General features: G+C 38.5%; 5 protein-coding genes across 5 annotated transcripts; 2 read left to right on the top strand and 3 right to left on the bottom strand.

The window, feature by feature from the left end:
* Positions 1-27,471: 27,471 nt before the first annotated feature.
* On the top strand, positions 27,472-30,880 carry GGS23DRAFT_600982 (P-loop containing nucleoside triphosphate hydrolase protein; the record flags this gene model as incomplete). The annotated part of the gene is made up of 3 exons (XM_051519151.1): positions 27,472-30,615; positions 30,684-30,784; positions 30,841-30,880. 3 exons carry the CDS (start codon positions 27,472-27,474, stop codon positions 30,878-30,880), a joined length of 3,285 nt encoding a protein of 1,094 aa, XP_051367593.1.
* Positions 30,881-31,994: 1,114 nt separating this feature from the next.
* GGS23DRAFT_607927 (SPX domain-containing protein) lies at positions 31,995-33,483 on the bottom strand (the record flags this gene model as incomplete). Its single annotated transcript, XM_051520122.1, has 3 exons — positions 31,995-32,437; positions 32,497-33,369; positions 33,441-33,483. The coding sequence occupies 3 exons, from the start codon at positions 33,481-33,483 to the stop codon at positions 31,995-31,997; spliced, it is 1,359 nt and encodes a 452-aa protein (XP_051367592.1).
* A 4,836-nt stretch (positions 33,484-38,319) lies between these two features.
* Positions 38,320-39,755, top strand: GGS23DRAFT_588320 (signal recognition particle 14kD protein). Its single transcript, XM_051517542.1, has 3 exons — positions 38,320-38,542; positions 38,608-38,686; positions 38,747-39,755. Exons 1-3 carry the CDS (start codon positions 38,519-38,521, stop codon positions 39,037-39,039), a joined length of 396 nt encoding a protein of 131 aa, XP_051367591.1. The 5' UTR covers positions 38,320-38,518; the 3' UTR covers positions 39,040-39,755.
* A 1,344-nt stretch (positions 39,756-41,099) lies between these two features.
* GGS23DRAFT_600980 (RNA-binding domain-containing protein) lies at positions 41,100-42,970 on the bottom strand (the record flags this gene model as incomplete). The annotated part of the gene is made up of 7 exons (XM_051519150.1): positions 41,100-41,384; positions 41,456-41,886; positions 41,963-42,014; positions 42,087-42,299; positions 42,356-42,449; positions 42,624-42,690; positions 42,769-42,970. The coding sequence occupies 7 exons, from the start codon at positions 42,968-42,970 to the stop codon at positions 41,100-41,102; spliced, it is 1,344 nt and encodes a 447-aa protein (XP_051367590.1).
* Positions 42,971-44,152: 1,182 nt separating this feature from the next.
* On the bottom strand, positions 44,153-45,391 carry GGS23DRAFT_588305 (uncharacterized protein). The gene has a single exon (XM_051517541.1). It carries the CDS (start codon positions 45,339-45,341, stop codon positions 44,304-44,306), a length of 1,038 nt encoding a protein of 345 aa, XP_051367589.1. The 5' UTR covers positions 45,342-45,391; the 3' UTR covers positions 44,153-44,303.
* Between the last annotated feature and the right edge of the window lie 14,400 nt (positions 45,392-59,791).

The following is a 59,791-nucleotide window of genomic DNA, read 5'->3' as shown; positions in this document are numbered from 1 at the left end:
AATCGAAAGCTATTCGCTTAATCTAAGCTTAGCGAGTTATTAAGTTTATTCTTATTATTTAAAAAAAGCGGAGGAAATATAATTATAAAATATATCCCCTAATTACGCGCTATAACCGGAGAAAGTAAGGAGAAAGCCCCGAAGGAAAGGGATTAAATAAAGAATAGGCTAATACCGGCGCCTTTATATTAGATATAGCTTCGAATAAGTTAATCGACCTAACGAGCGATCGTAATTAGTTCGAATTTACTTCTATGATCTTATCTAATTAACTCGACGGAACGTAAAACGATTAATCTTTTATTACGCTATATTTAATTATTATAGCTATCTTTATATAGGTATAAGCCGAGCGATTAAGCGTAGCGCCTGGTAAGATAATAATCTATCGCAATAAATTAACTAAGCTCCTAAAAACGTAAAAAGAACTTAATAATTATTCCTTACGGGATCGTTTTAAGGAAAACGCTAGGTCGGAAATAAATACCTTCCTAAGCGCTAGGGTTTAGAAAGTTATTAATCGCGACTAAGCTTAGATTAAATTAATACCGTTAAAGTAGGTTTTCGATTATAAATTCGATAAAAATAACTATCTCGATAAATGTAAATCGCGTTTAGTTACGTGAGGGAATCTCCTTCCGAAGGGGTTACTTAAATTAACATATATAGTAACGCTCGTAGTAAAATCTTTCCGAATAATAATAGTAGTCGTAGTTTATTTTAATCTTAAGGTAGATTAGTTCGATATTAAGAACGCTTTTCTTAACGTAGCTCTACTAGAAAACGACTTAATATTAATCGAGCTATTAAACGGATTTAAATAAGAAGGGAAGTACGCGCTTATTATAAGAGTAATATACGGGTTCTAAAACTTATTCCAACTTTAGTTTAAGGAACTCGAAAGTACCCTTACCCGTCTAGGACTTTAAAGCTTTCCGAAAGAGCTATGCATATTCTATATATTAATAAGGGAAGTATTTATACTAATATACGTCGACGATTTACTACTTATATACGATAAAAGCAATAATTCTATGGCTTAGAAGGTAGCTTAAGGGTTAAAAACTACCTATATAGTAAAAGAACTAAGGCTAGTAAGCTAGTATTTAGGAATTCGTGTAATACGTAATAGCGAAAACCGGACGATAACCTTAGTATACGACGCCTACGTCGAAAAAATCGTAAGTCGCTTTAACTTAACGAATAATAACTAGTTCCTTATAATATTATTACCGATTATCGAGCTTATAAAATTTATAAGCGTCGCGTCAAAATAATAAATCAAGGAATATTAAAAAAAAGTAGGGTCGTTACTCTATAGCGTAATCATAATCCGCCCGGACGTAGCTTTTACTACGTTATAGCTCTCCTACTTCCTTACTAACCCGGGACCTTAGTATATAAAAGCCGTTAATTAAGTAATTAAATACCTTTATGCTACGCGCTACCTTAGTATTAGGTATAAGAATAAAAGTAATAATATATAAGCGCTATTAATCGCTAGCGACGCTTCTTTCGTAAACGATCTAGAACTAAAAAATCGTTATAAGGTTATATTATATCGCTTTTTAGAGGCCCGATAATATAGAAGATAATTCGCTAAACTATAGTCTCGACGTCGATAACGGAAGCTAAGCTCCTAGGATTAAAATACATAGCTAAGGAAACGATAGCTCTTAAGCGCTTCTTTAGGGATATTACCCTAAATCTAGGAAAGCTATAAATTATTTATAGCGATAACTAATAAACCATTAAACTAATAGTAAAAAAATAAGAAAAGGGTTAATATAAGGCTCCGTTATATAAATATATAATATTTATAACTCCGATAAGAGCGATAAAAGGGCTCCTTCGAGATATTCTATCTACTTATAAGGTAGATACCGGTAAATGGACTAACTAAAGCTCTTCCTCGCTAATTATTCAAATACTTTAAATCGTTACTTAACCTCTAAGATATAAGAGAAGAAATAACGATATTAAAGCTTTTAAATAATGCGAAAGTAACATAGGATTTTAATTTAACTATAAGAAGAACTAACTTAAAATAAGATACTTTACTCGAAAGCGACGTAAGGATATTAATCTAAAAAAGAATCTACGCGTAATAAGACTTCTTCCTTTAACGAAAGAACTAACTTATATAATAAAGCTAGTATAATACTTTTAAAACTCCCGAAGATTTAATAACCTTTAGAACTACCGGCTTTAGTACCTTTTTTAAGGTTATATCTATTCTTTAGATTACTTACCTTAATCGAAGCTAAGGTACGGTTAATTCTATTATTATTAAACTATATTTAATTATTTAAAGCTTAATTTAATAATATCGAGCTTAGTAATAATAGGAATAAAGCTTTAAGCCGAAGTAGCTCTTCGTTTAATACTAACTTATAAGCTTTAACGGAAACGAATAAACCGGCGAGGAATACGAATAGCTCGCTATCGAATACCTTTACTATAAGCGCGACTATTATAAATACGGGAGCTACGAAGGAAACGAATCGGAATCGAAACCTATTTACGTTTAATAGGAGAACTATCGTTTTAGGCGAAAGTATCTGTAGTCGCTTATCCGCGTAAAAACTCGGTAGTAAGCGGTAATATAAGCTAACGTTATTACTCGGGATAATACTAACGAAGTAATTCCTTTATTTCCTCGCGGAAAGCGATAGTTTAAAGTAATATAGTTAAAAGATCAACCTACGATAAAGAAAGCTCGGAACTTATTACTTTAGAGTTAAGGTTTATTATTTAAACAGCGATAAGCCGTTAAGTAAGACGTATAACGCGAAGGTAACTATAATTAATTAATTTACGACGAAAGCTTATATAATTCTAAAAAATACTTATAAAGCTACGTAAGAATAACTACGTAAATAACGTAAGTAACGGTTAATAAAAGCTAAAGATTAGAAATACTTTTCTATCGAGCGATATTAAGTAGCGTTATTAATATACCGATAGTAAGGAATATCGTTACGCGGGCCGTACTCCTCGGTAATAACGAAGAATAACGAGGTTATATTACTATTAGCTCGAGTAGCTCGCCCGATTCCTTTAAACGTAAGCGATATTTCTGCGGCTTCTTAGGAGCTAGATCGTATTAAAAGCTCTCGAGAAACGTAAATAACTAAGGTAAAGCTTAGCTCGGTTAATTAACGGATAATAATAAGAGTAACGATAAGAGCCGGCTCGAATTTAAAAGCGCTACTGTAGTGGTGCGGTGGATCTAGGCCACGTAGCCTTTTCGATGTGTATTTATATGGGTCGCGTACTCATATTTTCATCAGCCAGACTTAGACCTATAGATATTACGACCTACAGTTATTCATTCGTTTCTTGCTATGCCTTTCTAGCCATCCTCGATTGCCTTTTCTAGTCTTCCTTTCCTAGCTGCCGTTTTCAGCTGGCCGATTAACCGATTATAGCTGTTTACAGCTGTGATCTTAGGTTAATCGGCACTAGGCCAGTTGTTGGCAGTTGGGCAGTCCTTATTTCGTGCCTCCGTTAGCGTGCCCACGCTACTCCTGTTCAGTAGCGACCACCTAGTAGCTCGTCCTCACCTCATCTTAGGAACGACCTTTTGCGCCCGTTTTTGCAGTCATCAGGTTCAGGATTCGTCGATCAGGAGATTCCCTGTTTTTCAGTTAATTAGGAGCTGTTTTCGTGGCTCTAGAGCCGTTTTCGTAGCTTTTGGCCTTAGCTTTTCAGGTCAGGTCAGGATCAACAGGGAGGGCAGACAACTATGGCGACCATCAACAACCCACGCCCTCCCATTAGCTTTTGATTAGCTTACCTGAAAGCTCGTTCGCCGATCAGTGGATCTATCCTATCCTCGTTTCTCAGTTGTTTCTTTTGAAGGAGCTATACCCGTTTTTACCCGGTTTCGCCTTCGTTTTTAACAGTACCTAGATGGCAGTTTTCTCGCCCTTAGTTGATCTAACTAAGTTACCGCTACCACCTCATTTTTATAACACGCGCTTGAAGGCATCTGTTTTTTTTACCGATCGATCTATTTTAATTACAAGAGGCTTGCCGATAGCTCCGATTGCCCTTGTTTTATCCCTGCTAGCTAGTTACGGTACCTGGGGAGGTTTCTCCTTAACCGATAGGTGCTACGATGCCCTTAATTACTATAATAAGATACCGACATACCTTATACCTACGAACCTGATCGGGACCTACCGATTAACGCGATAGACCTACAGACGATACCGCGATATACGAATTAAATAGGATATTAAATAAGAAAGCCCAGAAACAGCCATAGGAAAGAAACGAGTTATAAGTTAATGCCCGGAGACCCCTCTTGTCGCCCTTACCGATATATGGTTAGTAGGAAGAGCCAGAGCCCCTAGAACCACGTATAGGGGAGGGATCGAGGGTTAAGGAAAGCCCGGTAGATACTGCCGGACGAATATAGGAACGGTTATACGAAACGAGTTATAGAAACAGGCATTAAATAGGATATATTAGTTAGTTTATAGGATTAGGAATTAGTTAAAAAAGATCGGTAAAAGATAGCTATAAACGAGAAGGACGGAGATTACGTTATATCGTATGGGATTATTTCTTTGTTTCTTACGGGAGCTACGCTTGTTTTACCTGCCCCGTTATAGTTCCTATTTCCTAACTATTAATTCCTATTATTTCTTGGTAGCCTTTAATGGAACTGGCTTGCTCCTAGTTAATCAGGGTTAATTAGGAATAAGTTGATTAGGTTAGTTTATAGGTTATAGCTCCGCCAGCCTAGTTCTTATTATTAGATCTTTTCTATTTCTTATTAATCGTTAATTAAACTAGCTTAGCTCCTAATTAGTAGCGATTAAATAGGTTCGGGATTAATCAGGTTTAGGTTCAGGATCAGGCACGGTTGCAGTTACCTACCTACTACCTACTTATTATAGTTACAATTATCTCCCGTTATTTCAGGATTACCTATTTTCCTAACTTATCCTGTTAGCCTTTAATTAAACTGGCTAGCTTTTAGTTAATTAGGGTTAATCGGGATTAGGTTGATTAGGTTGTTTAGGATTAATAGGAACGAGGGCTACCGTACCTATTATTAGGAGTTTAATTGCTCCTTGCGGATTAATTGAACTGGGGAGGCTATAGTGATACGGTGGATCTAGGCTACGTAGCCTTTTCGATGTGTATTTATATGGGTCGCGTACTTATATTTTCATTAGCTAGACTTAGACCTATAGATATTACGACCTATAGCTATTTACTCGTTTCTTGCTATGCCTTTCTAGCTATCCTCGATTGCCTTTTCTAGTCTTCCTTTCCTAGCTGCCGTTTTCAGCTGGCCGATTAACCGATTATAGCTGTTTATAGCTATGATCTTGGGTTGATCGGCACTGGGCTAGTTGTTGGCAGTTGGGCAGTCCTTGTTTCGTGCCTCCGTTAGCGTGCCTACGCTGCTCCTGTTCACTACCTTTAATAAAAGCTTACTCTTTAAACGCGAATATAAAGAATAAAACCGAGCTAAGAATAAGAATAGAAATAGCGGTAGCGATAACGCGATAACGCTTCTTTAAACTTAATATAATATCGTTAACGATAAACGAGTAATTACTAGGCTATCCGTAGCTTAAAAAAATAAAGGGGCCGCCGGCTTTCGTTAAGCGAATAAGCGTCGGTACGACGGCGGTAATAATAATAAGGGAATTATCCTCCCCGCCCCGAGCTTCCGTAAAAATACCTAGTATATATAATAATAGCTTTATAAGTACTCGGTACTCGCCGATAATCTCCTTAAGAGCTATTAATACGACGGCGGCCTAAGCTTTCGAAATAAGAGTAATTACTAGCTCTTATTCGGCTATAATAATAAGCGTTTAACGGAATACCGAGGTAACTTAAATAATTACCTTTAAGTCGTTCCCGGAGTTACCCTTTATAAAGCTATCCGTAATTTCTACGTCCCGAGGTATAAACTCGGAAATATTACCATTATTATCTAGCTTAATAGCCTCGTAATTACGAGTAACGCGACGGACCTCCTCTTACTTTAAATCTTTACGTACTTATTTCCGTTTAATATAATAAGCTTATTACTTACGAGCCTTACCTTTAAAGCTATTCTTCTTACGAGCCCGCTTACGAGTTACGGCCTTAGGCTTTAATATAACCGGAAAAGCTCTAGGGAGCGATAGAACGCGTCGGGCCATACGACGCTCGAGGAAGCGAAGCTCCGTAATATTCTATACTATAATTAAATCTTAGTTAAAAATCTAAAGTAAATAATTAATTAAAGGCTTATAGCTTATAATAACTATAATACGAAAGCTAACTTATATATCGGTAAATGAATTACTCTCCCTTATCGTAATATATAAAGAAATTATTAATACCGGCGCTTAAAGGGAAGCTACCTATAATAACTACCGAGATATACGTATTAACTACGATATCGTAAGTAAAGCTATTAAGGTAAGCGATAATAATATCGAAGAACGTATTACGTCGTTCCTCGATAACGCTAGGTATAATAATAGGAATAGCTTTAGCGATACCCGGAGTACTTGAAATAACGACGGCTCCTTCTATAGTAAAAAATTAAATAACTAGGTTTACGTACTCGGCCAGAGCTCGGTCGGGTACGGCGGGATCGTAAACTTACTTCTCGACGAATATCTAGGCGTAGTTACGGAATTAACTTATACCGTTTCTTAATATCTTAACCGCGTTATTAATATTAATAAGGATCTCGTAAGAACTAGGACGGTCGGATATTCTATCGAGCTATTAGCTTCTAATTATTTATATCCGTATTAACATTATAAGAACGTAAGCTTATCTTACGCCTCGCGTTTATTATATTAATATATAGCTTACGCTAATACTCTATTATAAGCTCGCTACGATAACAAGCGATAGTAAGGGAATACTATAATTAAAGGAAGACTTATTTAAATAAATTACGGGTAGATAAAGTAATATATAAATTATATTCGTAATCGAGAATAATAAGGAATTAAAAACGAACGTATTTAATTAGCTCTAGATATACCTCTATAAAAGAAAAGAAGAAAGGAAGAAAGCTACTACGAAAGAGTAGGAGAATTTTCTTTTATAGTATAAGAGCTCGAGTATAGAAATAAGCGTTACTAGGTACCAACCTAGTAAAGCCACGAAACGGTTCGCGTATAATAATAATAATATAAAGCGACGTAATAGGAACCTTTATAAACGTATAACGAATACGGTAAATATACTTCATTAAAAGCTACGATATATCTCTTTTATCGAGATATTAGGAAGAGCTAATATAGTAACTAATTAAGAGGATACTTTAAGCTATTAAGAGTATTATATGGAAGCGTAAGTAACCAAAGCGACGAATATACTACCCCGGAGAACTAGGGAGGCGAGTAAGGCTCGAGCTAACCTAAGACTTCTATTAAGAGGATAGCTAAATTAACTATCGCGAGCCTTTTAGCTAAGCTATTATTACGGTTTAGCTAAGTTCGCTATCGCGAGCCTAGCTAAGGGGTATATTACGTAAAGAGCCACCTATATATAGCTCCTTACTTCTTCTTTAGTTACTCGCTTACCTAATATAGCTCCTAGCTCGCTTATATAACATAGCTCGTAGCTCTTTATCGTCTATATATAGGTAGCTCGTATCTCCTTTATTTATTTCCTTCTTTCTTAAATGGTTAATTAATTTACCTTCTTCTTCCTACCTTCCGTTACTCCTAAGAAGTAACCTTAGTACCTACGTAGCTCTTCCGATCTACGTGATATCCTAGTCGATAACTCGTCGTATGTCCTTATACTTCTCGGGCTTCCTTTATAGGATACCTTTAGAAACGACGTATTTAAACGCTTCCTTTTTAAACCGGGTCTATCGTTTTTAATACCTTATTAATCAGTTATTTAATAATCAGATAAGTAATTAAAATCGCGTAAGAAACGTTACTATTTCTTAGGATTCTATTAATTATTCTTCTGGCGATCATAGCGGTAGGGCTTTATCGATAAATTATTTAACAGCGTGAGGTAATACAGCTATATTCGCATATACTATATTAAACTATATATCGATAAAGTCTTTTATATCGCCTTCTTATTAATCGTCGTCGTCGCTACTTAGGTCATTAGGTTTACGTAAGAGACTGTCCGTAACGGAGTATCTCTTACTAGGTATATATTAAATATCAAAGTTAAATATCTTAATATAGATTATTAATTTAATAAGGATAACGCTTAGAAAATTAGAGAATCCGTCATTAAGTTAGGCAATTAGGACTTTAGCGTCGGTTTTAAGTACGAAGTAGATACCGTAAAGATAGTTTCGAAGCCGTCGTAAGAACTTAACGATTCCTAGATACTTTCGTTTCGTAACATTGTAATTTAACTCCGTCCCTCTCTAAATCCCTAACTCGTATCTCGAAGGTCTAAAGTTACCTTTATCGTTATCCTAACTTAGTATATAGCCTGAACCGTTTCTTAATACGTCGACTTTTATTCAGATTAATTATTCGATAATACAGTTTAAAATAATTAATACCGGTATGTTAATAAAAGTAATTGTTTCGTAGCTAGCGAGGGCTACGTATGGCTTGCTAGGTTGCACGTAAAGGGAGTAATAGAATGCGGGTAAGAAGGTATATATTAACTAACTAGAAAGAAGGAAAGCTACTAAAGAATATGGAGTAATCTATAGTATAGTGGTGCGGTAAGACATGCCCTCTTGATGCATTACGTAACACGCTACGATAGGCCTTATGCCTATATAGAGTAACTATAGCTCCCGTAAGTACGGGTTATGCCATGCTTATTATCGCGTTTACTACCTAGCTAGATTACTATGTTTATTATTTTCACCTTAATTAAAGATTCGTTTTTATCATTAGGCTCGTCGTTCTCCGATTAATATATCTATTTTAATTATAGGCGCTTAAGTTACTTCGTCGTACCGCTATGGCCGAATAAGTAACTTTTACGTTTTACCTCTTTTCTCCCCTTACCTCTTATGCCTTCGGGCTAGCGACTATTATATCTCTACGATTAAGGGGCATAACTAAGATACGATAACTATATTAGATTCCTTGTCTTTCGATTAGTATAACGGTACTAGTTTCATCCATCTTAGACCATCGTACGAGCTATAGTCTTCGATAGAGTATACTTTCGAGTGAACCTATCCGGGTCTCTAGTATCGCGTACGCTCTGCTCCTCCTTAATAGGTATATATAGAAGTACTTAACCAGCTTAGGTAAGCTAGGTAGTTCCTACTAGGGGTATATACCTACGTAATATACCCCTTAGTTAAGCTTAAGATAGTAAGGTTAACTATGGTCCTTTACTCGTGTTACGATTTTACGAGCTATTCGCTAGGTAAAAGCCGTATATTGATAAACTAAAGCTAAACGAGAAGGAAAAGGAGAAAAAGGTATGCCCTATAGGCCGTACCTATAACTACTAGCCTTATCCTCCGTAGGTACTAATCACGTACTAAGCCCTAGCACTAGCTAGGGCCCTACAATAGGCACAGCCCAATACAGCTCGTAATAGTAGCCTAGGGGGTTACTCCCTAGTCTCGCTATACCTTATCGAGGTTAATCGACTACTAGCTACTATATCTCGGGCTTCCTTATATTCTTCTATCCGTATATACTTCGGTTATTACTAATAGTATTTTCTCTTAAGTTATATACTCTTCGTATCCCTTACTTAATATTTCATAATCTATTATAAATAAGAATAGTTACTTACGTAATTACTCGCTTTCGCTTAAGCGGTAGTTAGCTATATATATAATATAGTAATAATCGCTCTGGTATTAATACTAGGATTTAATCTCCTTTACTACCGTCGCGCGTTCGCGCGCGTTATCCTTATTAACCGATTCTATCGTTTCTCTTATGAAGGCGGTTAAACGTAAATATATCTAATATTTTTCGCTCTCGAATTAACCCTATCTCTCTTTCTTCCTTTCTTTCCTAAGTTATTTATTATAAATATATATTCTTAACTATAATTAAATAATTTTATTAATTATGCGATTATAAATTAATATAACTAATAAAGCTTCGTTATTTACGATCGTAAGATAAGTTTACTTTATTCGTAGTTTACGTAAAGCGTAATTCGTATATTATATAAATCGTAATATATTTTAATTAAATAACCGTAAGATAGAAACTTAACCTATCATAATAAAGCTTATTATTTATAATTAATATATTATTTTTAACATTAAAATAACTTAAAATATGTTACATAAAGAGCCACTTATATATGGCTCCTTATTCCTTCTCGAGTTACTCGCTTACCTAAGATAGCTCCTAGCTCGCTTATGTAATATAGCTCGTAGCTCCCTATCGTTTATATATAGGTAACTCGTATCTCCTTTATTAATCTCCTTCCTTCTTAGATAGTTAGTTAATTTACCTTCTTCTTCCTACCTTCCGTTACTCCTAAGAAGTAACCTTAGTACCTACGTAACTCTCCCGATCTACGTATTAGTTATAAGCCCGGTAGTCCTTCTAAGGAGCTAAGTTAATTAAGGTCTTAATATATAAGCTTCCGAGTAATCTTATCATTTATTTCTATCTCTTTAATCTCTCGATTAATCGTTTTTCTTTTAAATATCGCTCTCGTCTTCCTCTCGAGTAATATATTTATAGTAATAACTAGTACTAGCGGAAACTTCTCTATTAAAAAGCTACCTATTAATATTAATCTACGTAACTTCGACGAATATCTACGATAATTTATTACTTATTAAAACTACGCCGAGTAATTCGATATCTAGAAGGATATTAATTCTAATACGAACGATTATAAGCTAAGCTCGGCGATACTTTTATCGCTCGAAGAATTTATTACTTAGGAAAAGGAACGAGCGAGAAAGTAATACCTTTAAGCTTTTTACGAATAGGTTAAAAAAGATCCTAAGACTCGTAGGAAAGAACCGAAAGCTTTAACCGAAAACCCGCGCTACCTCTTTATCGAAAAATATAAGTAATTATTCGAATAAAGTCGTTCTTAGGAGTCTTAAGTTATTATCGCCGGTAAATATTACCGAGCTTTTTATTATTAGATTATATTCTCGGTCTTTATTAATTATTTCGAGCTCGTCGGTATATAACTTAAAGCTTAGGGACTTAAGCCGAACGTTTAAAATACCGTAAGATTATTTCGCGACTACTTCGCTTTTATCTTTATTATTACGTAAACGTTCGTTTATTAAGAGTACCGCGAGGTCTTATAAAAGATAAAAGCGGGTATCTTTTACGGCGAATAATTCTTTACTACTTAGAATAACGCTTATTACCGAGCTCTCGCTTACGATATTAACGAAATCTAAGGCGTATTCGGAGCGAAGGACTTCCTCGAAGCTATTAAAGCTAAGATCGCTTTAAACTAAGCTATTCGCGCGACTATTAAACTAACTACGGCGGACCGGCTTAAACGATAGCTACTTTTTCTTATAAAGCTAGGTAAAGTATTCGAAGCTTTTATTTCCGAGGATAAGAAGATAGGTAAATTAGGCCTTTATACCTTAGCTACGTATTAAAGAGCTACTTTAGGATATAAAGCCGGAGCGACTAAAGCTAGTAACTTTAGTAGCTCTAATAGCTCGACCGATAACGCTAAAGCTAATAAGTATCTATATAATAAATAATACCGTTAGACTTCGGAGGCATATGCTAACCTTTAATTCGTTATTACCGATAAAACGCTACGATAAATCTTATATATACCCGATGACGTAAAATTAGCTATTAAATAACGGTATAACTTAAGCGACTTTATTTTATTCCGAGCCTTTATTAAGAGCGACGGATAAAAGGTTACCGCTTTTAATTAAGGTAGCTCCTTTAGAATTAACCTACCTCGGAATAAGTATAATAAGAATAATAAGTAGTCCGGTAATATTAACGTAACGGTAATCGACCTACGTATTATTTATATAACCTTTAACGTAGGGGTATTTTTTATTATAAATTTAGTACGATATTTCCTTTCCGAAAGTATAGTCTTCGATAACTACGGAGTTATTTACCTTATTAATAACCGGGATCTATTAATCGAAGGCTCCTTCGCTTCCGCTAGAAACGGGTAGATTATCGAAGCTAGTATTACGAGCTTTCTTATTCCCGGTACTAGTATACGAATTATTAAGAACTACCTTTAGGATAAGTCGGGAAAGCTTACGATCGACCTTACGCTTAAAGACGTTATTTTCGTTAAAGATTTCTATATTAATATTATTTCCGAAGCAAAGCTTCTTGCTATTAATATCTAGTACTATGGTTTTAATTATTCTCTTCGCCGGAGGTCGATTAAAAACGGGTTTATTATAAGAAAGCTCGAACGTCGTTATAACCTAATATTCTTTAAATTTAAATAATTTTCCGTTTATTCGTAAGTTCTTCTTATAATACCGCTACGTACGTTTATAATAATATTATATAGCGTAGTATCACTCGTTATTATTCCGACGATTAAAGGAAGAGAAACCCGATAAAGAAAATCGAAAGATTAAATAAAACTAAGAAAAGATTCCGAGTAACTCTAGTACCTTAAAGCTAGGTACCTAAGGCCGGAGGCGCTTAGAATACTCGTAAAGTATACCTAGAATATCGAAATTAACGGTATACCTACGCTTAAGTACGAGTATTATAGGCTTACGATAGGTAAGAGAGTAATCTTACGTCGATTATTATTACATCGTTCGCTACGCCCTTTTTAGCGTATATATTAAGATTTATTTAACTTTCCGGAAGGATACGACGGCTTTAAATAAATATTCGTTATTAGAGATAAATATAACGGAATGCTTTAGGTAGAGATCCTTAAGAGTAAATAAGGTTACTTAGTTACGAAGATTATTCGATTCTTTAAAAGATAGATACGACGATAGTTCCGCCTCTCGATTTATAAGTTCCGATACGATAATAAACGAATAATAACCGGGATTAAAGGCCTAACCAGATATAAAATCTAGGCTTAGGAAGAAGGTATCGATCTCGAGCTACTACCGGCGAATACTAAAGAGTTAATTAGTAGGGGTAAGAAAGCTAGATAGTTTATTATCGTTAAATCGATTAAAATAAAAATAAGAATAGGGCTTTTAGGGAAGCTATAACTTAAGTACGTAAAAGCTACGGCATACCTAATAAATATAAGCCCGAGCTACGTATATTATCTTCGCTCGCTTTATAAATTACTTAATACCTAGTTTACCGTTTACTTTAGATAATATATACCTACGCTTATAAGGAAGCTAACGAGCGACCTAAGGCTAGATTAATACGGAATCTATACGTACGGATATCGCGCGTACCCTTTATTAGGAAAACGCGCTTAAGATCTCGATAGAAGAGGGTTTAAAGTTAAACCGAGAGCTTACGTCGGTTATCTAGTTAGATATTATATATTTAACCTATACCGAGTATAGGTTCTTAGACTAAGGAAAGTAATACTAACTAAAGACGTCGTTTTCGATAAAGAAACGTTTTACGATAAATCCGAAGAACTATTAACCGAAAAGCTCGCTTAAGAAGAGCTAGACCGAATCGACCTTACGGGTAAAGTTATTAATAATATAACGGAAGTTATTATCGAAGCTTTAGATATCTAGGATTCGTAAGCTTCCTTTATTATAAAGTTTATTAACGAATTACCTTAATTCGGGAGTAACGAGCTTATTCCGAGTAATAATTTAAATATAACTTAGTTTATTAACCCGAACTCGGGGATAAGTAAACCTAAACCGGAGAAAGCTCCGGAAGAAGGAGAATCCGTTACTTTAATTTAAAAGAAAGTTAGATTTATAAACGATTAATCTTTAAACGATCGACCGTAAACGCTTTTAGACGTTCCGATTTAATCTATAGAGGAATCCCTAGAATTATTCGACTAAGAAAAAGAGATATAAGAAAAAAAGGCGGAATCCTAAGCTTTAAAGCTAACGAAGCGAAGGAGTAAGGAGAAATCGGATTAACCTAATAAGCTCTTAAGTCTTAGGTTAATACTAGAGTTTCCTTCGGGACCGCCTAAAGGTTAAAGGGCTCCTACGGAAAGCCCTTCGCGACTAAAGCGAGGTATCGTAACGGAGAATCGCGTAAAAACTAATACTAATCGGATAATATATTATCCTAACGGAGCGACGATTAGTAAAGAGCTTAGTACCTCTCGGAATCGAAAGTAATCCGCTTAATACGAGCTTAACGAGTTATTAAATTTATCCTTATTATCTAAAAAAGAATAGAGGAAATATAACCGTAAAGTATATCCCTTAGTTACGCGCTATAGCCGGAGGAAGCGAGGAGAAAGTCCCGAAGGAAAGGGATTAAATAAAGGATAAGCTAATACCGGCGCTTTTATATCGGGTATAGCTTCGAATAGGTTAATTAACCTATCAAGCGACCGTAATTAATATAAATTTACTTCTATATTCTTACCTAATTAGTTCGACGGAACGTAAAACGATTAATCTTTTATTACGCTATATTTAATTATTATAGCTACCTTTAAATAGGTATAAGCCGAGCGACTAAACGTAACGCCCGGTAAGATAATAATCCATCGCGACGAACTAACTAAGCTTTTAAAAACGTAGAAAGAGCTTAATAACTACCCCTTAGGGAATCGTTTTAAGGAAAACGCTAGGTCGGAAATAAATACCTTCCTAAGCGCTAGGGTTTAGAAAGTTATTAATCGCGACTAAGCTTAGATTAAATTAATACCGTTAAAGTAGGTTTTCGATTATAAATTCGATAAAGATAATTATTTCGATAAATATAAATCGCGCTTAGTTACGCGAGGAGATTTCCTTCTAAAGGGATTACTCGAATTAACGTATATAGTAATATTCGTAGTAAAATCTTTCCGAATAATAATAATAATCGCGGCTTATTTTAATCTTAAGGTAAATTAATTCGATATTTAGAACGCTTTTTTTAACGTAGCTCGACCGAAAGACGACCTAATATTAATCGAGCTATTAAACGGATTTAAATAAGAAAAGAAGTACGCGCTTACTATAAAAGTAATATACGGATTCCGAGACTTACCTCTACTTTAGTTTAAGGAACTCGAGAATACCCTTACCCGTTTAAGACTTTAAAGCTCTCCGGAAGAGCCATATATATTTTATATATTAATAAGGAAAGTATTCGTACTAATATACGTCGACGACCTATTACTTATATACGATAAAAGTAACGATTCTATAGCTTAACAGGTAGCTTAAGGATTAAAAACTATCTATATAATAAAAGAGCTAGGACTAGTAAGCTAATATTTAGGAATTCGGGTAATACGTAATCGTAAAAACCGGACGATAACCTTAATATACGACGCCTACGTTAAGAAAATCGTAGGTTGCTTTAACTTAGTAGATAATAACTAGTTCCTTATAATACTACTACCGATTATCGAGCTTATGAAATTTATAGGCGTCGCGTCGAAGTAATAAATTAAGAAGTATTAAGAAAAAGTAGGGTCGTTACTTTATAACGTAATTATAATCCGCCCGGACGTAGCTTTTATTACGTTATAACTCTTCTACTTCCTTACTAATCCGGAACCTTAATATATAAAAGCCGTTAATTAAGCGATTTAATACCTTTATATTACGCGTTACCTTAGTATTAAGTATAGGAATAAGAATAATAATATATAAGCGTTATTAATCGCTAGCGACGCTTCTTTCGTAAACGATCTAAAAACTAGAAAATCGTTATAAGGCTATATTATATCGCTCTTTAAAGGCCCGATAATATAGAAGGTAGCTCGTTAAGTTATAATCTCGACGTCGATAACTAAAGCTAAGCTCTTAAGATTAAAGTATATAGCTAAGGAAACGATAACTCTTAAACGCTTCTTTAGGGATATTACCCTAAACCTAAAAAAGCTATAGATAATTTATAGCGATAACTAATAAACCATTAAACTAGTCGTAAAAAATAAGGAAAGAATTAATATAAGGCTCCGCTATATAAATATATAATACTTATAGCTTTAATAAAAGCGATAAAAAGGCTCCTTCGAGGTACTTTATCTACCTATAGGGCAGATACCGACGGATAAATTAATTAAAGTTCTTCCTCGCTAATTATTTAAATATTTTAAATCGTTATTTAACCTTTAAAATATAAGAAGAGAAATAACGATATTAAAGCTTTTAGATAATACGAAAGTAACGTAGGATTTTAATTTAACTATAAAAAGAACTAACTTAGAATAATATACTTTATTCGAAAAGCGACGTAGGGATATTAATCTAAAAAGAATCTACGTATAATAAGACTTCTCCCTTGAACGAAAGAACTAACTTATATAATAAAGCTAATATAATATTCTTAAAGCTCTCGAAAACCTAACGATCTTTAAAGTTACCGGCTCTAGTACCTACTCTAAGGTTATATCTATTTTTTAAATTACTTAACCTAGTTAAAGCTAGGATATTATTAGTTTTATTGTTATTAAACCGTATATAATTATTCGAAGCTTAATCTAATAATACTTAAGTTAATAGTAACGGAAATAAAGCTTTAAGCCGAAGTAATTCTTCGTTTAATATTAACTTATATACTTTAACGGAGACGAACGGACCGGCGAGGAATACGGGTAGCTTGCTATCGGCTAACTTTACTACGGACGCGACTACCGCGAATACGAGAGCTACGAAGGGAACGGGTCGGAATTAAAACCTATTTACGTCTAATAAAAAAGCTATCGTCTTAAGCGAGAGCATCCGTAGTCGCTTATTCGCGTAACGATTCGGTAGTAAGCGGTAATATAAGTTAACGTTATTACTCGGGATAATACTAACGAAATAACTCCTTTATTTTTTCGCGGAAAGCGGTAATTTAGAATAATATAGTAAGAAAAGTAATCTACGATAAAGAAAGCTCGGAACTTACTACTTTAAAGTTAAGGTCGGTTATTTAGGCGGCGATAAGACGTTAAATAAAACGTATAACGCGAGGGTAACTATAATTAATTAGCTTTCGACGAAACCTTATATAGCTTTAAGGAATATTTATAAAGCTACGTAAAAATAATTACGCGAATAACGTAAGTAACGGTTAATAAAAGCTAAAGATTAGAAATACTTTTCCGTCGAGCGATATTATATAGCGTTACTAATATACCGATAATAAAAGATATTATTACGCGGGCCGTACTCCTTAATAATAACGGGAAATAGCAAAGCCGTATTATTATTAACTTAGGTAGCTCGATTTATTCCTTTAAACGTAAGCGATAATTCGGTAGCTTCTTAGGAACTAAATCGTATTAAAAGCTTTCGAAAAGCGCGAATAATAAGGATAAAGCTTAGCTCGGTTAATTAACGGGTAGTAATAAAAGTAACGATAGGAGCCGTTTCGAATTTAAAAAAACTATCTTTATTAAAAGCTTATTTTCTAAGCGCGAATATAAAAAAAGGAACCGAGCTAAGAATAAAAGTAAAAACGGCTATAGCGCTAACGCGATAGCGCTTCTCTAGACTCGGTATAGTATTATTAACGATAAACGAGCGATTATTAAGCTATTTATAACTTAAAAAAAATAAGGAACCGCCGGCTTTCGTTAAGCGAATAAGCGTCGGCGCGACGGCGGTAATAATAACAAGGAAATTATTCTTTCCGCTTCGAGCTTCCGTAAAAATACCTAATATATATAACGACGGCTTAATAAATATTCGGTATTCGCCGATAGTTTCCTTAGGAGCTATTAATACGGCGGCGGCCTAGGCTTTCGAAATAAAAGCGATTATTAGCTCTTATTCGGTTATAATAATAAGCGCCTAACGGGATCCCGGGGTAGCTTAAATAACTACCTCTAAGTCGCTTCCGGAGTCGCCCTTTATAAAGCTATCCGTAGTTTCTATATCCCGAGGTATAAATTCGGAAGTATTATTATTATTATCTAGCTTTATAGCCCCGTATTCGCGAATAACGCGACGGACTCCCTCTCGCTTTAGATCTTTACGTATTTATTCCCGTTTAATATAACGGGTTCGTTATTTACGAGCCTTACCTCTAAAGTTACTCTCCTTATAAGCCCGCTTACGAAATACGGCCCTAGACTTTAATATAACGGGGAAAGCTCTAGGAAGCGAAGGGATACGGTAGGCTATACGACGCTTAAGAAAGCGTAGTTCTATAATATTCTATATTATAATTAAACCTCGGTCGGAAATCTATAGTAAATAGTTAATTAAAGGCTTATAACTTATAATAATTATAATATAAGAATTAATTTATATATCGGTAAATAAATTACTCTTCTTTATCGCGGTATATAAAGAGATTATTAATACCGGTATTAAAAGGAAAGCTACTTATAATAACTACCGAGATATATATATTAACCGCGATATCGCGGGTAAAGCTATCTAGGCGATCGATAATAACGTCGAGGAATATATTACGTCGCTCTTCGGCGGCGTTAGAAGTAGTAACTAAAGTAGTTTTAACGGCCGCGAGAATACCTAGGATAATAATAGCTCCCTTTATTACGGTAGATTAAGTAATTAGCTTTACGTATTCGGCCGGACCTTAATCAGATATAGCGGGGTCGTAAGCTCGCTCCTCGACGAATATTTAAGCGTAGTTACGGAATTAATTTATTCCATCGCTTAATATCTTAACCGCGCTATCGATACTAATAAGAATCTCGTAAGAACTAAAACGGTCGGATATTTTATCGAATTATTAGCTTTTAATTACTTATATCCGTATTAATATTACTAAAGCGTAAGCTTATCTTACTTTTCGCGCTTATTATATTAATATATTACTTACGTTAATATATTATTATAAGCTCGTTACGATAGCAAGCGATAATAAGGAAGTACCGTAATTAAAAGATAACTTATTTAAATAAAGTACGCGCGAATAAAGTAATATATAGGTTATATACGTAACCGAAAGCGATAAGGAATTAAAAACAAGCGTATCGGGTTAGCTCTAGATATACCTCTATAAAAGAAAAGAGGAAAGAGAGAGAACTACTACGAGAGAGTAGGAGATTTTTCTCTTATAATATAGGAGCTTAAGTATAGGAAAAAGCGTTACCGGATACTAACCTAGTAAAGCTACGAAAGGATTCGCGTACGATAATAAAAATATAAAGCGAAGTAATAGGAGCCCTCGCGAACGTATAACGAATACGGTAAAAATACTTAATTAAAAGCTACGATATATTACTTTTATTAGGATATTAGGAAAAGCTAATATAATAATTAATTAAAAGGATACTTTAAATTATTAGGAGTATTATATAAAGGCGTAAGTAATTAAAGCGATAAGTATATTACTCCGGAGAGCTAATAAGGCGAGTAAGGCTCGAGCTAACCTAAGACTTTAATTAAGAGAATAGCTAAGCTAATTATCGCAAGCCTTTCGGCTAAGCTATTATTATTATTTAGCTAAGCTCGTTATCGCGAACCTAACTAAGGGATATATTATATAAAGAGCTACTTATATATAGCTCCTTACTCCTTCTCGAGTTACTCGCTTACCTAACATAGCTCCTAGCTCGCTTATATAACATAGCTCGTAGCTCTTTATCGTTTATATATAGGTAGCTCGTATCTCCTTTATTAATCTCCTTCCTTCTTAAATAGTTAGTTAATTTACCTTCTTCTTCCTACCTTCCGTTACTCCCAAGAAGCAACCTCAGTACCTACGTAGCTCTCCCGATCTACGTATCAAAATAATAAAGTAATCGTTAATTACTTTAGGTCAATAAATAGGAAATTATTTAAAATAATTCGTTTATTACTTATTCGTTATTTATTAATAGTAATATAATACTATAATTAACGATCTCTTAAAATATTTAATACTTTAAAGTTACGTTAGATCGTATTAACGTTTTAAGGTACCGTAGCTTCGTTAGAGTAAAGAGTTCTCGGCTTTTTCGTTACGAGCTTTTATCTGTTTACCTCTCGTACTTCGGCCGATAATTACGCGTATATTATATATACGGGAGGTAATATTAGACTTTTAGCTAGTAGCTACGCTCGTAATGGAGGAATATCCTTTACTTTCGGGTCCGGGAACCTAATAATCGCTTAGCTTCTTAAGGATCCCTTTACTAATGGAAATATCGATATAATTATACCTAACCCCTTAGAACGACGTATCCCGGCCTTAGTTACTCGCGGCCGTTAAAGCCTTACGTCTAAAGTTATCGAGCTTTTTAACGATATATCCTTTAAGGATTAGTTCTTTAAGAAAGACTTCTCCTTCTTATACGAAGAAGTAAACGAAGAAAGCGATTACCTTACTACGCCGGTTACTCGTACGGTTTTTCCTCGTAAAACCCGCTTATAAACTCGGGTCCGTTAGGTTACGTTTACTAGTTATAATATAGTTATTATTCCGGCCTTTTAAACGGTAGCTATTATTACGACTCCGACCCGTGATAATATTATTAAAAGAAAACGAGGATAAGGACGTAATTGCGGTATTTTATCGGCTTTCGGAATAATTACCGGCCTTATTATTTCCTTTAGTCTCGCCGTTCCGGCGGTTCCTTTTAATGTTTCCGTCGTTCCGATTATTCTAACCCTTATTATCATTACTTTAGGAATTACCTCGGTTACTCGAGATCGAAAGTATAATGTTTATCACGCCGTTTCTTACTTAATTTATATCCGTAATACGGCTTAGAATAAATCGATTAAAGAATACTTTAATTCTTTCTAAAGTACCGGTCGTTATTATCGTTATTCGTAGGGGTATACCTACGTATTTCTATAAGTATTTTTATTTTCGTACGTCGAAGTCTAAAGCTAACTTTACGTAAAACCGATATTCTAATACTCCCGGCTACCTATCTTATAATCGCCCGTATTAAGTCTTCGATTAACGTATAAGCTTTGTTCTGTCTTTTTTAATATTCGTTAACGTTACTTATAAGTCCTTAAGTTCGCGACTATAATAAAGGAACTACTTACTCTCTATTAAAAAGGAGAGAAAGTATTCGCGGTTCCCGAGACCGTAAAATTACGACGAAAAGTAATTAACTCCAGTTAGTTTACTTAGCTAGGTATAAGCCCTTTAACTATTAAACTATCGACTACCGTATCCGTACCTAGCTTTATACTTACTAATTCTTTTTCTACTTTAATTAACGTAAGTAACGTTTCCGTTACTCCTTCGATCGTAATATAAGGAATAATTTCGTCGGCTACCGTCCTAAAGTAAGAGTTAGACGTAGATATAAAGAATATTAGAAGCGTAGGAAAAGGAAAGTAATCTTCCGATAAAAAAGAATAATCTTCTAAGGAAGAAGAGTCTAAGGTCGTTCGCGATCCTCCTTATATTTTATTCGAAGAGTATTTCTATAAAGTACTATACCGTTACGCTAACCTAGTATACGAGAAGATCCTAAAGTACTAGAACGAGCCTACCGGCGCTCGTATATCCCGTTAATCTAGCCGAGCTTACGATTCTCAGAACTAAGATTTTAGTTTTAAAGTAACTTTTACTTATTAAGATCTAAGAGTAAGTTTTAGTTCGGTATTTAGCGATAAGGAAAGCAATCTCTATATAGTAGCAGTACTTTAGACCTATACATTAGCTTTTTAAGGAAAGAATTTACCTACCGTTAGTACTTATTAAGACTTTTTAAGCGTTATCGTAACTATTTCTCCGCGAGTATTCTATAGGTTAAATAAAAATCTAAAGTATTCGAACGATTAACGTAATAGAGCTTTCGTAAATCCGTCTACTAGCATTTAATTAATAAGGAGGTAAATTACTTCAAAGGTACCCTTTTAGTACCCCTAGCGTAGCTATATATTCTATATATCTATATAGCGTAGCTTAATATTAATCTTTTCTTTTTCCCTTATTACTAGTTTAATAGTTTATTAGTTATCGCTATATACCTTCTAAGGTTCTCTTAGCTTTAGGGTAATATCCCTAAAGAAACGTTAAAGAGTTATCGTTTCCTTAGCTATATATTTTAAAACAAATAATTTAGTTTTAATCGTCGATATTAATACTATATTCTAGCGAGCGGCTCTTTATATAATCAGACCTTTAAATAGGGATATAACGTATCCTTAAGACGACTTTCTTAACTCAGAATCGTTTATAAACAAAGCGTTACTATTAATTAAAAGTACTTACGCGTTATTACTCTTACTCCTATACCTAATACTAAGGAAGCGAGTAGTATATAGGTATCTAATCATTTAGTTAATCGCTTTATAGTATCAAGGTCCTAGATTAGTTAGAAAGTAGAATAGTTAGGACATTACGAAAGCGACGTTTAAGCGTATTATAATTACGCTATAGAATAATAACCTTACTTTCTCTTAATATTCCTTAACTTATTATTTCGAAGTAACGCCTATATACTTTACTAGCTCAGTAATTAATAGTAATATTATCGGAAACTAGCTATTATTCGTTAGTTTAAAGCGTTTAGTAATCTTCTTATGTCACGTAGAGGTTGCACCTCTTCGTTGCTTACCTCAGCAACAGGAGCTTCTATATATACGCTCTGTTGCTTCCACTCCTTTAGCTCGTTCTTAGAGAGATCGAAGACCTTTTCACCTTTTGCTCCTCCTCCCGTTGCTTGTGAGATAGCTCTCCGCGCGCGCTCTCGCGCACGTAGCTCCTTTATATAGCTACGTGATATATTTGTAATCGGTTAATCGGCTGGCTAAAAACGACAGCTAGGAAAGACTAGAAGGTAAAGATGGTAAAAGGTAGTTTAAGAAACGAGTACATAGCTATAAGGTCGTAATGCCCATAGGTCTAAGTCTAATTGATGAAAATATGAGTACGAGACCTATATAAATACACATCCAAAAGGCTACGTAGCCTAGTCCTACCGCACCACTATTCTATTCGTTACCTGTAGCTCTATATTTATACTAGCGATCCTTATAGCCTTATTTTAAAATAATAATAACGGAGCCTTTAATAGCTAAAACATATCAATAGTAGCTCTGATTATCGTTATATTAATTATTAAATTTCTAAACTTTTTCGAGTACTTTAAGCTTAAGTTTTATAAACGTAACGTAACCCAATGACTAAAAAAGATGGATTCATTATTTAACCGTTATTATATAAGCGACTACGATAAGATTAAGAAAATCGGCGAATAAATTACAATTAAAATTATTAGGAAGCGTCTTAACGACGTTGTAGAATATTAACGATTTACAAAGTTATCATTATAGCCTTAAAGTATTATTTTAAGATTAACGTTAAACTAAGTTAAGTTAACGTTAAACGGAAACTCGTAGCGCTAGAACGAGGCCTTATAATTTTAAATCCTAAATAGACTTTTATTTATTTTATAGATAATAAACGTCTTTCTAAGCTCGCGAACGACGGCGAGGAGCTTTCCTGAAAAATAAAATACTTAATTAAAAAACTTTAGATATCTTTATTTATAGAGTTTAATAAACTGTGAGATTATAACTATAATAAAATCGTAAATATCGATTACTAGCTTCTATATACTTAACTTTCTAAGTAAGCGGAACGTCGTGTAATAAAATGAATCATTAATAAAAACTAAGCTAAAAAACGATGATAATAAAAAACAGCAACTTTCGAAAAACTCAAGGAGCTTATTATATAAATAATTTAACGATTAAGGATTCCTAACCTTTAAATACCTTTACTACCGCTTTTCTCGTAACTTAAACCTTTTAACGACTACTTGAATATTAATTAGGAAGTTAATATATAGGCCTTATATGACCGATTTAACGCTTTAGAAATAAGAATAACTTCATAAAACTACCGTTAAAGGAATAGCTTTTATAAACTAAGGAATACGTATAATACTAATTAATAATATTAATACGAAAGCCCATTCTTAATAAACGCGGTTCGGAACTCTTTATAACCTATAAATTAACGAAAGAACCTTAATAAACATTAATATAATATTATATTAAACTACCGAAGTATACGTAATAAAATATTATTGACTTAATTAAATAAATATAAAGAATTCTAATATTAATTGTATGATACTTTCGATCGGCTTTATAATTATATTCATTATTTGTTATTAACAGATATAACGTAAAATCGGTTTTATTACAGAAGCGGAAAGCGATTATATTACCTCGTGAACGGAAACCCAGATAAGTTAATATTAATATTAATCCTAAGAACGATTATTACGTAAGCTAAACGAAAAAAAGAATTGATCACTTATTATATTTAATTCTATATATATTAAAGTAAGAAGTCTCTAGAGTAAGTACATAGAATAGTATGTTATTACTTAAACGAAAAGCTAAAGTTTATACCTTTTAATTTACGATACTTTAAAAACGAAAAGCTAGTATTAAAGTAAGAAGAAATACCTAAAGCTATAACGGAGATTAACATTATTTAATTAATTGAGCGGGAATATAACTATGAATTATGCAAAATTAAAATCTCAAGTTATAATTAAACGAAAGATCTTATCGACGACAAAGATATTTACTATTATAAGAATATTATTAAAACGAGTTTAATTAAAATTAACGTAATTAAATAAACTAAAAATTTTAATAGTAAATGTGTTAAGAAAGAAATATTTGATTAAGAGAATATAAAAGTCTTATCGTCATAATCGAAACGAAAACTGATTAAAGATGGCAGAAATGTTGCTTTAGATACGAATGATTAATTTAAAAAAACAAAGATTATAAACAAATTATTAAAGGGGCTTTAATTAAAAAAAGGTTAACGAAAATGATAAGAAACGCTTCGAGGTTTCGTAAGGCAACATAATTAAATTTATACCTGGGTTTTCAGAATAGATAGTCGAGTATTTTACGACGCCCGCTATAAAGATTAGTAAATGTTAATTTAAACTTATTAAAATTATGAAGAAATAAATATAAAGGGATGAAAAAAAAGTATTGAAATATTTAACGTACCGTAAAGTATCGTACTGTTTACCGATTCTTCGAATAAAATATAGGCAAACTTTATTATCGCGAAAGATATTAAAAACTATATCCGGCCTTTCCCTAAATTAATAATTGACGTAGGATCTAACGGGGACAAAGCTATTATATTTACGGTAATCAATATAGGAATATAATTTAATATAATCATAAAAAGCCACTTAAAGAAGTAACGGTTTCTTATAATCGATACTTAAGCGATATAGCGAGGTTTTAAATTCTTTATAAAGACCTTATATATAGAAATAATCAATGATCTTATTTAACTTATAAATCAATACTTACGCTTACTGATTTATGTTATTAAAGATAGGTTCGTTACTTATCTTGTATTACTTAATATAAACTCTATTTTTTCGTTTTATATAAAGCTCGAGTTTGATAAAAATACCTTTATAAAAACTATTACTTTTAACATGGTTTGGATAATAATCTCTTTCGTTACCGATGTAAGAAACGACACGTTATTAAACCTTATACCTAGCGATTAGGAAAATTAAATACTATTAATACCTTAAGCTGCTTTAATAACGTATATAGGCTTAAAAACGCGTTCTTACCCGAGTATTTAAAGGCTGACGCTAACCTTTAAGTTAAAGTTAACTATATCTACTTTTATAATAATGATACGAAAATAGTACTTATCTCCAAAGCTAAGGATTTATCGGCCTTCGAACTTTATTTCGATAAAGGAAATAAAACGATCATTAAATTAAGTAACAAAAAATTCCTCTACGTCTTTAATAAAGCCGTTATAAAGGCGATTCGATATATGACGTAAGAATCGAAATAATATAAGCGAGACTAAACTTTTATTTCGGAATTAACTTATAAAGTTAAATATGCATTTTTAATTAATACTATATATAAATTAAAGTTACGTAAAGTTTAACCTATAAATAACGTATCGTTAAATAGCTAAATACCGTTAGGAATATTAAATTAAAAAGATCAAGTATTAAAAAAGGTTAATTTAAAATACAAGCCGCTAGATATATTATAATACGATAAATCTTATAAGAATATCGTATTGAGATTTATTAACATCCTTCGAAGTATTAAGTTAATAACGGAAAGGCTTAACGCTATTAAAATAAATTTATTAAATACGAAATTAACTGATTAAAAGAAAGACATACTTATTAAAATCCTATACTAAAAAAAGATAACCTTAACTTAAAATTTCTTTAAAATTAGAAAAGTCTAAGCTAAAGTTTAGTTCAATTATAAAATTAAAACGATACCTCATAACGCGTAATAAGCTAAGGGTATCCTTATTTTAATATTCTTTAAAAAGCGAATAATCTAAATCTTACGTATACGACTAAAAAACAAAATTCTTAAAAAAAGTTACGGTCCTTATCGAAATACGTATTTCGTAATCGAAGAAAAAGATACTAAATTACGACTTATTAACTTTATAATGAAACTTAATGCTTAAATTATTCGCGACGCCTTTTTATCTCAAAACGAAAACTCTTTTATATAAAAATTTGCTATATATTTAGTTCCTATAATCGTCGACTTTTTCTTAAGGTATGATTAAATAATACTAATAAAAATAAATCGTAACTTAATTACGTTCATTACTTTTATTAACCTTCTACATATAGCGACTTTATTATAACTATTTATAGCTATGATCTAGTTTGATCAGCACTAGGTAAGTTATTAGCAGTTAGATAGTCCTTATACGAGTCTCTATTACAGCGTGCCCACGTTCCCCTTGTTCAATATATAGTTTTCCTTTATAAATAAATTATAAAATATAAAAAATACATTTATAAAATAGAATAATCAGTATAATATTTTATAATATAAAATGTAAACATTTATATTTATACTATGCAATATGTAATTATAAAAAGGCTAGCTTAACTACTACTTAATATATTTTAATTAAAAAAACCCCTAATAAATATAATTTAAATAAAAAACTAATAAATAAAATATTTTTCAAATTTTATAAAAGGTTTTAATATATTATTTAATAATGTATATAATTAAATATATATTATATACTTTTAATGTATATAGGCTTCAAAATTAATGTATTTTATAGTAAATAAATAAATAGTAATTTGAATTCTTATATTCTAATATTAAATTAAGGGCCGTGACTTTGTGATGAACTTATTCTAATGACCAGGTAACTGTCACCAACTTAGTCTCTGATATCGTTACTAATGAATCCTTTACCTCGACCTCTTGTTCCGCTGCCACCTGTTAGTTCGACATAACTCTTCATTTACGATATGCCCCCTTCGAGTGCTCCAAAGCGCTCCCGTCGCGCTGCATTTGAACAAGACCTCAATGATGGAATTATCGTCTCGGATGCCAGGGCGACCTTTCATGATAAATCTGTCAGCTATAATTTTTTATTCCACCCGCAATCCGTAACCTAAAAGCATCTAATATTGTGAGATTAGCAGCGAAAGAAACCACGCATATCAGACAATTCCCTACGCAGTGAGAAATTCCCGACATCCCAACTAGACAACACCCCGAGCTCCGACGACGATGGAGCTTTGCCGGAACCGGAAATGCCGCCTAGTCCCCCTGCGGCGTCACAGTACGAGATGATGCGGGATGCAGGATTCAAGCATCTTGAATACACCGACATTGACGACCAACGAGCAACGCAACGAATCAAGAGTCGACCACATGTCCTTGGCGAAAATCAGGTGGCCCTTAACGCCATTCTCGAGAGCATTACCTGCTTCAATTTCATGTGCCATTCGAGGCTTCATGTGGATTTGGGGCCCCTACTCAACTTCATTGTAGGGGAGAATGGAAGCGGAAAGAGCGCCATCCTGACAGCTATCACTCTATGCCTAGGAGGGAAGGCTAGCGCTACGAACCGTGGCGGGAGTCTTCGAAGCTTCGTCAAGGAAGGAGAGGAGCATGCCAGCCTAGTTGTTAAGATCAAGAATCAAGGGCCCGACTCTTACAAACCAGATCAATTCGGAGAATCGATTATCGTCGAGCGACACTTCACCAAGTCCGGCTCAAGTGGGTTCAAATTGAAATCTGCCACCGGCAGGATTATCTCGAACAGGAAGGGCGATGTTGACGATGTTGTTGAATACTACTGCCTTCAAGTCGATAATCCCCTCAACGTTCTATCCCAGGACAATGCACGCCAGTTTCTGAACGCGGCGACTCCTGCCTCCAAGTACAAGTACTTCGTTCAAGGCACCCAGCTAGAACAGTTAGACCAGGATTATCAACTCCTCCAGGAGACTCTCGAAGCCAATGAGATGAGGCTTATCACATTCAAAGATGACATCGCTTTTCTTAAGGAGAAAACTGAAAAGGCTGTCAAGCTGAGAGATGCACTCACCAAAAGTGCAGATATGCGGAAACAATCGAAAGTCTACTCAAATCAATTGGCCTGGGCGCAGGTCCTCGAGCAGGAAGACGTCCTACAAGAGAAAGAAGATGCAGTGCTCGCAGCCCAAGAAGAAATCGCACGGGCAGAGGTAACAGTCGCGGAAAAATCAGAAGCCCTTGAAGTCATCGAGAACAAAGTGCGAGAAGTGGACGAAGCCATCGACATTCTTCGTCAAGAAGAAGCGCAGTTTAAGGACCAAGAGTCAGAAGCGAAGGCCAAGTATAGCAAAGCCCGAGAGTTGATGGAGCAAACCCACATGCAGGAAAGAGATATCCACTCACGGCTCACCGAGGCTTCCGGCAGGGTGAAGACATACGAGAAAATGATACGAGACGAAGAGCAGCGCCTAGAGGCAGCAAATGGCGGAGCTCATGCCGAGAAGCAGAAAGAACTATGTGACGCAAGATGTGCCGTGAAGGATATCGAAGAAGCTCAAAGTGCTCATGCCAACCGCAGCGCCGGCCTGACAACGGAACTAAACCTTGCTCAAGAGGAGGCACAAAAATCAGAGGGACTGACTAGGCAGAAACGACAGGAAGTCTCTGCGGCTGAATCCCGACTGCGAACTTTGTCTCAAAATCGTGGCGATCCGCTTGCCGGTTTTGAGCGTCAAGTGCCTCAGCTCCACAAGCTTATCGAGAGCGATGCCGGATTTTCCCAGAAGCCTATCGGCCCAATCGGCACGTTGATTCGGCTGAACAAGCCAAAGTGGTCGCCGATCCTCGAGAAGATATTAGGACAATCGCTCAACGGGTTTATAGTCTCCAATCGACCGGATCAGGTCCGGCTATTCGCCCACATGGAAAGACTAGGGATTCAGAAATGCCCCATTTTCATAATCCCGAGATCCGCGATTGCCGCGTTGAAAGAGCCCGATGACAAGTATGAGACGGTCCTGAGGGTTCTAACCTTCGACGACCTGCGGGTGCGAGATCAGTTGGTAATCAACCACATGATCGAGCAGACCATATTAATCGAGGGTCGAGAGGAGGCGGAGCGGGTCATGCTCGACGGGCGAGTACCTGAGAATGTTACCGCTTGCTTGTGTTTCCATGACAAGAAAAGAGGTCACGGTTTACGACTTACAAGCCGCGGCCAAAGCTTTTCCACCAGTCCGGTAACCCCAAATTATGACCAAAAGCCTCGCATGAAAACGGACGACGTCGAATCACAAATAAACTTCTTCAGCGATACCCTTGAACAGCTACGAACGGAATTGCGCGAGGTGGATGGGTCGAGGAGGGCTATCCAACAGTCGGCTCAACGTTGTGTCCAGGCCATGGAGCAGCACAAAAAACAGCAAGTGGCGTTAGAAACGCAACGGCGGAACGCTTCGGCGCGGGTTACCCGTATCGAGGAGGAGCTAGACAAATTCGAAGACCTCGACGGGAGACTAGAAGGTCTTAAGAACGACCTTCAAGCGGCTCGTAACCGACAAGACCATTACGGTAATCAATTTGGCGAGCTGGCCGTCCAGAAGAGAGAAATGAATAACGAGGTAGAGAGACTTAAGGAGGAGCACCACAAAACCAAGGAGGTGCTCCAAGATCACTGTGCCAAAATCGCCAAGGCTGAAGATAAGGGGAGGAGATACCAAGATACCCGACGAATAGCTCTGGTCGAGAAGAACCAAGCCTACGTAAGTCTCGACGTAGCAAAGGAAGGTAAGGTCCAAGCAGACGTGTCCAGGGATAGACAAAGTACTGTCGTCTCCGACTACATACAACAGGCAAGTGCCGTCGCTCCCGAGCGGGCTTATATCCCCGACGGGGAGAGCATCCGAAGCATCGAGAAGAAATTTGAGTCTATCAAAGAGCAACTGAGGAAGATCCGTGGGCAGCTAGGGGCATCGGACGAGGAGATCCAGAATCGAGCCTCGAGAGCTGTTCAAGAATATCGCGAGGCCAAGAGGAATCATAGGAGTCTCACGCTGCTTGTTGATGAGTTGAAAAGGGCCCTAATGGATCGGCTACGCAAGTGGAGGACCTTCCAGAGACTTATCTCGGCTCATGCGCGATGCAACTTTAACTATCTCCTCAGTGAGCGCGGCTTCAGAGGCGAGCTCCTCCTGGATCACAAGACCAAGAGGCTTCGCGTACAGGTGGAACCAGATGAGACGAGGAAGAATAACTCGGGACGGAACACCAAGACTCTATCCGGCGGAGAAAAGTCATTCTCGTCTATATGTCTTCTCCTTGCTATCTGGGACGCCATGGGCTCCCCTTTGCGATGCCTGGATGAGTTTGACGTCTTCATGGATAACGTCAACCGTGCCATCAGCACCAACATGCTAGTGAGTCTTGTCCTAAGCACATCATCCCTCACCTCTCCCGGGGACTGCATTATTAACCAGCTGGCTAGATTACCACGGCTCGGCGCTCCGTCGGCAAGCAATTCATTCTTATCACTCCCAACGCTATTGAGGGCCGAGCCAAGATTGACAAAGATGTCAAGATCATCCGGTGAGTTTCCGCCAAGGGAGCACCGTCGGATCCTGGGACTACTAACGCCGTAACAGACTGACCGACCCTCGACAACGACTTCTCGCAGACCATTGACGAAATTTCGCCCACAACCGAGGACGCGCGACAAGCCTACCAAATTAACCACATACTAGAGGACGAACAACCATCTAGAGGTTACACGCTCCACGAGCCCAAGCATCTCGAAAAACAGGGCAGTTTTTCACGGGTACCTAGAGATTCTCCAAGAGAGAAAGCAGCAGTAGAACACGCAAATTAGTAGCTGATTCAGTTGGGACACTTTTCTCGTCTGTGTGAATCAGGCTTAACCCGCGTGACAAATGGTCACCGAGCATTTTTATGTATAGCCTCCCCTCTTCCCACAACAACGGAGTAGACCTTCGCAAGGCGATAAGCCCACCAAGACCTTCGGTCCCCTCTTAACGCCGGCGGGATTTATAATAGCGCGAAGCTTCTCAAACCGAGTTGATGAATCTGATCACGGATACTGAAAATATTTGGTTTAAAACGCTCATCTCGCCTCTAATCAATATGAAGGTGGTTCGCAGCATTTGACAAGTACCATTTTAACCCTCTAACTCGACTTCCCTTCACCTATCGCTCGTACTACTCGGTTGTAGGTATGTAAAACCCGAGACCCTTTAATACGAGCGACCTATATCACCCGTGCACTTTGTCTCTGTTCGCCCGGTAGGACCGAGAAAGCTCAAATACCTAGAGGAGAGAGCGTCCATGTACCTAGGTGTCGCGGTTATCTTGTACGCCCTGGTTGGAGTCAGGCGGCAGAGGTGATCGGCCAATAGTACATGCATTACCGGGACAGCGACCTGGACGGACTGTTATTTTGAATGCGTGATGAACCTATACAATACGGACCCCATCCGGGTATTTCCAATCCTGCACAACAGGACTGTCAATGGGATTTTAAGGTCAACCCACTCAATCGGCCAACGGTGGAAATGTGCGCCCTGGCGCTGGGATATTCTCCCCACCCTGCTAGATTCGCATTTGTCGGAGAAGGGTTTGTTCCTCCACTCTCAAATGCCTGAGGCCTGTCCGGGGTGCTATGTAGAGTCAACCCCGGAACGAGTCTGGGCGATTCCAGAGTGTGTGCGTGGTGATGAAATGCTAGCAGCCTCGCGGCGACCCCTCGGATTTGTCGATCTGGGGTGATTAATGTGGGTGGCCTTCACATCACGGAACAAGGCGAATCTGAGTAGTTGGGTCCAAATATCTCCCTATTTCGTTCCCGTTCATTGGCCCGAATTTTCTCCTTGACTTCTTTTGGGAAATATTCGCGGAGGAAGGCAGCACGTTTACTATCCAAATTATCCAGCCCGGCTTGCATGAGCACCTCGGCTCGGCATAGAGGACAATATTTCTCAACCTTCCGCGACATCTTCACTAGGCACCTACTGCAGAATACATGCTGGCAATCCAGTCGAATCGGCCAGTAGGCGACGGCGAAGCAGATAGGGCAGAGATAATCATCAAGCTGCGGGACGACGGCGATGAGCTCGCTAGACATTTGCGCGCATATGTCTCTAGCTGCACTCCCCGCAAAGAGGTGGGTCGACTGAACGGTTGTCGGAAATACCCGAGAAACGCCGAGGGAAGTCCTCTTATCGAATTCTACTTATATGGTCAACGGCGGACAACATGTATTAGGTGGAAATTGGGTAGAAACAAACTCTTAAGTATTTTCGTCACAGCTAGGCTGTTCATTTCCTGAAACTTGAGCATCTGCAGCAGTAAGGCGTTCATATTGAGAAACCTGATGTAGGCCTGCCGGCTTTTGTCGAGCCGGAGCCGCTGGATGAGCTTTCTTGAAAGGACCTGGTCTTGGAACCACTGAAGTTGCATCACGGCTTGGGCACTCGTCCTTGCGCCGTGGTCGATCTCCCGAGTGGAGAAGAAGACACAGGCGTCAACATACGACACAAAGATGCCCCGCCAAATCTCCAGGTCGTCCCTTGCTTTCCGCCCTCTCGTCGGTTTCGTGGCTTTGCTAATCTCATGCCCCAAGGTCGTGATCTGGTTTACCAATTTATCCTGCTCTTCTTCCTGCAGGGCGTCTAGGTTCGAGACGTCGGTCTGCAAAATGTCGAAGAATTCGCCATCGAAGACCAAAGGTACCTCAACCCGTCGAACCGGGGATGGGTTTGATCGCAAGACAGGGGCTTCGCCGGGGTTGGAATCATCGATGGATTCGGTCATAGCGGGCGATTCTACTTGATCGGGCCAATCCGTTAGTGCCTTCGGTGCCCTTGAAGCGATCGTTTCTAAAAAGGATCTCGTTGGCGGCGTTAGTTGCGCGTCGACGGCTACCTCATCCTGGATGTGGATGAAAAAAGTCAGCTTCGGGCGAAAATGCTTGGAAGCTCCATCCTTCCCATCGAATATATAGTGGAAGCCAACGGTGGAAGGATGCTTTGCGCCGGCGGCTAATCGTGCTACAGTGTCCTTATCTAGCCCGAGCTCACAAAGCTCCTGGGTGACTTTCTTAAGGCACTTTTTAAGTTGGCGGTAAGGGACGGCAGAGTCGACCCATTTCTGAGGGAAGCCTACACATAGGGAGCAGACGCGAGTCGTTAGAAGAAGAAGCGCGGGGTGAGATCAAAGAAATATGGCATACCTCCTCGTTGGAGAGACTTCCTAAACTCTTGGGCAAACTTCATCAGTGGTCGTCAGAATCAACGGACAGATAGCGATACAGTTGGGCCGCAGGTCGAGGTTCTCCCCCCAAAAGGCCCCAAGTGCGTGGTATAGCATAAGGTAGCGAAGGGTATCGGGGCTCCATATGAACAAAGAGGCTACCTGTTAGTAGATGAATAAGAGAGCAACCGTACCGACGAGAAGTATAATAGAATCTCAAGAAAAAATACTTAGGTACATAAGCACGCAAGGAACCTATGCTAATTACCTTTAAAAAGCTTATTACGGAAAAAGCTAAGAAATTATTCAAAACTCGATATAGCTTATAATGATTTAAAATTTATGTTAAATAGTTTATTATTAGTTGCTTATACCTTAATATATAATTATAATTATCTTTTATTATATAATTGTTACGATTTTAAGAGCTATTTGCTAGATAAAAGCTGTATATTAACGATTTAAAGCTAGACGAGGAGAAAAAGAAAGGGAAAGTATACTTTATAGGCTATATTTATAATAGCTAGCCTTATCTTCTATAGGTATTAGGGTGTCACGGTTTTAAGAGCTGTTCGCTGGGTAAAAGCCGTATGTTAATAAACTAAAGCTAGACGAGGAGAAAAAGGAGAAAAAAGGTACGCCGTATAGGCCGTACTTATAATAGCTAGCCTTATCCTCTGTAGGTACTGGTTACGTGCTAAGCCCTGGTACTAGCTAGGGCCTTATAATGGATATAGCCTATTATATAAGGTCCCTTCCCGGAAAAAAAAAAAGTACGCCTTACCGCCCTTTTCTTCGGCGTCTAGCTCTAATAACTTAACCCGTTTTCCTTCCTTACGCCTTAGGATACGTACCGTATCCTTAGGTGCTACTTCCGTCCCCCGGGGTACGTTACTCGCTCCCCGGGTTACTAACTCCGCCGCTTAAGGTACTAATATATCCCTAGGCCTCCTTCTTCTTTTCCCCGGCGGTTATATTATATCCCGGGGTCTTCTTCTCCGCCGTTTCCTTCCCGGGGCCTTTCGTTTCCCGGGGTACTATACCGGGCGCCTCTAGCTCCCCGGCGCTCTTTCCCCGGGTCCTATTCTTCCCCGGGATCTCCTCCGTAGGTCTCCCGGGTTTCTTCGTTTACCGGGTACGCTTTCCCGGTAGTTACTTCCCCCGAGAGCCCCTCCTCCTCCTAGGGTACTACCGGCGTTCCGGGTACTATCTAGCTTCCCCGGTATATCATTTCCTTAGGACCGCCGTCTTCGTTTCCGTTTACCTAAGGGCTCTTCGTATTTCCGGGTACTTCGTTCGTTTCCCGGGTTACGTTATCCGCTTCCCGGGTTATTATCTTCGTTCCCCGGGGTATTACTACTTCCCGGGGGTTACTAATCCCGATCCTCTTATTAAACCGTAAAGCTTTAAAGCCTTACGTACGAAATCGCGTATAAGCGCTTATTAGGTTTAGTTTAACTTCCGTAGCTACGGGATCGTCGGTTCGTTTACCGCCGTTTAAAGACCTTTATTTATTTTCTACTAAAGGACGTACTAAAGTACGCCGTCCGATTCGTTTAAAGACTATCGTTTATCGTCCGTTAGCGGAGCTAAGGGCTCCGCCTAAAAGCGTACTAAGGCGCGCTTTCTCGTCTATTATTAAGAGGCTTAAGGCCTTTCCTATCGTTTAAAGGCTAGGGGCTTATCCTTCCGTTTAAAGGCTAGGGGCCTATCCGTATTACTAACGGAGCCGCGAGGCTCCGCCGGAGGACGTATTAAGGTACGCCGTCCCTATTCGTTTAAAGATTATCGTTTATCGTTCGCTAACGGAGTTTAAAGGGCTCCGCCTAAGGACGCGCGGAAACGCGCCTTCCCGTTTATTACTAGCGCCTTTAGCGTCCTTATCGAAGTACTATTATCCTAACTTAACCTATCGTTTCGTCGCTATTCTAACGCTATTCCTTCCTTATATTACGCCTCGGGCGTTCTTAATTCGCGCCTTAGGCGCGGTTTAACTCGTCGATAAGCGCTATACTCTAACGCTTTATTATCTTTCTCCGGAAAAAAGTTTTCCGCCGTTTTTAGCCGTATTTTTCGTCGTTCTTATCTCGAAATTACCGTCTAAACTACGTTTCCTCGGGGCTATCGGTCGTTTCTTCGGTTATCTTATCGGTCCTCGTTCGTAGGCTACTACCGGCGCGTATATCCAAAAGCTAATACCGCCTTTCCGACTATTAACTTAACCGGCGTAAACGCTAGTATCGCCTTTCCTATTACTAATCCCGCGTATTAAGATACTATCTCGTCGGTTTTCTTCGTAGGAGCCGCCGGCGCGTATATCTAAAAGCTAATACCGCCTTTCCGACTACTAACTTTACTAGCTACCGCTTCCTTTAGTACTACATCGCCGTTCCTATTACTAATTCCGCTCGTTAAAATACTAATCCGTAAAACGATAAAAGAAGATTAATCTAGCTTTTTATTACGGTTTTAAGAGCTATTCGCTAGGTAAAAGCCGTATATTAATAAACTAAAGCTAAACGAAGAAAAAAAGGAGAAAAAAAGTACGCCGTATAAGCCGTACTTATAATAGCTAGCCTTATCCTCCGTAGGTACTGGTTACGTACTAAGCCCTGGCACTAGCCAAGGCCTTACAATAGGCATAGCCCATTATATAGGGGGCTAATTACGTATTATGCCTTAGTATTAGTTAGGGCTCTATAATAATTATAGTTTATAATATAAGGTCCCTTCCTAGAAAGAAAAAAGTACGCATTACTTTTCTTTTCTTTAAGATTTAGCCTTAATAATCTAATTCGTTTTCTTTCCATGCCTTAAGATACGTACCTATATCTTTAGGTATTATTTTCGTTCCCTAAGGTACGTTAGTCGTTTCTTGGGTTACTATCTCCGCCTCTTAAGGTATTGCTATTCCCTTAGGGTTTCCTCCTTTTCCTTAGGGGTTATATTATACCTAGGGGTTTCTTTTTCTTCTTTCGTTTCTTTCTCGGAGGCCTTAATTTTCCAGGGTACGCCTTTCTTGGTATCTTATTTTTCCCGGGAAGCCTTCTTTTTATTCTCCTTTTCTTAAGGTATTATTAACGCTCCGGATATTATCTAGTCCTCTAGTATATCCTTCTTTTAAGGCTACCTTCCGTTTCCCGGAGTACGTTATTTATTCCTTAGGTTACTATTTTTATTTTCTGAGGTATTACTACTCTCTAGGGCTTTACTACTCCCCAGGGCCTTCTTTCTTTTCCTAAGGTACTACTGCCTCCTTAGGTTTCCTGATTCTCCTATTAAACTATAGAGTTCTAAAGTTCTATGTACGAAGTCGTACTTAGGCGCTTATTAGGTTTAGTTTAACTTCTATAGTTACGGGATCGTCGGTTCGTTTACCCTGTTTAAAGACCTTTGTTTATTTTCCGTTAACGGATTCTGTCAGATCCGCCAAAGGGCGTACTAGAGTACGCTGTTCTTATTCGTTTAAAGACTATCGTTTATCTTTTGTATTTATTAACAGAATTCTTCAGGCTCTGCTTAAGGACGCATTAAGTACCTCCTTCCGTTTATTATTAAAAGGTCTAAGGCCTTTACTATCATTTAAAGACTAAGAGCTTATCCGTATTACTAACGGAGCCGCAAGGCTCCGCCAAAAGGCGTATTAAGGGTACGTCGTCCTTATTCGTTTAAAGATTATCGTTTATCTATATATTATTAACGGAGTCCTTCAGGGGCTCCGCTTAAGGGCGTATTAAAGCGCGCTCTTTCGTTTATTACTAGCGCTTCTGGCACCTTTATCGATATTATTAAAAGGCCGGTAGCCTTTCTTTTCGTTAACGCCTTTAGCATCCTTATCGATATATTATTAAAAGGCTTAAGGCTTCTCCGTATTCCGCTAGCGTCTCTAGCGACCTTATTAAAGTAATATTATTCTAATTAAACTTATTATTTATTATTATTCTAACGCCTTTTCTTTTTTATATTACGCCTTAAGCGCTTTTTCCTTACGCTTTGGGCGTAGTTTAACTTTATTAAGCGTTAAACTCTAGCGCTTTGTTATCTTTCTCTTAAAAAAAGTTCTCCTTTTTTTGCTATTTATTTTGTCGATTTCGTCTTTTTTATTTCGAAATTACTATTTAAATTACGTTTTCTCAGGTTTATTAGTCGTTTCTTTGGTTATCTTCTATCGATCCTTTCTCGTAGTTATTACCGGCGCGTATATCTAAAAGTTAATACCGTTTTTCTAACTATTAATTTAACTAATTACCTCTTCCTTAAGTACTAGTATCGCCTTTCTTATTATTACTCTCACATATTAAAATACCCGTTTGATATTATCTTTTATTGATCCTTTCTCGTAGGTATTACCGGCGCGTATATCTAAAAGCTAATATCGTTTTTCTGATTATTAACTTATTATTGCTTTCGTAAGGGCTACTTCGCCGTTTCTATTATTAATTCCACTCGTTAAAATATTAATCCGTAAAAGAGAGTTAATTTAGCTTTTTATTCCGGTTTTAAGAGCTATTCGTTAGGTAAAAGCCGTATATTAACGATTTAAATCTAAACGAGAAAAAGATGAAAAGTTCACTTTATAAACCGTACTTATAATAGCTAGCCTTATACTAAGGAGCTGATTACGTACTATGCTCTAATGCTAGTTAAGGTTCTAGAATAGATATAGCATATAATGAAAAATAAGATATCTATTATAATCTAATTAGCCTAGATAAATAGCTTACATTATAATATATAAAAATCTTATATTATTATAATTAAACTACGTTTTTTATAATTGCTTTTTTATAAACTATATTAATTCTTTCTTTATATTCATTAATCTTAACTATTATTACATTTTTAAATCTTGTTTCACTGTGCATAATTATTTTAAGAAACGGGCCCTTTTACTATGAACTCATTTTAAGAAACTATTACTATATACATTTTGCAGTGTTCCGTGCAGTGTAGTACTAGTCTTGTTGGCATCTCCCCCGTCTTCCTAACGTCCGACTCCATACACGTACTTTGTGTATTGCTGCACTACCTCCTACTGATTCACTGGTGTCGCTGACGATGGGCCACCTAAGTAACGACGAGGCGCGCATTTATACCATCATGATATCCTCTCGATTCCACCGCCGACGCTGACTAACCGTGCACAGTTTTTCGTTCGGCTCTCTGAGCTCTTCGACTACAGGAAAGGCAAAGACCACGGCTCCATAACCCTGGTGCAAAAACGACGTACGACCTCTCTCTATTGTCTCAACCCCGCCGCCACCTGCCTAACCCGTCATCCTCTAGTCTCATACGATCACCCTCTGCCAGACGCAACGGGCGATGCCGTCTTCCCCGATCTGCACTCCTCGAGACCTATGCCCATCCTCGTCAGGGCGACAAATTCCAAAGGCAAGGAGCGGCGCCGAGATAGGATCAAGCTGTCGACGGTAGTTGAGCCTGCCTGCCTCCCTGTCTTCTTTGACAAGTACGCCGAGGTATGCAAATCCGGAATGACGACCTTGAAGCCTAGGGATCGGAGCAAGAGGAAAGGGAAGGCGAAAAAGAGACGGGGGGCATCTACAATCCCCGGTCCCTGACTGTCTGGTCAGACCTGTAATCCTCATCGGCTATCGACTCGTCCGACCCCCCCCCCTACGGTCTAGCTCTTCCCTCAGTATAAGTCTCGGTCCTGGGAGTACATTGGATACTGTGGTTCCGCCTCTGCGTAACGCATCGCCCGAATCCTTCCACCACGGTAGCATATAGAGGTCTGACAGTTAAGAACATCGCTATAGCACCGCTGTGCATTGTCCATCTATCGTCATGAGATACCCCTCTTGTAGGAAGCTCGATCGCACCCCTGTCTACGCACAACACATCCCCAATAGCTACAACCGATAGATGAGGTTGGCCACACGCGCTGTCTCTGGAGCACGATTGCAATAGTGTCAACATCCTCCCACCGAAGCCCCCTCTCCCGTCTATTCTTGTAGTAGTAGCTAAGGGCGCATCCGGCGTCCTCTTCTATATAGCGGGTGAAGGAATGAAATGCCTGCTGACTAGCTCCGCCAGTCGTAATTTTGTAGTCGCTCCCGTCATCCTCTCTTAGATACATCTTCCACTGGCCCGTGACATTAGCTTCTCATTCTCTCCTGTGTGGATCGCCTACGTACATAGACAGGCTGCCTGGGCGCCGGCTGGCCAGGCCCTAGTTCCTACAAACGATAAGCTCCTGGTGCGCCGACCACATCCACTTGCCGGCAATACATTTTTGCCGGTGCAGTTCCGCACCTCGTCTCCGTCAAGACCGCCGCGACGGCGGAAGAGAGCATCCCCGACTTGACGCGTGGGTCGACCGCATCTTAGAAAACCTATACGAAGGAGTTAAAATCGTAACTGTGAGCCGAAAGTCAACCTCAACCTTCACCCATTAAGGGGTGACCTTAGGCACTATGGCGATTCCGGAGGTCGGGAGCGTTAAACCGCGCGGGGCGAGCAGGTCAGTGTGTTCTTGTTTAGCCAGTCACTGTCGACGTAGCCGTCGACATCAATACCACGAGCGGGGAGGAGAGGTTCAGTATAAATGTGCGATTATATAGCACTCGAACCGCACTCGTATCTTCCCGGGCGTAGGGCTTAGGACCCGCTATTCACGTCCGTGTTCGGGTATTTTGTGCAGGGAATATTTTCTTTCAGGGTGTTGAGAGCTAACCTAGGCAATCTTCCCTCTTTCTCACACCCCCCCTGCAAATTTCCGGTAGGCAATGGTGGCATCTAGATTCTAGCTACTTTCTTTCGCTTGGTAGGTCTTGATAACATTCCCGCATTCCGTGAGCGTCGAGCCCATCCTTTGCCGCCTAGTCACGCATGTAAAAACTTGTAAATCCAGTCCGCTGACAGGAATATGCCACACTCTGTCGCGCAACCGGCACGCCCAGTCGGTCCTGTGGGCCTCTCTCACTCAACGTCTTGTCCGCTGCTGCCCCCAGATACGACCAGACCAGGCCAGCCACCCCGCCGGGAAAAAAACATAATGCTATTTCGTTTTGAGTACAATCTAATTTTGGAGCATCTCGAGTTTTCCCTTGTCCCTACACGACGTCGCCAGCATCATAGCCGCCACCTATGTGAGAAATACCGTAAGAGAGAAAGAAAAAGACCTTTTTGTTGTATCTCTGCTCTTTCGAATGTTGATTGTCCACCACTTACTAGAAATGGGTCCTGTCCTGCGTGTAAATGTTATTCGTAGCGAAGACTGCCGAGGGCGATGTGGGCCCTGATCCCTAGCTATGACTTTCCTGTCGACTCTCCGAGTTGTCGCTCGTGCCAGAAGGGAATAAATGTGAAGAGAAGGGAGCGATTACGGGGAATAAAGAGAAGAGAAGCAAATACTACACAAGTGCGCCATAAGTATGGACGCGACCTGCCAGTCCCACCCGACCCAACCGTCAGAGAAGGCCACTCATACACCATGCGGAAAACTGTACGTGGACGGAAAACTTTTTTCTTTTTTTTTGGTGGGGGGATTGGGCGTGAGGGTGGGGATGGTGACGCTGAGAGACGAGTCGCCGTATGGAGGTAACGACCAGGGATGAGACTGTGGAAAGCTTCATCCTGGGGGAGGCCCTGGAAGGGGCCGAGGAAGACAACCTCGTCTCTACATAATCTGATCTTGGGTTAGACCGCCGTGCGCATCGGTTTCCATGCTGTCGCCTCCGCCTGGTATTAGGTACTTGACGAAGCTCAGTCCGAGGGGTCGTCCTCCGTAGTGGTAGCCCTGAAATTTCGAAATTGCAGTTTCCGCAGTCGTGGTGCTGTCGAAGCGAACCACGCCGGTTCCTCGAGATCGACCGCTAGGCTCATATTGGATCTCGGCCTGCTCAACTTTCCCAATGGTGGTGAAGAGCTCGACCAGGTCCTCGTTACTCGTCGACCAAGGAAGCTAGAAGTGAGGGCGGCTGTTAGTGACAATTTACGTTACCCGAAACACGACGGATTTCAACGCAGCCTCACATTTCGGACGTGGATTATTTCGCTTGGCTCGGTCCCCGCAGTAGCGAAATCGGTGAACGAGTTCGGGGCCGCTGGGGTGGAACTGGCGGCATCGTACCCACCAGCGGGCCCACCACTACCGTAGCCTCCGCGGGCTCCATAACCACTGCCGAAGCCGCCTCGGCTACCGCCGAAGGCACCCCTGCCGCTACCGTATGAGCCGGCGAACCCCCCGCGCCCCCCGAAGCCGCCTCGACCGTATCCACCAACACCTTGGTGGGCAAATCGGTCCTCACGAACTTCGAGCATACGGCCTTGCCATTCAAAGCCGTTGAATTGCTGGATGGCGTTTCGCGTGTCGTCAGGATGCTCAAACATGACAATTCCGGAACCTTTAGGTCTGCCGTCTGGGCCGAGATGAACGTCGGCTCGGATCACCTGACCGTTTCGAGCTGCGATGGCGCTCTGTCAGTATTTTTGTGTAACCCCGACGGGTGCTCGGCTCTGAGGAACGGGTTGCGAACTAACCTGCTTGTCGGAATAGGTCCTTGAGATCTTGCCAGCCTACCGTGTACGGGAGCTGTAGGTAAAACCAGTCAACACTGACACCCGTAACGGCGTGAGAAATTGAAAAGGGTGGGAATGAACAAACGTTAGAGACGTAGATTTGGCGATTGCCGCCTGTCATAGGAGCACCCGCAGCACCGACGCCGTAGCCGCCTCCGCCGTAGCCTGCCTGCATTCCGGGGCCGCCGCCGCCGCCGCCGCCGCCGCCGCCAGCACCACCACCGCCTCCTCCGGCGGAGCCGGCGTAACCGCCGCGGCCTCCGGTTGCACCAATGAATCGTGGTTCCGCTTCGCGATCCTAATACCCGGCTTAGCATCCGCCATAACCGTAGCAGTACCAGGTGACGCTCTTACCTCACGAACGTAGACAAGACGACCCATCAGATTCTGATTGCTGAGAGTTTGGACAGCCGCCTGTGCTTGTTCCCTCGTAGCATACTCCACAATTCTGGCTCAGCTGTTAGCACGCGTTCCCTGGACACCCTCGGGCAAAGGGGGAGTGCATTCTGCTTACCCGCATCCCTACAAAAAACCCGCGGACAGCGTCCCAACCCGTCAATCCATCAATTCCATCAAGAGCCAGAGGAGGAGGAGCCAAAAGAGAAAACCAGCCATGAATCACGTGTAGTAGCCCACCTTCGACATTCCGTTCGGAAGCAGTAAAACGTCGGCGAAGAGAACCTCTCCAGCTGCGCAGCACATTTCCTTATTAGCTTCGATGCCCCCCAGTCCGTAAGCGCCTCCGTCCGAGCCAGGGGTTTACCAACCCTGTCGCATGAAATCCTTAAGATGGTGCCATTTCACATCATATGATAGATTGCCGACATAGACGCGGCGATCCTGTTGGGATGTCTCGCGAATGTTATTCATCATCTGTTCCCGTGCTGCAGCACGCTCCTCGTAAGAGCGCTGTGGCGGTCCACCGAAGCCCGAGCCTGTTCCTCCAACTGGTGCCCCAGCTCCAGTCATGGGAGATCGGGACCGTCTGTCCGACCTACGATAATCGTCCCGGCTCCGAGACCGGCTACGTGGCGAATAGGAACGACGGCGACCCAAGCGACCTGGACTCCTCGAACGGCCACGTCGGGGAGAACGAGATCTCTCGCGCTGCGAATCGTCAGCATCTGGGGGGCGCATAGAGGACATTGGAAGCCGAAGGTGGCTCTCAAGGTACCAAGGGCGAATCGCGAGGGGAGGCGGGAAGGGAAGGGGGGGGAGACGTCGCGGTAGGTAAGCGGTCCTTTCCCGACGTTTTCCACCAAGGCAAACACAATGGAAACGGACAGAAAAGTAGAGACTATTAGGCGGAGGAGCTGCGAAAGAACTGGATGAGTGGGGAGAGGAAGTGCGAGGCTGCGACTCGCACCCAAGCGTTGTATGTAATCGCTCACCACAACGGCCAACTTTATATATATACATATACATATACATATATATATATATATGCTCTAGACGGGGCCAGTTTCACCCGGGCACCCCCCCTCCCTAGCCCCGAAGTTAAAAACGAAAAAAAATAAAAGGATTGACGGGGAAGAGGCCGTCAGGGAGAGCAGCGGCCCTGGCCAACACGCAGGTAGACCGGCTTTAAAGTTCCGCCGCCGGCCAGAGCAACTGGCGAGTTACCTTGTGTCGAGCGGCGACGAGTGGAGTGGACGAAGAAACAAGTAGCGAGGTGGGATGCTATGCATACGGATAGACGACGGGGCCGCGGAACCGAGCGCGATATAGTAGAAGCCATTCCCCACTTACAGGACGATAGTTGTCTCCAGAGTCAGCTGTCAGAGGTATCGCAAGTTAGAAATCCGATCCCGAAGCAGGGTTCAATGGACGGTGGGAGAAGGGGGCAGCAGATCAAGTTATTGAGATAGGAGAGCCAGCTTTGGACAGGTAACTATGCCAATTTGGCGGGCCGTAGTTGCATACGGGGATGCTCGAGGATGCCAGACCGTTAGTGGACCGGGAAGGGGGAAAGCGTCCAGGGACGGGGAGTGGGGAGGGAAGCGCGGCGTATTAAAGGGTTCGGGAACGGCACAGAGGGGAGGGAGGCAGGCGATAGGATGACTGGTGGTGTGAGTCGAGTAGAAGAGTTAGGGGGACAAAGTGTGTGATTGGGTGCTGGCGGGAGGAGGAGAAGGGGGGGGGGGGGGGAGGACGGCAACGAGACGGGCAACGGGCGGTTACGAAGACCAAGGAGGTAAGTCAGCCCGTAGGCAAATAACACAGGACAAGAGGTATCGAGTAAGTAGACTCGAGGAGGGGGGTGAGAGTTGTTACACGTCGCAGAGGCATTTGTTTTAGGCCTCTACACGGGGATTGGTGGGAAGGGCACACCGTGAACAGGTAGCCAGGACAAAGATCTGATTTGGCAGCCGGGTGCGCATGCGAGCGCAGGAGCAGGTAGGCCATGTAGGAGATATGTACGCACGCATGTACGTGGGCACGGATGCGTCGTGTAGGTAGCATGTACGTATGTACGCATGTACGCATGTACGCACGCATGTACGAGGTGGGATACACATAGGCACGTAGCGCGGGAAGTGGATAGGTTTAGTAGGTATAGAGAGTGGAAGAGAAGGGCGGGCGACGGCAGCGGGCGACGGACGAGGCAACGCAGACGGAGAGTCGCGGATGTAGGCGCGCAGTCGGGCAGGCCGGCCGGCCACCTTTGGGCAGAGCAAGCAGGACCGACGAGGGTAGAGAGACGAGGATAGAGAAAAAGAGAGATAGAGATAGATAGAGAGAGAGATAGAGAGAGAGAGAGAGAGAGATGGAAAGAAAAAGAGACGTCGCGGGCCGGGACGGGGACAGGAGAGGAGGAGGAGGTTATCGCCGGCGAAGTAGCAGCGCGACGGTGGTGGCAGGCAGGCAGGCAGGTAGGTAGGTCGGTAGGTAGGTAGGGGGAGTGGTGCGGACTTACCCATGGCCGGATATGCTGGACGACTTGGTGAAGCTTAGCCGCCTTGTCTCTAAAACCCAGAAGTCCCCTCCTTCTCCGACCGCGATGTACCGACGAGAGAGCGCGCTGGTTGATGGGGGTAGGAAGTAAACCTGTATTGGAGGGGTGAGCCTTTGTGGTGACAAGGAGTGCGTGTCGAAAATTTTCGGGGGTGGTTAGACAGCGTGGATTCGGTAGGCTCTCTCTCACTCTCTCTGGCTGGGTGAGAAAGGGACGGTAGGGACAGCGAGAGGGACACAAAAGAGAATAAACAACGAGAATAATAACAATAAAAACAAATCGAGAAGGAGGGAAGGGGGGAAGATACGGCACTACGGGCTGGATCGATAGGCAGGAGTCAGCACGGAGCGCGTTTCCCTCCTGGTACCTACGCCACAGAAACATGGGAGAGAGGTACACCACGACGAACGGGAACGGCCTAGGCGAGGGAGAAAGGGGGGGGGGGCTATATGTTGGTAGGGAGGTAGCAACGCTCAAGTCGTGTATGTGTAATGTACATACGCGCCGTAGGTAGGGAGGTACCTAATGTATACGGGTTGGCCAACAACAACATGCAGGGGATCGCAATGGGACAGAAGGGGGGGGGAGGACGAAGGGGGAAAAAAAAAAGTAGCACCGACGCCGCTCGCAGACGGTGGCGTAACCCCGACACGCACATAATACACACACACACACACCCAGATATACGTACACACAGTACACACGTACGTATATACACACATACGCATACGCACGCACACACACCTCACAACCCGCGAGCGAGCGAGCGCGCACACACCAAACGAGACAGGCAACACTGTACCATCGACCGGTGGACGCGCCGGGTCGTCGTATCCACTCCGTACCAGACAAGGCTCCGGCGTGCAAACGTATTATTTCCAGCGAAGAACCTGCTTGAAGCTTACCTCCGGTACCTCTCTGTCTCCCCCCTCGCGCCGACGCTCCCTCGCCTCTTCGCCTCTTCGCCCGTTGCGGCGATGCTAGCCCTGCTGCAAGGCAAAGAGAAAGCCTGCGTTGAATAGCGTCTGCCGGTGAGCAGCAGCACGACAGGTCGCCGGACACAATTGGGGGAGAGAGGGGGAAGGAGAGGGCGCCGGCTAATGTGAAACTTTTGCTTATTTGGGCAAAGGAAAAAGGAAAGAAAACCGAAACGCGCTCGAGAGTAGCGATTAAGAAGCAATTTGGGGTAGAGGATGCATATGCAAGCCAGACGGTTGGCGGCTTTTCATACGTACGTACCTGAACGCGAGATTCCTGATGCTGCAGGAGAAGCATGCCCATCCCCAAATACCAAGAAGAATGGGGGAGAAAGGAGGGGGGTGTGCTTCTGCTAGTCCGCTCTCTGTTGATCCTACAATACCAATCAATCAATCAATAACTAGAATTAAAAGCTTGAGATGTTAAATCGAATAAAACACGGTTATACGAAGAGAGATAAATAAAAGTTAAAACAATAAGTTAGAACTCTGATTTTAATGAATTTAATTATAAGAAAATTATTTAAATTAAGTAAAAATATTTAAATTATTATAAATTTTGAAAGTGTTATATAGATTAAACTAAAGCGACGTTGAGTATAATAAGTTATACGTAAAGAGTAATAAAATATAAGTAAATAATATATTAAAAAGAAATAGAATAGGTATATTATATAAGATAGTATATAATAAACTAGTATAGTAATCTAGTAAGACATACTCTCTTAGTGTATTACGTAATATATTTAATAGACTATGTCTACTTAGAGAACTTTGGTTAATATAATATCAGAGTACGTAACTGCTCTTTCTGTATGTAGCTAGCTCTTAAAGGCCCAGCCTTAATAGAGTGTAACTTTTTTCTTTTTTCTATTTATAGAGTTTTATTTTTTTAATATATATTCTTTTACTAAGCAAATAATATTTAAATATCATTAGCTATGCCTAGTTATAAGACCCTGGCTAGCGCTAGGGCATAGTACGTAATTACCCTCTCAGAACCCATAGAAGACAAGGTCAGTAGTTATAGTAAGAAGGAGCAGAGCATACGCAATACTAGAATCCCGTATAGCTTATATAAAAGTATGCTTTATCGGTAACTACAATACGTATGAGAATTTAAAATAGATAAAATTAATATTACTTTATTAATCGGTAGGTAAGGAATTTAATATAGTTATCATATTTTAAATTTATCTTTTAGTTATAAAGATATAGTAGTGGCTAGCTTTAAGGTAAAAGAGATAAAGAGAAAAAAGAAGCTAAACGTAAAAGTTATTTATTTAATTATTATAATACGACGAAGTAGTTAAAGCGTTCGTAATTAAAATAAATATATAAATCAAAATATAATAAATATAATAATAAAGCTGAATCTTAAATTAAAATGAAATTACTAAAGTTAATAATTTAATTAAGTAATAATTATAATATAATCCGTACTTACGAAAGCTATAATTACTTTATATTAAGAAGGAGCAGAGCGTACGTGATACTAGAGTCCCGGATAGGTTCACTCGAAAGTATACTCTATCAAAGACTATAGCACGTACGATAGTCTGAGATAAATGAAACTAATATTACTATATTAATCGAGAGACGAGGAATCTAATATAGTTATTATATCTTAGCTATGCCCCTTAGTCGTATAGATGTAATAATCGCTAGCCCGAAGGTATAAAAAGTAAGGAGAGTAAAGGGGTAAAACGTAAAAGTTACTTATTCGGCTATAGCGGTACGACAAAGTAACTTAAGCGCTTATAACTAAAATAAATATACTAATCGAAAAACGACGAATCTAATAATAAAAACGAATCTTTAATTAACGTAAAAATAATAAAGATAATAATCTAATTAGGTAGTAAATTCGATAATAAATATAACATAGCTCGTACTTACGGGAACTATAGTTACTCTATATAAGTATGAGGCCTATCGTAATATATTACGTAATATATTAAAAGAATATGTCTTATCGTATTACTATAGCCTCCTTAGTTTAATTATACCGTAAGAAATAATTAAATTAAAAAGAATAATACGATATATCTAGATTAATATCTCTTTTTAAAAACTACCGCGAAACTTTATTCCTTCGGTTATTATCTAACTACTAAAGTCGCGCTTTTAGTTTATCGTTTAATATAATAAAGGGGCCCTTTTATTATTTTATAATTAACTTAGCTTAGTTTATCCTTACCGATCTAACCCAATCGACGTATTCTTTCTTTATTTCGGTTACCTTTTTTTTAGTCTCGGTTTATTCCTTTTAGTTAAGGGAATAATAAGGAAGCGGGCGCGTTTCGAGGGTCGATTAGGTATCTTCTCTCTACCTATACGGTATAAAGATTTCCTCAGATTAAAAAGCTTTAATCCTTACTAGGCCGGGGGGAGGAAAGGAACGGGTCGTAACCTTAACGAGGTCGTTGTAGCGGAAGTCTACGTCCGCTAATACTGAACAGGAGCAGCGTGGGCACGCTAACGGAGGCACGAAACAAGGACTGCCCAACTGCCAACAACTGGCCCAGTGCCGATCAACCAAGATTACAGCTATAAACAGCTGTAATCGGTTGATCGGCCAGCTGAAACGGCAGCTAGGAAAGGGGAAGAAAGGGAAGACTAGAAACAGGTAAAGGAGGATAGCTAGAAAGGCATGGCAAGAAACGAGTGAATAGCTGTAGGTCGTGATAGATACAGGTCTAAGTCTAACTGATGAAAATATGAGTGCGCGACCCATATAAATAGACATCGAAAAGGCTACGTGGCCTAGATCCACCGCACCACTACAATACGAGGGAACGGGAGGGATTAAAGTACTAAAGCTACAGAAAAACGGCGGACCTTAACTTACGGAGGATTTACGGCTAAGGAGCTCGCCGATCGGCGTACTTTAGGCCGAGGCCATAGCGTTAATAAGGTCGAATCGCTTCTAGTAATTTACGGCTTACCGGAAACGCTTAACGATACTAACCCCTTCCTTTAGAACCCGAACGCTATAAAATTACTTTATTAATTTAGCGTATTTCCTTATTATATTCAAAAAATTAAACCCTTTATTTTCTTAGGTTTATCGGGCGACCTCGATCGGTTATTTAAAGATAAAATACGATAGAATACCGCTCTAAAAACCGTAACTATAGCTATCTTATTAATTTATTAGCGCGACGTAATAAGTAGATTAAGAGGTTATAACGGGCTCGAGGCTACCGTCTTTCTAGGCTCGCCGTAACTAACCAAGCACGTACGCTGCCTAATCGAAGGCGCCGTTCCTAACTATATTAAAGCTAAATAATCTCCGGAGCTTAGGAAGGTATAGCGCTATAACAAAGTAGGCCTAAAAGAACTCCTCGGGATTAATAATAACTCGTTCGGGGTTTATTAGATCTATATAAATCGTAAAAACTAAAATAAACGTAAGGTTATCGAAGAGGTATTAGCGAGTTAAGAAGTTAAACAATCTTATCGATCGGTAGCTTATCGTTTAATACGGATCTACTTCGAAGGCCGCTTTCCTACCTTCGAGGTCGTAGCTTATTATGATATAAAAAGTACGGATATCTTCGTTAATAAGGTAGGCGTAGCGGGCGAGGTATACGAAAGAGTTAGTTAGAACTACCCTCGTTTACTCCTATTACTACTAATTTATAGTTCGAGGCCGGTTAGCGGATAGCCGGAAGGCCTAGGCTATATCGGATCTTAATTCGATTTAGCCTTTCCCCGAATCGTAATTATCTAAAGTACTAAGCTAATACTTCTCTATATTACTTTATTTATCTTCGCTATCGTAAATCTTCCATAGGAGTTCTATTAAGTCGGCTAAATCGGTACGACGTACGTCTCTATAGATAGAGGGAAGGGAGAAGGAGAGGGGGATTCCGCCGGAACGGAAGGACGATATCGTAAAAATAAAAAAAAAGAATTAAAGGAAGGGGAAAAAAAGATAGTAAGTTAAAGGTAAAAATAAGAATTTAAATTAATAATAAGAAAGGCTGGCTAAAGATTAATAAGAATATAATAATTATAAGGAAGGAGTTTTCGAAATAAGATACCTAAAGAAGAAAAAGAAAGGAAGAAAGGGAAACGTATTAACGATATAATTAGATATACTTTTACGGTTAACGTTTTAGAAAAGCGCATTCCTCCGTATATGTATAGAACTATAATAAGAAATATATTAACTTATAACTTCTTATTATATTATAGTGGTGCGGTAGATCTAGGCCACGTAGCCTTTTCGATGTCTATTTATATAAGTCGCGCACTTATATTTTCATTAGCCAGACTTAGACCTATAGCTATTACGATAGATATCACGACCTATAGCCATTTACTCGTTTCTTACTATGCCTTTTCTCGCCATCCTCGTTATCCGTTTCTAGTCTCTCCCTCTTCCTTTCCTAGCTACCGTTTTTAGCTAGCCGATTAACCGATTATAGCTATTTATAGCTATAATCTTAGGTTAATCGGCACTAGGTTAGTTATTAGTAGTTAGGCAGTCCTTATTTTGTGCCTCCGTTAGCGTGCCTACGCTGCTCCTATTTAATATGCTCTTAATAAAGTAATAAATACGTACGTTCGCGGACTCATAATTAAACGTAAGCTAAGGTAAGTATTATCGAGACTCTTTTAAGTACGGTACTTATAACTTTAGTAACGTATTCGACTCTCTCGTTCTCGTCTAACCTCTTCTCTTATTTCTCGCTATTCTACGGTTCCGATCTATTTCCTCTCTTTCTCTCTTTAGGTTCTCTATCTTCGTTTTAATTCGTTTTTTGATTTTTCTTAATTCTAGATTTATAATTTCGTCGTTCTTATCTTTCTCTCTTTTATATATATATATATCATAAACCCTACCCTCTAGAAAGAACTCCTAAAACTAAACCGGGCGGCCGCCTTTAAGCTACTCGAATAGCTTAAGGCTACGGGGATTACTAACGAGGAAATCGTAGGAACGGCCGGGAAGGCTAAGAACGATAAGAAAAAGGCCGTAACGTATTAGCGGGCTAAGTCGATACCGCCGCCGGTAAAGCTAATAAATAAGTAACCCGACGAATCGTTTCGCTAGTTATTATCTACCGAGGAATTCCGGGATATTAATCGGTTAATTCTTTAGCTCTAGTAGGTACCTTATGTTCTTTATTTTCGTCTCTTAAACCAAAGCCCGAAAGTAATCATTAGCTAGTAACTTTAAGACATTAAGAAAATTTAGATAATAAACTAATAATATTAAATATATAGTTTTTAATATTAATAGGATTTATTAATCGAAGGTTAGATTAATTAATAATAAGATAATTCGTAACGTTTGGTTTTATTTTTTAGGTAGGCCGGCGGCCGGCCGGTATATTACGTAGGAAATCTTAAGTAAGGATTTTTAAAAGGTTACCTACCTTTAGAACTATACTATATCCTTCGCCCGTTACGTTTAGTCTTTCCGTTATCGGACGTTATTTATAAAGATTAATAATAACGGGCCGGTTAGTAAATATTTCCGTCGATTAACGACGGATCCTCGTTACGTCGTTAGTTTATTCGTTTAATAATATAAGGTACCTAACGAGATATCCTATTAGTATTACGAGCGCCGGCTCGCCTCTTCCGATACCGCTAAATACGCGGATATATAACCGTTTTTTTCCTATCATTCCCTAGCCCCCGATCGTATCTTTAGGTACTCTTACGGCGTCTGCCTCTTTTTTATTAACGGAATACGTTATAAATTTCGGGACGAGCGGTTTACCTATCTACGGACGAGGATAGATCGTAACCTCCTTTTAATAAAGGATCTAAGCCAGGCCGTATACCCGCTTATAATACGAGTAATAAGGAACGAGTTATTAGCTATAATAAACTCGAAGATCGCTACGTTCTAGGGGTCGGAAAGTAAGTTAGTTTTCGGTTTTCTTAATGCCTAGCGATTAAGGAATAAGGTAAAAGAATAGAAAGGAAAAGAAAGGTATTAATCGGCGGGTATATATTACTTCTAACGTATTTTTAAACGCATATTCCTTTTCTTTCTTTTTACTTTTACTTTTATTAATATAAATTACTTTCCTTACTTTCCCTTTAAACATTAAAATATATATATATTAAAATATAATAATTTCGTAATAGTAAAATGTTAATATTCCGGATTCCTAATAATAAACGTAAATGATAACTTATTTAAGTATAAGAACGCGTTAATTAGTATTAATAATTTATAGAAATATACTTTCTTTTAAGGTAAGAGATAAGGGAAGGCGTATTTATTAGTATCGTAATTTAAGGTATTAATTTCGTATATAGGCTGCCGGTTTAATAGCTATATGTAAATAACTTCTTTCCTTCCTTACTTAAGAGAGCGACTATATATTAAGCTCCTAGGCTTTATTACTCTTCGATCGGTATGGGTAGGTTATTTTACGGTACGATAGCTTTATAGTTTTATAGTAAGAGAGTTATTTATATAATCGGGTTGATCTTCTTAGTCCGGGTTTATCGTTAGGTATAACTTCGTATTCTTCGAGCTTTTTATTTAATATTTCTATTATAATTCGCGCCTTATCATTCGGGGCTAACTACTCTTCTTCTTCGTCGTCGATTACCGAGGGTATAAACTCTAGGCCTTCTTTAGCTTAGAGGTCGTTAATAATCGTCGATTCTTAGTCCTTATATTTAATCGGTAATAAGCGTATACTTTATTCGTCCTCCTCCGGGTTCTCTAGCTCTTATAACCCGTTAATATCTTAAATAAATTCCTATAATCTATAGCCTAAAACTAGGTATAATAACGTAACTTTATCCGGTTCTTTAAGCTTAAAACGACTATAACCTAAATCTTTAGCGATTAGGTACGGTTCCTTTTAGTAGTACTTTAGTTTTACGACTATTAACTTATTTATATATCGTAGCGTATCGTATAGTAATACGAAGTCGTCGGTTTTTAAGGGCTTTTTTCGTATCCGGTAAGCGTTTTTCTCGTCCTAATACCGGGTAGCTTCCTTATATTTAGCCGCTAGAACCTTAACTACGGCTAATATATCTTCTTAGCGTCTCTCGATTAGTCGTACGCGTATAGCTAGAAGTAATTCTTAGTCCGGGATATTCTTTTAGTTTATAACACGCTAGGTCTGGATAACGGTTTCTATCGGGATAATAACCTTACGCTTATATATTAATTCGTATAGCGATATTTTATATAAGCGTATCGAAGTCTTATCTACGTATATAATTACCTTTAATAGGTTCGTTTACCTTCGATTATTACCGTTTATATCTTTTATAAAGCCTTCGCGAATTACTTTATATCTAACCTTAATTATACCTTAGGATTACGGGAAATAAGTAATACCGACTTTAACTTTAATACCGATTAGCTTTATTATTTTACGGACCTCCTTTTTATTTTCGGAACCGCTATTATACTTAATTACTAGGGGTACGCCGTATTATAAGAATATCTACTCCTAAAGGAACTTCGCGATCGTCTTAAAACCTATCTTTCTAATGACTCGGGCTTTGAAAAAACTAAATAGTTCGTTTAGTACTTTTATTATTACGATAAATCCATTATTTATTAGTATATATTATACGTTTATTACCTAGTAAATAAGGACGTTAATTAGCTCGTTATATAAGGCGGGATTAACTTTCCGGGTATTATTTCCTTTTTAGTATCTGGAATACGATTTAACCTTTCGGGCGACGTATTCGAATATATTACGCTAGTAATATAGTTTAATTATCCGATTATAGATCGAAATACGTCCCTTATAGCCGAAATCCTCATAATAATCCTTAACTATAGCTTTACGTAATTTCTCTTAGTCGATAATTCGTCGTATATCCTTATACTTCTCGGACTTCCTCTATAGGATATCCTCCGAAACGACGTATTTAAGCGCTTCCTTCTTAAACCGGATTTATCGCTTTTAATATCCTATTAATTAGTTATTTCTTAATCAGGTAAGTAATTAAAATCGCGTAAGAAACGTTATTATTTCTTACGACTTTATCGACTATTCTTCTAGCGGTTATAACGATAGAGCTTTATCGCTAAATTATTCGGCGGCGTTAAGTAATACGGCTATATTTACGTATATTATATTAAGCTATATATTAATAAAGTCCTTTATATCGCCTTCTTATTAATCGTCGTCGTCGTCGCTTAGGTCGTTAGGTTTACGTAAGAGACCGTTCGTAGCGGAGTATCTCTTACCGGATATATATTAAATATCGAAGCTAAATATTTTAATATAGGTTATTTACTTAGTAAGAATAACGCTCGGGAGACTAGAGAATCCGTCGTTAAGCTAGGTAATTAATACTTTAGCGTTAGTTTTAAGTACGAAGTAAATACCGTAAAGGTAGTTTCGAAGCCGTCGTAAGGACTTAACGATTCCTAGATACTTTCGTTTCGTAGCGTCGTAATTTAACTCCGCCTTTCTTTAAATCCCTAACTCGTATCTCGAAGGTTTAAAGTTACTTTTATCGTTATCTTAACTTAGTACGTAGCCTTAACCGTTTCTTAATACGTCGACTTTTACTCGGATTAATTATTCGATAGTATAGTTTAAAATAATTAATACCGGTACGTTAATAAGAGTAATCTTAAGCGAATCTATAGTATATTATTAATCGATATTTTAAATAAAGTATATTTCTTTACGTATTAATATTAAGAAGGGTTTAGCGATTATAGCGTAGTAATCGATCTATATTCTAAAGAAAACCGTAATACTAATAAAAGACCTTACTTCGTTTATATTCTTATATAACTTTTATTTTAAGATCTTAACTATCTTTACTTCCGAGGGCTTTTTATCGTTTATACCGTATAGATATTCGACGATTACCGTACTATCTTTATACTAAGTAAACTTAACGGTACTAGTAATAATACTAGCTAATTCGAAGTTTAAAAGAACGGCGTCGATATTCTCTAAGTGCTTAAGGATAAAGCGTCGTATTTCCGGAAAAGCCTCTTAATTATCGTACCTCGATACCGGCCCTATAATACCGACGTCGTCGAAGAAGGGCTCGTATTTAATAGGAACTAAATCGTAAAGAATTCGTATAACGGCTTAGAGAAAAGCGGTAATTAAGTTCGTCGCGCCTTATAGTAGAATTATTATACGTAAAAGGCTAATAAGAGTAACGAACGTAATTAGGTTACGGGTCGTTTCCGTTAGCGTTACTTAGTCGTACCTAAAGAAAAAGTCGACGACTATAAGGATTAAATATATAACGAATTCTTAGGTAAAGAAGTCTCTATCTCGGGATAGAAAGGCGTCGCGAATAATCTAGGCGTTAAATTTTGTCGTAGAATTAATAAGTCGTAAATTATTATCTTTTTTCTCGACTACGAATTACGTATTTCGATAAGAACCGTAACTCTCTTCTAAGATTCCGTTCTTTAATCGTATACGTAAGACTTCGATTATTCGTTCCTTAAGGGATACTAGGATAGGGATATTCTTAGCTTATTAGGCATTATATAGTACCGTTTTAATTTCATAGTCGGGGTAAACCTTAAGTCGGATTTTCCCGATTTTAAAGAAATCCTACGCTAGGGCTATCTCTCTTCGGTATAGGATCTTAATAAGTACGTCTTTCTCCTAATCGGTTAGTTCCGTATCTAATAAACCTACTTTAATAGCGTTAAATCTTTCCTTTATTAATCTAATACCTCGGGATTTACTAGCGAATCTTAGTATAATATTCTTATAAGGTTTATCGCGTTATAATACCTCTAGCGGTTTATACTTCGACTTAACCTCCTTTATTATTTAATCCTTTTAATCGAGTATTCCAAGCGGTATTTAATCGTTTAACGGTATATTATTTACGGGCTAAACTTTACGCGACTTAAGTTTATATATAGTATTAACTAAAAACGTACGTTTAACTTAATATACTAATTCCGAAATAAAGGCTAGGTTTCGCTTATATTATTTCGATTCCTACGTCGTATATCGAATTACCTTCGTAACGGCTTTACTAAAGACGTAGAGAAATTCTTCGTCGTTTAATTTAACGATCGCTTTATCTCCCTTATCTAAACTAAGTTCGAGGGCCGATAAGTTCTTAACTTCGGAAATAGGTACTACCTCTATATCGTCGTTATAAAGGCGGGTATAATTAACTTTAACTTCGAGGCTAGCGTCGGTTTCTAAGTACTCGGCTAGGAACGCGTTTTTAGGCCTATATACGTTATTAAAGCGGCCTAAGGTATTAATAATATCTAGTTTTCTTAATCGCTAAATATAAGGCTTAGTAACGTATCGCTTCTTAAGTCGATAACGAGAGGGATTATTATCTAGGCCGAGCTAAAGTTAACGGTTCCTATAAAGGTACTTCCGTCGAATTCGAGTTTTATACGAGACTAGAAGATAAAGTTTATACTAAGTAATAAGGGGTAATTAACGAACCTATCTTTAACGACGTAAATCGGAAAGCGAAGATAATAATCGGTAAGTTAAATAAGACCGTCGATTTTTCTTATATATAAGGGTTCTATAAAGGATCTAAAACCTCGTTATATCGCCTTAGTACTAGTTATAAGGAAACGCTACTTTTTTACATAGCTTTTTACGATTATATTAAATTACGCCCCTATATCGATTACCGTAGATACGAGAGCTTCGTTTCCGTTAGGTCTTACGTTAATTATTAGCTTAGGGAAAGGCCGGATATAGTTTCTAGTATCCTTCGTGATAATAGAATTTGCTGTTATTTTATTCGAAGGGTTAGTAAACGAAGCGGTAGTTTACGGTACGCTAGGTATTTTAATGCTTTCTTCCTAATCCTTTTATATTTATTCCTTTATAATCTTAATAACCTTAAGCTAACCTTCGTTAATCTCTATAGCGCGTATCGTAAGGTACTTTACTACTTATTCCGAAAATCCGGGTTTAAATTTAATTAGGTCGTTCTATAAAACCTCGAAGCGTTTTCTGCTATTCTTATTAATCTTATTTAGCTAAAACTCTCTTAGTAGTTCGTTAATAATCTTCGCCTTCTTAGCTTAATCGTTCGTATTCGAAGTAGCGTTTTTACTAGCTTTAGTTAGTTTACGTCTAGGCTATAACGATAGGACTTTTATATTCTCTTAATCGGATACTTTTCTTTCGATATATTCGCCGTTGGAACCTTTAACTCGCTTAATTACGTTAACTTCGATTAAGTTCGTTTTAATAATATCCTTATAATAATAGATATCCTCGTCGTTAATAAAATCCTTCGTTTAATTATAACTTAAGATCTCCGTTTCGTATAATTCGTAGCTATATTTATACTCGATTATTTAAATAACGTTAATCTCCGATATAGCTCTTAGTATCTCTTCCTACTTTAGTACTACTTCCTTATTCTTAAAGTATCGTAAGTCGAGGGATATAAGCTTTAACTTTCCGGTTAGGTAGTAATATACTATCCTACGTACTTACTCTAAAGATTCCTTACTTTAGTATACGTAAAATAAGATATAATAAGCGATCGGTTTTCCTTTACGCTTAGCTTAGGTAATAATCGATCCTAGGATTAGTATTAACTCTAACTTATCCGGGGTTCCGTTCTCGAAGTAATATAATCGCTTTTTATTCTTATGATAGAACCGATTCTACGTTATATTTATTATTAGCGGGTAATAAGTATAGTTATAAAGCCGATCGAAAATACTATAAAATTAATATTCGAATTCTTTATAGTTATTTAACTATGTTAATAAAATCTTATTACGTATACCTCGATAGTTTAATATAGTATTACGTTTAAAGCTTATTAAGGTTCTTTTATTAATTTATAGGTTATAAAGACTTAGGTTCCGAACTACGTTTACTAGGAACGGGTTTTCCTATTGATATTATTAATCGGCGTCGTACGTACCCTTAGGATTATAAGAACTACTCTTTTAACGGTAGTTCTACGAAGTTATCTTTATCTTTAAAGCGTTAAATCGGTCGTAAAGAACCTATATATTAGCTTTTTAACTAATACTTAGGTAGCCGTAAGAGGGTTTAGGTTACGAGGGAGGCGGTAGTAGAGGCATTTAGAGGCTAGGAGTCGCTAATCGTTAAATTATTTATATTATAAGTTTCTCGGGTTTCTCGAAAGTTACCGTTTTATACTATCGTCGTTTCTCGGCTTAGGTCCTATCGGTAATTTATATTATTATACGACGTTCCGCTTACTTATAAAGCTAGGTATAAAGAATCCGGTAGTCGATATTTCTGATCTTATTATGGTTATAATTTCCCGTTTTATAGAACTTTATAATTAGGGATATCCGGAGTTTATCGGTTAGGTATCTTACTTTCTAAGGAAGCTTTTCGTTATCGTTTATAAGCTTAAACAGACGTTTATGGTTTATAAGATACGTAAAGATCGCCTTAGGATCGTTAATTACGTTACTTCGTTTTAACTATACGAGTTTACGTTTAACGTTAGCTTAACCTAGTTTATCGGTAATCTTAAAACGGTACTTTAAGGCTATAACGATAACTCTTTAGATCGTTTAATCCTTTATAACGTCGTTAATACGCTCCTTAATAATCTTAGTCGTAATTTATTTACCGATCTTTTTAATCTTATCGTCGTTACTTATACGGTAGCGGTTAAATAATCGATTTATTATTTTTAGTTACTAGGTTACGTTACGTTTATTAAACTTAAGCCTATTATAATCGATAGGGTTTAGGAATCTAATAACTAATATTACGATAATCGGGGTAGTTACCGGTATATTCTAACTACTAGAGGCCCCGTTATTATTATTTTAAGATAATGCTATAGGAATTAGCGGGGTAAGTATAGAGCCGCGGGTAAGGGGTAGTTAAGTAGGAGTTTTATCGTCGTCTTTCTTCTTTTCGGGCGGATATAGGGGTAAAGAGCTAGTATCGATTCTTAAGGTTTTTATTAATAGTTTAATCTTTATTATTTCGGGTTCCGATAGCGATTTATTCCGTTTCCTAGCTACGGACTCCGTTCAATTTAACGGTACGAGGTATAAAATAGAAAGGGAGGTAGTAAGGGTCTTATTATCTAATATAGGGGTAAAAATAAGATAGCTATTATTTATATCCTAATACTTTTCCTCTAGCATGAATATGTTATTATTTATTATACTATCTCGATCGATAGGGTCCGGATATTATACGAGCTTTTCTAATCGGCTAACGCCTAATTAAAATACGATACGTATTCCCTAGACTAATAATTTAACTATTATAAATAAGTCGACGATAATTCCTTTTATTAAGGTCTAGAACTTCTAACCTATAACCTTCGTTAAGATAATACGTATAAGGGATAAATCCTAAGTAAAGAATCGCGCTAGATACGATACCGGTTATAACTATAAGCCGGTTTCGATCTAACGAAGGCTATTTAATAATATTAACGATATTATCGCTAGGCGTCGCTTTACGCTTATATTAATACTTCTCGCTATGTTAGTTATTAGTTAGTAATATAGGGCTAGCTTATATATAGGTATACTTATTAATTCGACTTTAGTTCCGTTTCCTTAATCCTTTATATCTACGTAATCCTATTAATATTAATTCCTAATTCTTTTTAAAACTATCGGTTACTAGTAGTTATTAATCTATTAATCTTATTTATATTATTAATACTAATATCCATATTATATTATATACTATATCGTCGAGTCGCTACGCCTAGGTATCCTAAAATACCTTTAGTATAATAAGTTATTAGTATTTATATATTTAATTTATATCGATTAATAGGTTTAAAGAGAAAAAGAAACTATCGTAAGGTCGGTTAGGATATAATTATTATTAGCCTTTATCCGTACTTAGTATTAATAAGGGAGTAACGGGTCGTATAAGTTATCGTAATTTATATTAAGGC

The sequence above is a fragment of the Durotheca rogersii genome (genome assembly GCF_024521655.1).
Source record: "Durotheca rogersii strain YMJ 92031201 chromosome Unknown GGS23scaffold_41, whole genome shotgun sequence".
NCBI classification, from domain to species: domain Eukaryota; kingdom Fungi; phylum Ascomycota; class Sordariomycetes; order Xylariales; family Xylariaceae; genus Durotheca; species Durotheca rogersii.
This window is presented reverse-complemented; position numbering and strand designations above follow the sequence as displayed.

Bases quoted from the DNA above. Each gene is read 5' to 3' on its own strand.
- GGS23DRAFT_588320 (XM_051517542.1), top strand. From the start codon at position 38,519: ATGGGCCACCTAAGTAACGACGAG. The intron at 38,543-38,607 runs GCGCGCATTTAT...AACCGTGCACAG, and splicing joins GCCACCTAAGTAACGACGAG to TTTTTCGTTCGGCTCTCTGA. The intron at 38,687-38,746 runs GTACGACCTCTC...GTCATCCTCTAG, and splicing joins AACCCTGGTGCAAAAACGAC to TCTCATACGATCACCCTCTG.
- GGS23DRAFT_588305 (XM_051517541.1), bottom strand. From the start codon at position 45,341: ATGTTTCTGTGGCGTAGGTACCAGGAGGGAAACGCGCTCCGTGCTGAC.